The following is a 64,192-nucleotide window of genomic DNA, read 5'->3' as shown; positions in this document are numbered from 1 at the left end:
ATTTGGCTGCCAACCACAAAATATGTGGCTGCCAACCATTCAAAACAACTGGCAAAATCCTGAAGGTAGGAAGTCACAATTTACTCCCAAAATGTAACCACAGATGTAAAGTGTTTGCATTTGGTAACGATAGACAATGGATTGCCCTAGGGGAATAGAATGGAAACAATGTTTCTTTTAAATAATATCAGAATTATGCCAGAGTTATGCTAGATTCCAAATTATGCTAGATTTTATGCTAAATGACGATTTTTGGCCAATATCATGTTAATATTACGCTAGATCAGGTCACTCTGGCACCAGCCCACAAGGGAGTGGCTGGAACGGGACTAGCAGGATTGCCCCGAAATTTTTTTACGGCCACGCCCTTTGAAACACCGGAAACCACTCCTTTCAGAAAATATTAGCTTTTTTCTGTCCTTATTCATAAACATAACGATTTTGAGAAGATTTCAATTAACATAAAAATACAAAACCGAGTTAGATAAAATACAAATTTATCTTTGATCACACAAGATAAAGCACCATCAAAAAGAACAAAAACGTGTTCCCAGCAGAACTGCTACTAATGCGTTCGTTAGCGTGAACTTTCAAACATTTTCTAACCTATTATTGCAAAAAAGTTGATGAGGACTTTAGTCCCTGTTATGCAACATTCCCAATTGAATGTTCCTCCTAGCTACCACCGAGAGGCTTATAATCGTTCAGCTGCTGTAGCCTTGAGAGGAATCTTCCCAATGCTTCTCCAATTTAAAACACTTTAGTTGAAATGGTTTATAACTTTTTTGAAATCTACTGAAAGATATCACACAAAAACCCCAAAATACATTACGGGCAGGAATTCATAATCTTGGTCTTGGTCTGAAGGCTCAGTGTCTTTTTGAAGCACGTCATAAAAGCAAACAAAATTGAGATGATGTCTTGAAGTTAAAGCTGTATACAGAGTCCATCTTACTTCAAAATAGCACACAACAATATCGTAAAGCGCAATTGATTTTTCTCCGCATGTACTCAAGCTTTGAGCTCTGAAGTTTCTCAATTCTTCTTTATTATCCATTTCTTATCGCAATTTTTTTTATAAAAATGAGTGCAATACATAAGGCTGGGATTGGGCATTCATTGCGAATTGGAAAAATATTATCATTTCTTTCTTAAGCGTTTCGATTGGTATTTTATGCTGCACTTTTAAGAACATGCATTATTTACAAATCCACACTTTCTACAATTACAAGTCCACAATTTTAATTTACAACTCCACAAAGTGAGTCAGATCCACGCTTATTTTAGGCCCTGCTTTTTACCCACAAAACTGTAAGGTAATTTTTAATCTTTCAAATTTATTTTGATTCAAAAGCCATTGGAATTACGCAAAAAATTTCGCGGCGAAAGCGTTCGTTACAAAACCCCTTAGTGCTGAACTTTTGTTTTAAAAACCTGTCAGCTTAGGCCTTTGGCTTCTGTGAGCCGCCATTTTTAGCACCGTTTCCATACTTTTGTGACCCCAGTGTACGTGCATTTCACGGGGGTGCCCCCTTTTAGGCACCGCGCTGCCATTGGGCTAGCAGGGGCTATAGCCCCTCCATTTTTTGCAACAATAGGTAAGAAAACTTTTTGGAACGTTTACTCTTACTGTGCTTTAACACAACAATGAATGCTCCTAAGTAGAAGCAATTTTTCTTGACTGGGAACCCTTTTTGTTTATTTTCTAGGTGTTTTCATTATGTTTTATTTATCTATTTTCATAGCTATTGAAATCTTCTTTTAACCAGAGTTGTTATAAAACTTCAGTAGAAGTAAGCAAGTATTTTCTAAAAGGGGCATTTTCCGGCGTTCTAGAGGACGCGGTTTCGATCACACCCTTTTCAGCCCTCCCACATTTAGACTTGTGCGCGGTCCCTGCCCCTTTTTGCCTAAGTATGCCCCCACTTTTAAAATAGCTTTAATATCTATGCGACAGGGATAAAATTAGGAAGGGTGTCGTATAAATGCAAACTTCCCCCCCCCTCTACGCTTGAAAAACATTACATAAAGTTTGAATGTTGCAGAACAGAAAAAGATGAATTGACTCCGAATTAAAAATATATTTTATAGAAACAGCATTAACGCAGATAATAAAACAACGTAGTTAGAAGTTGAGTTTTTGGTCTTTTGAACATACGGGCATACATTTGACAAGGAACTACAACAAGATTTTGATGTTACCAGCTAATTATAAACTTCCATGACAAGCAAAATATCTCTAAAATTAAACTGCAAATAGCTATTAAATCAATTACAACAGATGGTCAAATTTCAACGAAAAATTCTACACCACGATTTTTGTGTAGAGAGGAATTTTTTAAGGCACTGTCTCTCAATAAGCTAATGGAGAAGAGAGCACTAATCAAACCAAAAACCTTTTTCTTCAAATTATAAACATTTGAATGTAAGGATCGATTTCAGAAAAATATGTTAGATGAAGGTGTCCAGGAATAGTATTTGGTAAAGATAAGATGTAGTCAAAGTTCACGAAAGGAATTCATTAACAAAATAACAGGAACGTTTGGTGGGGGTTAGGAGGGGCAAAAGGTCTGGGACCTGTGCTCCGATTAGGCCCGTTATAATCTTACACCATGTTATTATCAGGATGTTACAATAAAAATTTGCAAAAATTATTCTTCGACTACCTATATCTGTAAGTTCATCACAGAGAAAAACGGCGTTCATGTATTCTTGATTCACGAATACAATGTTCTTGCACAATCTTGAAGAAGGGGTGGTCACAGAAAACTTTTTTAGAAGGCTTAAGGGGTGGGCAGATTTGTGAAATACTCCTGGGCCCTAGCTGGCCAGCGACGGCCCTGATCGTTAATGGAGATGCCTCATCGGGACTCCTAAAGTCCTATTTCAGGACTGAGCATTGACATATCAAATTGGTCTTAAGCCATATTATAAAGTATCATTGTGCGTATTAAAAATGTCACCACCACGAGCCTGCCTTGCATGATACTTCTGAAAAATGAAAAATTTTAGAAGAAGGTATTCAAAATCAAATTAACATATTCATCCAAAATTTTGAGTAGATTGAAAAAAGGCCCAAAAGCCTATGTTGAAGTGTCAATGTTGAAGTGAAATGCTCCGACGAAACGCCCAGGAGATATTCTTCATCTTCCGAACGTGCTACATTTTAAGGTCTTGAATGCATGAACTGCGAACTGGGATTACTTGTTTCGGCACTGGAAATCAGGATTCATTCAACTGGGAGTCTGGGAGGACCCTTTGGTTTAGTTTTTGAAGTTATGCGACCACATAGCGAAGGAGGTTCAAAATACATTTGGTGAAGGTCAGTTTTCGATGGCCTCGTATTTTTCCAAGAAATCGGAACAAAAAATCAATGTACCGCTTTTTTCGGCGTCCTCTAGGGCCTTAAGATACATGTGAAAAGTCGTCTTTGACATATAACGACGGTGATATGTTTCTGAGAAAACCTATTCTGTATTCAGAAGTGTAGCTTACAGGAGATTTATGTAGAAAAAAAATCCTTTTGAAACGCCAAATGTATTTTCCGCCAAAAAAGAAAGAGCGACTTAGAAACACTGGGTCAGCTTATACGCCAAGAAATACGGCAATAAGTCCCACAATCGCATAAACAGAAAATGTCGCTATTTATTTTTAAAAATGCCGTGGGGCGTTGGACCGCCTGTCGCTTTCCCAGTTCCCATCATTGGTTCCCATGTGCCTTGAGAATGTGAAGGAGCGCCCCTATTGTCACGTGGATGTGTTATACGATTTGGTATGTTTCTAGGAAAGGACGGCGAGAAGCAAAGTTTATCGTGCACAACTAACAATTAATTTCGTGTCATTTGTATTTTTCTCTATTCAGAGATATCATAAATTAAGAAGAGATCGATTTCAGCGTATTTAAATTTTTTTGCACAAGCAACTGACAATTTTCTCCAAACGAAGATCCGCAAGAGATAGGCGTGGACAGTGCCTAGGCCAGTTTGTTTTGCTCTTAAACTTGGGAGGTTATTGGAAGATCGGAGCGATCAGCTTAAAAATTTCAAAGTGAGGACCAAAAAAGCTGAGTGCCAGCTTTGCTGTCGAAGAGGTGTATCGCACTTTGGTGGTATTCAATGGTTAAGACAGATTAGAAGAGGATATCAGGATATTTGGGAGGAAAGTACAAATTCGAGGAGGCTGCAACATCATTCTTCATTGGAAATGTTTGGCAGCCCAACGTCATTATTATAGGTGGTGAAAAGTTGACTCTTACTTTAGTAAGGCCATTGTTGACAAACTGGCCACAAAGAACTATCAAGCGATGACTGATGGCTATGGTTCCTCTGGCCATTTGCCTTTGTTTGGACCTGACAGTCCCAAGGTAAGATTTCTTGCCAAAAGTAGTCATTACTCTTTTTGGCGTCCTGTTAAATTGATATCAAACTACTTAACTGTATTTGTCAAAAACAACTTTTTTGTCAAATTTTTTTCTATTTGACACAGTTCACGAATCTTATTCGTTTTCATTTTTGGTGTTTCGTAAAGACGAATTATAATACTGTTAAGGAAAGATTTCGATTTGAAAGATTTCAAAACATTTTGCTGCATTCTGAATAGAATAAATCTTTTTGTAGCAGAAGTGTCAATTTTTGCATGAAGATAGTGCTATTTTTTCAAATTAAATGAAATTTTATTGACAAATGCTATTTATTTCAGGAGAAATACATTAACTATGCTTTGGGTGCATTTGCATCAGTTGCTGTTTTGGTAAGGCATAGAAAATACCCTTTAATTTTTTTAGATTCAATATTGCTTTTAGGATCCAAAGTCACCACTTTCAGTTTTGCTCTTTGTGACAATAAGAAAAAATTGGTTTTGAGTTTGAAAATACAGGAAAGAGCCCTATTTCCTTATGATATGGATCACCATGATTCATCTTGAGTAGGTTTGCTTTGCATATCTTTAGAATTTTTTTGTCAAAAATGCAGAATGCATGTAAGTTGGCTAGGGTATCTCTGTATTGAAACTTTCAAAACCATAAAAAGGTCAAATCCTGAATTCAGGCAAAATATTTTTGAACTAAGGACCTTTGATTGGCCTTCACATGGTCCATATAACTTGCAACCATTCAGGTGCAACTAAACAACTTTCTGTACAAATAGTCTCAGGTCCCTCGGACCACAAATTTGGAATCGCTTACCACAGAAAATAAGATCTGCAGAAAACCTGGTCCAATTCAAAAGATTGGTTAACACCTGTAGATGCAACAGAAACAAATTTAATGTAATTGTAAATTTGTATTTAAAAAGTATTAAGTATTATGAATTTTTATATTTTGTATATAATCAAATTAGACAAATTACTGTGTTGTAGCTTCAAATTATATCCGATTTAAGATAAGATCAAAACAAAAGACCTTTACACTTATAACTGGGTGACTAACAATTGACTCCTTGGCTCACTGTGTTTACATGGATTATATTCTATTGTGACCAGGATGTGTTGCTATAAAAACATGCTCTATCACCTGATTGCAATTTTAGAAGAATTTGTTATCCCAGTTCTCTAAAAATTGGCTTTTAGACTGGCTTGAAGACTTTGGTTGCTAAAGAGAAGGCTGTTATCTCAGAAACAGCCAAAACACAATGATAGTATTTCCAAATCTCTGTTTATCTCTGCCAACCATCATTATGGTTAGAGAGTAAAAGCCCTCAGGAGAGAATTATTTTGCAGCAAACAATAATTTGATCTTGCATAATGACAGCTTAAACCATATACTCTATTTTATAGAATAAAGGAATTTTATATTAAAATAACAAATAATGAATAACAAACTTGCTGAAAGTATAATTTAATATTTCCTCACAAATAGACCTCATACGATTGAAAAGAAAAATGTTGCCAGGGCTGCTTATTGGGTAATCTTAATTTTAGAAATCTGTTATTGTTTTATTACAATTGATAGGGTGATTCTTTATCACCCTTCTAATGTTCAATGCCAAATTACTCTCTGTTTTTCACTTTTAGGCAACTGTGATTAGTTCATTGACACATCCGTTTCCACCAAATGGCGTCCATGTTTTCCTTTCATTTGTTATCATATTAAATTGCATTTCAAACTGCTTACTAGTGAGTATTCTTTCTTTCTTCTATATTTTATTTTTGTTTAAAATGTGTTCACAGATTCATTGTGTAGCTAATATAATCAAAAAAATACTGTTGTTGACATGATAGCGCTTGTATCAGTTTAACTTTATCTCATACTGCCTTGATAACCTTTTCGCAGGAAAAAACAGCTATCTGCCATGAAAAGTATAAATCATATGAAATGAAGTTATTGTGGGAACAGGGCTCTTAATTTTAACATTGGACTGCTAGACAAATGGTTACAAAGGAAATGTACCCTTTGATAATGGTCCTGTTAGTTGCAGTATTCTTGTTACCTAAAGGTATTAATTCATAATCCATGATACCTTTATGATTTATAGTATTTTGGCTGTACAGAACTTGAAAATTGCTTTCAGAAAAGCAAACATTTTATAACATATTGGCTAAAAGCCTTTTTGTCTGACACTGCTCAGAGCATAAAACATCAGAATAAGGGTCCGAATGAACACAATGAAAATTGAGGGATAGGTTCCTTTGCTCTCTCGGACTCCAGTGGTACCTTTTCTTTAGGCATGCAGCATTTATTGTGCTTGTGTTTTTTTGATTGGCCTATTTCTATCCACAACTGGGTATATATTTTCATTGTGTTATTTCAGACACTTATTATTGATGTTTTATGCTCTGGGGAGTGTCAGAATTTGTTCATAATTTGTTTGCTTTTTTCAAGGCCTTTTGTTGTTGTATATGCCAACATCTACCATATGTGACACAAAGCTATTTTTCCTACAGATTTACTGGTACAGAGAGGGTGAGCTGGATCCAAAATTTAGAAACTTGATTTATTACAATACATTGGTAACCATATTGCTGTGTATTGTAGCATTTGTTATAATTTTTAAACACAAGAAATAGTACACAGAAATTCACTTTTCATGTGAATTAATTGTTTTCATTATATTTATGAATCTTTGTAGGGAATAAATTACGATGGGTGATAACTGTAAAGAAATATTTCTGTAAAATTAAAGCTTTCTGCAGTAGAATGCGAAAGTTAAAGTAGAGCATTTTCCTTTCAGCAGCCTATAATTTTTTTAAATAAGGCTCATTTGTCAGCTTCTCAGAACTCTCTATGTCTTATTCACTCAAGGATCTACTAATGCAATTGGATAATTTGTTATACTTTCTCATTTGGCTAATTTGTTATCATCCATTATCCAAATAGATTGTCCAATTAATAGCAATATTGAAGAACAGTTTTTCTTCAAGTCCCTCTTCCAAAGACTTTTGTCTTTCTCTTCTTCTGCTCCCTAGAGGATATTTGTTTTGTTTACTCCAAGATATTTTTATCGGAAAACTTACCTTTAAGAACTTTAAAGTGCCTGTGACATGATTTTTTTTATTCTCTTAATTAAAGCGTTGCACTGCTCTTATAGTAGATCTGAACTTTTTTTTTTAAATAAAAGCGTTTTGATATTGAAATTAAGCAAAATAGTGCGGCCTAGCCAAGTCGCTTTATCATCATTCGCCGTTCTCTTGTGACGTCATGGGAGGAACTCGTTATTGTAACAATGTAAGCGCTACCTTAAAAAATCTCATCCTCGCTGCCATTACTTTCTCTGAAAATATCGCTCATCTCGGACCTGTTAGTTTTCCCTCATTGACTACGATACAAAAACTCGAAGGAGGAGGCGATCGGGTCCCTCCCGTGACGGGTACTCATTCTGAAAACCAAGATGGCGAATTTTGGCGTAGAAGATCGCCAATAACTCCTTCATTTCTCACGAAACGTAAAAACTAACCTCAGAAATGAAAATAACAGGCCTTTTTACATAAGAATAGATATATAAACCCAAAAGTACGAAAATCATGTCACAGGCACTTTAAAATAGAATTAATTGAACTTGAGACAGACAGTGTTGAACTTAGCAACTGTAATTTTCTATTTGGTTGTGTCCCTAGAAAGTATATTCTCATTGTTAGTTTGGGTTACGTAAGTTAAGAATCCTATGCATCATGAACAGTTTCTTCAAAAAAAAGCAAATTTGGAAGATATACTGCTTGATTTAGCTGAAAATCTCCTCTGGTTAGACCTTTTTGTAACATTGTTTGAAATTTGTCTTGTTTGTAACTTTGGTGGCATTTAAAACCTTCTTCAATAGTGTGCCTTTTGTAAACAGTAATCAAAACCGTTTTCTATGGACTTTGGAAGGGAATTTAACATTTTTGGTTCATTTTGCTTTTCTGTCCATCGTTATAAGGTCACATAATAATAAGACCACTGTTGTAACCACTAAAAGTTCAGTATGAACTTGGGCCCGTCAATGCAGGATAGAGAAGTTGTATTTTTCTAATGTTGATAAGTTATTTGTTCTGTTTATTGTTATTAATTGTCCAGATAAAGATCAGTATAATTCTGCAAGATGCCGTGTATCATTTATTTTATAGATAGACCTTTCAGTTCTTAAATGGTACAAGATGTTTGTATCCTAAACTTATTTGTCTGAAATTGGCAGTGTGGCCACTGTTGTCTACACTCTGGCCACACTCAGACAAAAACATCTCTTTGAGTTGCCTGGTTATCATAATTAACACCTACATGCATTGAAATTCCCAATACAGGGAAATAACGATCAATTATGAAAACCATACAGAGAGAGAGAGTAGTTTCAAAAGTTGCCTGCATTAATTGTAAATCTTGGAGTAAAAACTTAGAACCATCTTGTTCTATACACCAGAATTTTGACAGCTCTGCCTATATGGCATCAGTCACTTTATGAGAGACTGGTAAACAGTAATTTTCATCTTTCTTTTGAGTTGTGTAATATTGCTTTTGTTTGCAAATCTGATTTTTTACCAGCAGAAAGTTGCTTATCCAAGTTCTTTACAATTTTTCAAAACAAGTTTGACAATTGAATAATTCATGACAAGGTTGAATTTAGTGTCTGCAGGCATAGAGAACTGTACACCTTAAAGGCGAAAACCCAAGGGGTTGCTAGGACTGTTACCTCCCAATTGGTTTCTGATAATATTAATTTTTCAATGGCTACTATGTCTTGATCTACCCACATTTTGCTATGACAAGAAGGTAATTTTTTGTCTCGCCAGCCCCAGCTTTACTAAGGCACAAATTTTAAACTGTAAAAAGGTCTCACCCAGATTCAAATATTAAACACAAGTAGAGAGTAGCAATATTCCTTATCAAACAAATAGAACTGCGCATTTCTATTTCAATAATTTATGCAAAAATTAAGCTTAGTGTTGAAGCTTGAAATGAAGAGAATATCAGGTGTTTTAACTTACGTGAATTTCTCACAACAATTCCTGCTTAAATTGTTAATTTTACATAATGATGAACATAATTCAGGACTTATTTGTCGTATCTTTCTACCATATTTAAAAGCATGAGATGAAAAATGTTGCAACTCTTATTTTAGTTGTATTTTATTCTTATCTATCATTTTGTTTAATTTTGGGTTGGGACAGGGATGGAGGGGGCAGCAAATACTGAGTTGGTGTCGTCGCTTCATTATTTATTCAGCGATCGGTAAATGCGAAGGAGCACTTAGGAAATCCCGCGTCACATTGCTGAATCGAGATTTGAAGATGGCGGAAAGAGTAGATCCGTGTTCTCTCTCAAATCCTGAGAGTTTTTTATGCAAGCACATAAGCTGGCAAATAGATGTAGACTTTCCAGGGAAAGTATTGCGATGCACAGCAAATCTGAAGGTTGAATGCGTCAAAACAGGCTCTGACACACTGGTAATGTTTGTTTTCACTCTTCGTCACCGTCATCGGGTCTCATTTTTTGCTGTTGATTTATCATTTAGACCAAACAATTTTTCAAAATAAGAAACAACGCAAAATGCCAAAAATAAACAACAATGAACCCAAATGAATAACAGATAGCTGATATCTTGCCGGAGCAAGATATTAGCATAGTGCGAGAATTTCTTTTGACAAAATACCACTGCTACTTGTTTTTCAGTTTCGCCCAAATGTGTAATGTGTATATCCTATCCAGGGGCGGATCTATAAATTATTCTGAGGGGTGCTAAAACGCAAGGCTTGGTAACCAAGGGTGTTGCTATGCACAAAATCCGTACACCCCCTGCTTATAAGCCATAATGAAATGAAAGTCTTCCATAAACTAAAAAGCCTGGATGCCTTGATTTATATAGTAATTTTTTGCTACACTTTGATCAGAACTTGGAACGTTGGCTTCAGCTTTTATGCCAAGTGAACGCAATTTGCAGCTCGCCCCCCTCATATTCACTTAGGGTACAAAAGTATAGAAACTGTAGTCAAATATTATATCATGGCCCGCAGTGGCAAAAGGCCCAAGCCCACAAATTTCCAAAGCAAAATTTAATTTTTGACTCTTTGCAGCCATTTATTAGAACTTGATCAGCTTGATCAAAAAATTAACGTGGCTGGTGGAATGAAGCCCTTGAACTTGAAAGGCAGTGCACGTCGTTAGAGACAATAGAACAATAGAAAAAAGTTGAACAAAAGTTGAACACAGGGATTCAAACCCAGCATGCATTGCATGCATCAACATATGATGCCAAACCAAACAAAGAAGGCCCTGAACGTTTGGCTATGGGCCTGCTGTTTTGAGCATTTTTATGAATTTGAAATCTTTAGAGAAAAAAGTATTCGTAGGAATATAAGTAGGAATAAGAAGGAAACCCTTTTTGGTCAAGAATAGTAAGGGCAAGTTTTTGAGATGTTTTGTATGTAGTTCTTGAATGATTAAAAAAAAAGAATAACAAGGGCTCGGGCAAGCTTTATCCTCTGAATATAAATCATACCTCATGGTCTATGAATAAGATGTGAAGCACGGAGTTGAAACTTGAAACCGTTCTGTTATATAAACCAAAGCGTTTACAAGTTCTGCTGTTACAGCATCAAGCACCAGGTAAAGATCGTCAAAAGACCTACGAAAACATATTGCAAATTTGCGCCTAAGCATTCGTCGCGTGCTGTATCATAATTCAACACCCCCTGTTCAAGCTCGACTCCCCCTGGTCATAAAACCACTTTACATTTGACTGTAGATTGAAGCGAAGAAACTCCCCCTGGTTTGTCGGTATTCTTTGATGTTTTGGATTTTTGAAATCCATGGGTTCTCGCGCCAAAGTTTAGAACCCCTCAACCTGGCACCGTGATTGGCTAGATTCACTTCCACGGGTGCAGAAAATCGTATAATTTACAGGCCATGGGTTCCTCAAGTGGCTGGTTATAAGAGGAGACAATGCTTTCCGAGTCTGTAGAATGCTATACAGTACAACCAGGGGGAGTTTGATAACACTTCAATGCATGGACTGAAATAACAATGTTGAACAGTTGTGAGACGGGGCATTGAAGCGGATATAACAATTTTAGGAGATGTGCATACTTCTCGGTAAAAGAGATAATAAATGGTTTTAATAATTATAAACAAAATTGCGGTAGGATAAGCTTTAATCCCCAAAAAGTTTTTCCTCAAATCTGAGGGGTGCTCGAGCCCCCTTTGCACCCCTCTGGATCCGCCCCTGCTATCCATCAAATTCTGTACCAATAAAGATTTTTTTAAAGATTTTAGATACAAATGGCCTCATTATCCACAATGTCTGCCTTGAAGAAACAGGAAAAGATCTACTTTACATAATTGAAAATGAAACTGAACCGTTTGGGAAGCCTCTGGAAATCAAGATTCCAGAAGATTGCAGGAAAACGTATGCACTATTCATATAATGTTACAGAAGTATCTGCAGCCATGCCATATGTTACAGAAGACTTTGGCTTGAAAAGCTGTGACAGTAGGTGGAGTGGGACTTTAAACGGAGCTAAATTGAACAGTTTTGCGTATTTTGGGTCTAATTTTTCTAGGACTGTAAGCAACAGTGTGACTTTTAAGTGAAGTGATGTTTAGCAAGTCAACAGTTTTAAGTTATTCTTGAAAACTCTCAGCAAAGTTATGAGCTACATTACTGCTTTTATCTTGGTTGAAAAAATATTTTAAGTAGGGTATACAGTACAATCTTTATTGTATTTGTTGCAACATCCTGTTTTCTTACAGACCTGGCCTCATTTTTCATGTAAAAATCGTTTACGAAACAACGTCTGAAAGCTCTGCAATAGACTGGCTGGAACCAGAGCAAACTTCTGGGAAGCAACATCCATTTCTTTTTACTCAATGTCAGGTAATATGTGTTACGATTGCAAGCAATTGGCCAGTGCAGTAAAATCAAGACAGTAAACAATAATAAATAAATGTAATACTCAATTAGATTTTCCCTGAAAATTACTTATGCTTGATATTTGTTCTGATAATATTTGTATTATTTATTTCAATAATTATGTCATACAACCAAATTTCAGTATAGCCCCGAAAGCAGTAATATTTGGTTTTTTTATTCTTGCATCTATCAACAAATCGAGTGTGAAATTTGCTTTTTGTATCCTTTTTTTCTTCATAGGCCATCCATGCAAGAAGTATTATACCATGTCAAGACACACCAGCAGTAAAGTTTACTTATGATGCAGAGGTAACTTTGTTGTCTTTTAAATGCAAGGATAGAAACAATTAAAAATTTAAAACGATATATTCTTCATTTTCTGTAAAAGATTATGTATAGAAGTTATTTCTAATTTGATCAACCTGGCAACTGAAAAACAGTCTGGGAGGAAATGGGCTACTTTTGTTCAAGGCGCATTGAAGCCATTTATTGTAGGCATTACATGACTTGTAATAAGTCACAAGATTTTATATGACCTGAAAATAATTCCACGTTTAATAGTTATCTAATGTATGTAGAACAGGCTCTTCTTCAAGCTCTTATATTCCTGTATTAGATTGTTTGATACCTAGCTTCTGAAGGTAGTTTTAGGACACTGAAAGGCTATGCTACTCGAGCAGTGTCCTAGTCCTTCCTCTTGATATAACATGTCTTGTGATTCCTACTCCTGGAATGTTTCCTTGGGTCTGTTTTCAGTGACCCTAACCACTGAGCTATCCTCGCACCTCTCTGACTTCATTTTAGCACAATGAAAAATCCTTCAATTGCCCCCCCCTCAAAAAGCCCCGCACAAAAAGCCACAACCCTCGAATAAGCCACGGCCATTGTCAGTAAGGCCCCCCTTTGAATAAGCCCCCACTGCTACTGTAAATCCTTGAATTGGCCCAGGGGGCTAATTTGAGGATTTACGGTATTATAATCTGTTATGTATTCCAGGTTACTGTACCATCAGAACTCACAGCCTTGATGAGTGCTATCAAAGACTGCAATGAAATAATAGAGAATGATTCTCGCAAGTGCAGGTTCCATCAAAAGGTACCAAAAACCCTTGTTTTGTTCTATAATTTTTATGCTGTAGAAATATGTTGTTAAGGATTTTGTTATGAATTGAAGTAATGTGACCTTTTCAATTATTGATACAAGCAATAATTTTAGAAAAATGATTTTGCTGCACCAAATTCAAAATCTTTGTCACCCTCTAAGCTACAAAGCCAAGAAATGGTTTGATCATTATTCATATATTCTAGAATAATATTCTAGCCAAAAAGCTCAGAACCAAAATATTAATCTAGTTGCCAGGCCTGGTCTATGAGATTAATGCAAGAGGTTGTACCAATAATCTTTTGATGACAAAATTTTATTTTCAGTTTCTTTTAAGGCCACATCTAGATGAATACCTTTTTGAATCAAATCATTACTTCCCATGCATAGAATATACAAACGTAAAAAAACCAGTCCTTTTCGTGAGCAAAATTACGCGTGTGTGGCAAATCGCACATGTAAACAAATTTGCGCGTGCGATCGCACTTGTAAGAAAATTTGAAGTACAAACCTGATAAAATTGGTAAAAGGAGCAAGAAGGGAAAAGCCACTCGAATACGTGCAAGAGCAAAACTCAATTAATCAATACATAACAGATTTTGTTGCCCTTAGCAGCCATCTTTTAAAAGTCGTCGTCACTCTCCAAAGTTACAAGAGCAAGTAAAAATTGTTTCCAACAGCTACTTGCTTTCAGGGCCTAATTACGTTTTGACAGGAAATCAGTTATTACACTTAACATGCTAATGGCGACTTAGCTTAAAGACGAGACGCTAAGTTGAATTGAGCACTCAGTCAAAAGCCAAACATCACTTCCGAAAATTGGAAAAATCATACTGTGGTCAAAAGTGCGAATCAAGTAACAAGGGAAAGGATAAACAATCATGAGACCATGGGAAATTGATGTTAAAGGGCCTCTCCAGCAAAAAAAAATGTTTTTAATGACTTAAAAGTTAGCATCTGGTGCGTGTATTATGACAAAGTCATTGTTTTTGCAAAATTCCAATTAGTTTAGAAGTTGTAAGGCTTTAAAGTTGCACCTTTCCGAGAAAAACAACGACAAAAGCCGAATCAGTTTGGTGACATTCTGACGTCACAATGTGCGGCTCTCGTTCGCCATGAATTTCGTATATCTTCCACCGAAGCGTGAAGGACTCATGGTCACGCGTTGATAACTGCATCCAGTTCCAGTTCCTGTTCCAGCTCTTCCCTCGCGTATAATTAATCGAAATTGTCACTTCAGTTGTTCTCCAGAAACGATGAACAACTAAAGGCTTCAGAATTGGTGTCTGAAATGCTCAAACTGAAAGCTGGTGGAACAGAACTGAAAGTACCATCACTTGCAATGTTCAATTTGCGAATCGCCGTCGTTCGATTCGGTTTGAGGCGAGACTATCCGAAATACACTGTGACGTCAAAATTGCGTCACAGTGTCACCAAACCAACAATTTTTGTCGGTTAATTCAATTCAATTATCGAAATGCAAGAGCTTATATCTCACAAACTGTAAAAAATATCGAAAAACAAATAACGAATTCGTGATCAGCAGGCTCAACTTCTTTATAAAAATTGCCAATAAAATGCAAGTGCAAAATTTGGCTGGAGAGGCCCTTTAACAGAAAACTGCAAAAACACCTGTTTGCGCGTGTGGTCAAAAGCACGCGCAATTTAACTTGCGCGTGTGCAGGCGTGTGCGGGTGCGATCGCACGCGCTAAACGAAAAGGACTGAAAAACGTATAAATTTGAGAGTTAAATCATTTAACAACGCAATTATATTTTTATAAGCATTGTTTCTGTTTGTATGCACAGGGTTTGACACATTTTCATGAAGAAAAAAACGCAAATTTTTGCAAATAGCAATTTTGAGGGGCATTTTGATGGGGGACGGAGAAGAAAACCAAGAAAATTTTTTATAGGTGTTTTTGTGATTATAAAAGATTTTCAAACTCAGCCTAGCTTATAAACATTTCACAAAAACAGGTCTGGGTTATCATCTGATGAAGCCAATTCTCATAACTATATTAGTCTCCAAATACCTTTGAAGTGCCAGGGTGGTAAATACCTTTCCTCATCCCCAAGGATTAGCTACTTATTGCAGGGATCATTCCATCCTAAGTAGACTAGAGATCCCACATGCATCACCTAAGATTTTATATGAAAATTTGTGCCAATCTTTTATATTTATGGTAAGAGCATCCTGAAATTTCAGCTTGATATCTTATAACATCCCAAATATATGGTGCTTCAAAATTTTGGCTCTGATGCAAGATTCTAGGATGAGGAGACAAATTTCTCGCAAACTATATTTCTTGATCAAATTTTGGTAGCCTCTACAAAATTCATTGTCTAGAACTTTTTAGGGATGCTTCAATCATACAATCGATATTAAACGGGCAAAGATAGAGAAAATTGATCGATGTTAATCATTTAATTTGCTAAAAAATGATTTCACAAGAACATCACAAGAAAGACAGCTTGCCTCTACCAGGGCCACACTACCATTGTTAGATCCCCAAGTACCCTGAGCCCAAGCAAAGATGGGACCTCTTCAGGGGCGGATCAAGAACAATATCTGACCCCTGCAGATTTGCCAAAGAAAAAGGCATTGGTAACGGGGGAAGCCTCCAGCTAGGGCCAATTTGCTAGGCTAAAGTGATTGGCCAGAGTAAAAAGGGCGACTCTAAAAAATCCTTAAATTTACTCCAATTCAGGCATGACCGCACGTGAGGTGGCGATAACTGACGAAAGAGCCTTTTCCATGAGCTTTGGTTCTTCCATTTTAATTGGGTGATTATCGTATCCCTTTTTGGCAACCCGGAAACGCTTTGATCAAACAGTTGTTGATCGCCTTTTATGAGACATTAAGACAAATTATGTGTACTATAGTGTGGGTCATCTATTTTTGTCTAAGAATTTGAATGTTGCATGGACAGAGTTATCTTTCATGAACAGTAGCATTAGCAACATGGATGCAGGTGACAATGTTGAAAAACAACAAACAGTTGTTGATTGCCTTTTATGAGATATTAAGACAAATTATGTGTACTATAGTGTGGGTCATCTATTTTTGTCATATGAATTTGAATTTCGCATGGACAGAGCTATCTTTAATGAACAGTAGCATTAGCAACATGTATGGATGCAGGTGACAATAGCCTGATTTGAAAACCAACAAACAGTTGTTGATCGCCTTTTATGAGACATTAAGACAAATTATGTGTTCTATAGTGTGGGTCATCTACTTTTGTCTAAGAATTTGAATGTTGCATGGACAGAGTTATTTTTCATGAACAGTAGCATTAGCAACATGGATGGATGCAGGTGACAATAGCCTGAGTTGAAAAACAACAAACAGTTGTTGATTGCCTTTTATGAGACATTAAGACAAATTATGTGTACTATAGTGTGGGTCATCTATTTTTGTCATATGAATTTGAATTTCGCATGGACAGAGCTATCTTTAATGAACAGTAGCATTAGCAACATGTATGGATGCAGGTGACAATAGCCTGATTTGAAAACCAACAAACAGTTGTTGATCGCCTTTTATGAGACATTAAGACAAATGAATGTGTATTAAAGTGTGGGTCATGTTCCTTTTTCAGAAGAATTTCAATTTGCATCCGGATGATTTTTGTAGGTTGTGATGAGAGGGTGCTTTTTTTAGTTTGTATAGGATTGTGAATTCTCAAATTTTAAGGAAATGGGAAATGTGAGTCCAAATGTTTTACAGGATCTGATTGGTGCCCTAACTGCTTACATGCAGTTTCTGAACAAGTTTAATAACACATCCTGCAAAATTTCTAGGGGGCTGCTGCCTTGTATTGTATAAGGTACAATGATGTATTTTATCTTGTCTGTAAAAGGTCCCCCCGATGATTCCCTAGGGAGGGATATCACATTAACCCCAAAGATTATCAATTAAGCACAATCGACCATCCTATGATCCATTCTGAAAGCTTTAGGTAGTTATCTTGTTTAATTTATCTCACCCACCTTGTGGAACTATGTTCTTCGGAAATTTTTTTGCTTATTATTAAGAAACACGTGTAAGAAAAACCCAATGACACTGAAAACGTCTGAAAATTTTTGGGGCCACTGGATGCTCAGTGGCAAATGCTGCCCTGGCATCAGTCAAATACTTATCAACTACTAAACTTCGTAAAATTTTCATTTAGAATCTCTCTTTGCTCTGTGGTTGAGTTTCATAACATCTATCTGCCGCAGATTTCACTTTCAGTGACATTTTCTTGTACAGAACATGTCTATTTGGAACCAAGCAAGAATCAATGGTTGTTCATATTTATTCATATTTAAATCATATATGATACAGCTTGTTACATTTTACTAGATTTTACATGCTGTTAATTTCTGTCATTTTTCCTAGACTGCTATACCATCTTACTTACTTGCCCTGGTTGCAGGTTCATTAGAAGGAAGGTAAGTCAATCTCTGCCACGCCTATAAGAATTTCTGTTCTCAGTAGTAGAATTTCCGAAAAGAAAAACAAATTTTAGAACATTTATTGTTGATTCAAACCATAGCTACTTTACTTGCCCAACTTGTTTAATTTGAATACATTCCAGACCCACACATGTTACTTCAACTTCATTCTTGCTTACAGGAACAATAGATTTCTTAAACGATGACGTCATAAAATCCCATTTTTAGAAAGATTGTCACGAAATAACTCGAAGTTTACGAAATCAGTTAACTGTGCTGAATATTTACTGAGATATGGCAACATTACAATATATTTTTTCCCCATCAAATTACTTTAATTTGGTCTCTGTTCGAAACTTTATGAACCACGTCAAAATAATAGTTTTCCGTTTGCAAATTTCAAATCTCCCTTTGGCCATATCACACAAATTTTTAACACATTTCGCTGATTTTGCATAGTATTTCATCGGGCGCTTTTAGGTTGTGAAGTCAAAGTTAATTTCCAGAAAAAATGTCATATTTTTATATGACATCATATTTAAGCACTCAGCGTTAAAGCAACATTCAGCGTGAACGAAGTCTCCTATTTTCTGTAACTTTTTTTAGTAGCATTGGTGATGTCTGCCGCTCTGCTTCCAATCACTGTTATGTTTGATATTTATCTTGTAGAGACGTTGGCCCTAGATCAAAGGTATGGGCAGAAAAAGATTTGATAGAAAAATGCGCATATGAATTTGCAGAGGTGAGTCATAACATTATTTTCTGTGATTTTATGCCTGTTTAGTGGCTGAGAGGAAGAGATCGCTAAGGAGAGAATTAATGAGAGAGTAAACCTGCCTCCTACAATAAAGCACTATCTTATCGGCTCTTTTACGCCGACCCCTAAAGGCGTTATTTATCAGCCTCAGTTGTTTTCCAAAGAACCCCAACTATACTGTGCTGAACATAGAAAGAAATAGTCCTTACAAATGTGCACAGTATTTTATAGGACATTGGTCTTTTGTTCTAAAACAATGTGAAAATGTGACGTCATCTTATCAAAGCAAAAGGCCTGTCCCAGTTCTTGTACTTGTATAACCTACATATGTTTCCCTATTGACAAGCTTTTCCACTCCGTTAAATCCGCAAATCTCTTTAATCTTCTTAGGCACAACTTTTCTGGAAAATTGACAACAAATTCCAGATTCTTTATTACCTGTAATAGTAATCTCGAGAAAACCGCATCCAAGTGACCGTTACTACACCAAGCCTTAATCACCAAAATTTTCAATTTTGAACCTCGAGTTATAAATTAATCCAATAAAAGTTAATATAGTTTCTTTATCTAACGAGAAAACGTTTCCTAATTATTTTGGTGCCTGAGGCTTCATCTTTTCTTTGGCTGCATTAATTGACCTCATAAAATATTATTTTCGACGTTTTCTGTTTATACCTAGATACGTTAGTGCTTCTGCAGCAATTTGGATTATAAAACCGCAATTTTTTTCTTTTTTTGCATAACGGTTTTAAATTTGTTTTTGAAAATCCTATCAATAGTATGACAGCTGGTGCTGTTGTTTTCGTGCTTAGAATAGGACGTTTCATTAACTGGGATTTGGGTTCAACGTCTAGCAGGCACTATGTACCGTCAGTCAAGGGTTCAGGGTTAACAAAAGGCTCTCCACCGTGTTTATTACTGAAAAGATATTAAGAATTAGTCCTGCGTTGCCAATTGGAAAACCTAACTATAGACTTAGCCAATGGAAATTTAAACTGTAATCAAAATTCGTTAGGACACCGTGCCTTTAAGCCATTCTCTTTGCTGGAAAACCACAATTTTCTTTCTCAATAATGAATCCAACCATAAATTATGAAATCCCCTTCAATTGTTCACATTACAAAACAACTGTTGTTTGGACATTGGTTCACACGGCCGACTCTTTATTGGTTAAAAGTGTCAGACAGTGTCCCCCTTTTTTGAGAGCCATTTGTATAAATGTTGGCAGTCAATCTTTTAACAAGTAACCACAAAATATCTATATATCAAGACCCTTCAAGGAATGTTAAATCACATTTCATGGAGATGCTTAAATGATTCTCTCATTTTGATAGTGCTTAAATTGGAGGTGCTTAAATGTTACAACTTGCAATTTTAGTGAGTTCTAATTGTGGCATTGTGAATTAAAGATTCAAAATGTAGTAAAAACATATCTAGTTATCTAATAAACGTTGATCAACTAAAAAAGTCAAACTTTCATTTACCAACCGTTCAAGGCTCTACATCATTTTCTTATAGGTTTTTCTAGTATCAATCTGTTTTTTCTAGCTTGAAAGCATGGTATGTGCTGCAGAGAGCATCTGCGGCCCTTACGTGTGGGGAAGGTACGATTTACTTGTCTTGCCACCGTCTTTTCCATATGGTGGAATGGAGAATCCGTGTCTCACATTTGTCACTCCAACGTTGCTGGTGAGTGAGAATACCTTAATAAGAATTTAGACCCCATTTTAAGAAATTTTTAATTTTGAACCTCAAAACCTAAAAAAGCATCGTGAAATACCTCGAAGTTAACGAAATCAGTTAACTGTGCAAAAATTTCCTAAAATGTTTTTAACATTTTAAATATTTTCCTGCACGCTTATGTTTTTACACATTAAATGCTTATCTGGTAGTTTTGCCTGTCAACCCCTTTAACGTTGTGCGATACGAGGTTCATATGGCAAGTAAGGGGCTTAGGACAAGATGAGCTATAACAATTAAGGATGCTAGGCAAAAATTAACTATACCAATCAAAGGGTAAGGTAAAAATGAGCAAAGAAGCTTCAGCTGACAGTATTAAGCACATAAAAACAAAATTAGCTAACTCCGATAAGATTTTGAGTACATTGTCTTTTGTCTTCAAGGCCATTTGTCTGTAAAATGTGTTTCAAAGGATATTGGACCACGGATCTGTTAATGTAAAAAATATTATTGCCCCCAGAAATTTTTAAGAGCTAGATAGTCATTTCTCTCTTTGATATAACCCGCAAGCCAATTAGAAGTAATAAATGCGCATTATCGAATGGGAACCCCGTTTCCTTTTTCCCGGCGGGCAACCTTAGAAGACTCAATCTGCTTCCACAAACCACTGTTTCGGCGTTGCTTGTTTCAGTTTTTGTCTCAAATGAAATTCGTGTTTCGCTCTTATTATCGAAAAAGTATTGGGTCAATGTATGGATGATGCATGTGGTTTCCATTTTTTCTCGAAATTCTCCCAGCATTTAAGCATAAGATATCACCACTACATAGTCGTGGGCCATTTCATAGACTATGTTATAGACTATTACGCTAGATAGAACATAGACACATACCCTGAAATCTGTAAAGTGGCCGGAACATCTGCCAAAACACTGGAGAATCGGCCAAGAGATCAGAGAATCAGCCAAAAGACTGGAGAATCTACCAAGAGACCGGAGAATCAGCCAGAAGACGATCGAAGAATCGACCAGAAGAATCAGTTTTCAACTATCGCATGTGCATGGTCAGAAATCCTTTTTGGAATGAGCAATTCAGCCCCCAGATCAACCCCCAAGTGACCCCCCCCCCTCCGGTCCACTGCAGCAATCTGTAGACCACTTTTTAGATGGCTGTTTTACGGCTGTTAGTAGCAGCCAATCGCATTGTAAACAAAATCATTTATTTATTTATATTTAATGTCACTATATTCTATTGTATGTATATTTATATATGCCTTTATCATTGTTTTGCAGGCAGGAGATCGTTCTCTTACTGGGGTATGTTCTTGTTTCATTTTTCATCCTTTTTTTCTTCTAGCTTAGTACTCACTTGGTTTGCTAACTGCTAGGATAATTTTGATTTTTTGCTTGATATCGTTTTTAAGATTGTTGTCAATCTGTTTTGCTTGGCAAAAGTTCTGCCACACATTGCAAACTTTAAATTTTCACTTCCTATTCACTTCTCACCATCAACCCATCCAATTAGCACGGGTTTTTTTGACGTTTTGATTGAAATATGGCTGAGATTTCTCTATAACGTCTTGTTATTGACGGGTGAGTGTTTTGCTTTAAATCGTATAAACAAGGCACAATGCTTGACAAAATTTTGTCTTATCCACGAAATTATAGCCAGGCCAAAGCAAAAAATTTCTTGACCTAAAAGGTTGTTGCAATTTTTCACCCCTGGTGTATTTTTGAAGTTCTATTTTTGAATCTAGTTGGAGCTGTGAACCAAAAGAGTGCTGATTTGTCTCTAAAATAAGATGTCTCTAAAATTAAATCGGTCATTTACTTTTTCATGTCTGCAATTTTTTTTATTTCTTTGCGTCTTCTAATCTGTCGGTTGATCAATTAGCGTCTAAATTTTAAACGAAAGCAACATGTAAGTGAATATGTGATTTCAAATGTTAAAAGAATATTGCCTCTATAACCGTTTTTCATACCTTTTGGAAGCCACGGTTATTACCAGCACTAGTTAAATGGTTCTTTTGAGTTCACAAAAATCTCTTTCCCAGGTTGCTGCCCACGAAATAGCGCACAGCTGGACTGGAAATCTTGTCACCAATAAAACATGGGAACATTTTTGGTAAGTTAGGTTTCATATTTTAAATTTTCTCAACCATTAACATGCTTTGTAACTTGAACTTTCCCACGAAGCAAACTATGTGTAATGTATATACCCAGCAATCTATGTTATCTGTCATCTCTTAATTCTTATTTGCTATGAGTTTTAGTAAAATGTATTTAAAATGCAAGTCAGTTGTGATTCAAGATTAGAGGAACACATGCGTACAAAACTATTTATGTCTATTTATAAATTATCCTAAAAATAATTCCTTAGCCTGTTCTTCCACATCTGGCCCTTTCGAGGAGAACAATATTCCTCTTCCAGTGACCCCATTAAGGATACGATACTCTGACCCACAGACTTACAGCATGCACAAGGAAAGAACTTACAGTATACCAGTTGTCTCAGTGTTTAAAAAGAAAACCTAGCTGCCTTACTTCTTTTTTAAAAGAAGATGTTAGCATAATACACTTTTGGTGATATAAAAAACATCGATATAATCTTTAAAGCTAAAGACTTATAATTGCCATATAATGGCCATATAATAAGCGTACTGGCTTTTGGTTTAATCAACTCTTTTCATGAGCAAAAAAAGTTGCCTCCAATCGTGAAACATTTCTGAAAGTAGGTCTACGTTTTCTAGGTCACAGAGAATTTCTATTGCCTTTGACCCATAATCAAATACTTTCTCCATCTCTCTGTTTTGATGACCTCTGGGTGATATCAGCTGCTGCTTAGCATATTTTTTCTGTTTCATGATCAATGTGTATTTTATATGTAAGTAGCCTTATAAAATGATTCTTTTATGTTTTAGCCATGATAAGATCTATTTTGTATTCTGCAGGCTGAATGAAGGATTCACTCGATTTGTCGAGTCAAAGATAATTGGGAAGTTGCGAGGAGAGAAGTCGAGAAACCTACAGGCGATTGGTTTGTACTCTTTGATATTTCCCTACCACCATCTTTCCGCCCAGCCACCATTACTATCTGTGCGTTATTATTTGTTAAAATGTGGCTCTTCAACTCTAGCTAAAAATGTTAACATAACTATTAACATCTATGATCATCGATCATTTTGAATCATCATCACCGATCATTTTGAATCATCATCACCGATCATTTTGAATCATCCTCATCATAATCATCGTCATGTGTGTGCCGTAAAATTCCGAATATGATTTAGTCCCCCCCCCCCTAAATGTAAGCCCCTTTAAAAAACAGCCTTTGAACGGTTACAAGCCCTTGGCTGAGACTTTTTCAGGGAACTGTAATCGGAATTCAGTTTATTTCAGAAGAAAATGCTTTTTTAGTTTTCGTAGAATGCATAATTAGCCTAAATGATCGTTCATGTTCCGGAGACACTTGCAAGCTGCAACCATTATAGTTGGATGGGTTTTTTTTTTAAAAAAAATCACAAGAATGATAGCTGATGAAGGCACATGGACACTAGGAGAAGACATCGAGAATCCCTCTAAATATAATGTTTTAGGTTAAAGCATTAAATGTAAACTGAATTTAAGAAATGTACGAAAGAAGAAATGAAGAATTGAAGAGTTGGTTCTTGTACGTTGTCTAGGTAATTGCTTGTACTGTTCTGAAGAATGAATATGGTAAATTCCAGATATGAGCCGTGAGCTTGTATTTGAGGGGGAGGGGCTTATATTACGGGCTTATATTCGGGATAAGGGGCTCATATTCGGGAGGACTAATAAGAAGGGCTCTATTTATATTCTTACGGTGTTCGATTCGATGACCCGTTGTAAAATCCCTTTTTAAGCCTTTCCTCTTCCCTCTTTCTAAGTATGCTCTCAAAACTGGATTTTTTATGTCTTAGGTGGCTGGAAAGCATTGATAGACTCGGTAAGAAATTTTTTATTTATTTTCAAATTATTATCCATTGTGTGAAATATTTTCTCAGACCTGTTTGGGAAAATGATTCTATGTCGCCAAGAAAACTTTGCCAATTTTATCCTTATCAATTTTTTTACGCATGCTTATACACAGTTGTCTAGTCTGTTTAAATGCTCTTAAAATAACAGCTCCTTTATTTTATCAGATTGACAAGTTTGGGGCAAATAATCCTCTTACGGCGCTTGTACCAGATCTGGAAGGCATTGATCCCGATGAGGCGTTTTCATCTGTTCCTTACGAAAAAGGCTTTGCTTTTCTGTACTACTTAGAGCATTTGTCAGGAGGACCTGGTGAGTTTGAGGCCACTGGTACATGAATAAGGATAATCTTAGATCTGCAGACGTTTGTTTTTGTTCGCTACTCGTGGACGTGGGAGTTTAAGATAACTTTGCAGATTATAAATATATGTACATATGTAGACGGGGCAAAATGATATATTCTGTTACCTCTATTTAGCACCGTGGGAGAATCTCTCAATTTGCCTGAAACGTATACTATTCTGTTACTCGTGGACGTGGGAATTTAAGGTTACTTTGCCGATTAGAATATATGCATATTTGTATAATTTGAACCTTGCCTGGTGACCGCTTCAAGAGTGAAACACGGAGTAGCCTGCACAGCTCTGCCTAAACCGCATCCAGCAATTTATGACAGGCCGGTAAACAGTAATTTTTATTAATTTTCCCTTGAATAAAATTTCTCCTGTTTATATTTGCATTGTTTATACTGTATTAAAAAGTTGGTTCAGAAAATTCTCCAAAAATTTGGTTGAAGCCGACCAATACATTTTTACACTAAAATACTGTTTTAACCAATTAAGGTTTTTTATTTGTTAAATGCGGTTTTACAAATTACTGTTTTAGTTTTTATAAAATCTAGCAATTATCGTTTTCTCTAAAACATTGAATACTCTTTCTTATTTATTTCTTCCAAATGATTGTTTTGAAGATAAAGTGACTGTTATTTTTATAAGTACTATCTCTGAGACTGCTTTTTACATTGCAGACGTTTTTAATGAGTTTCTCAGAAGCTACATTGATCATTTCAAATACCAGAGTATCACAACAGACGAATTCCAGTCATATTTATTCAGCTTTTTCAAAAGCAAGGTATGCTGTTGTTCTCTAAAATGCATTTCATTCAATAATGGTATGTCCTAGCAAGGGGGCGGCAGCCAGAGGGGGAGCCAGTGGGGGCAATCATTGGGGGCGACAGTTGGGGGCAAAGGATGCAGACTTAGCCTCGCGACACTGACAGCAAGTACGTTGTATATTAAATGCATGGACACTCCACGAATGTAGATGTCTTTTTTGCTGTGGAAGTCAAACCCACCCCCTGCCCTTCCTCTCTTTTAAAGGGTTAACTGTTGACTAGATGTTTTTTATTTAAAGGATTTTTTTATCAGGGTAAAGATGATCTTTTCTCGGGCGTGGATTGGAAATTATGGTTCCATAATCCCGGAATGCCTCCATTGGATGTATCAAAACTGTACGTATTGAAGCAAAAAAAAATTTTTTTCTCTTTGGTTTAAAAATTGATTCGCCCTGATATTCTGAAATTTGATGCTAGGTTAAAATGCGTTGTCAGCAGAAATTCGTGATAACTCAGAAATAAACATTTTACGAACCTGATAAGTCGGTTAATGTTTACAACTTTTGAAAAGCCCGAACAGACAACTCTAAAGCCTATTTCAATCGTTGTTGTGTTGTGGGAATAAATTGCCTCTACCGAGCTTCACAAAATCTATTATTTTTGAAAATCAATGCTGAGTCTAGGGACAGTCCCAAAAAGCTGCTTTAACAAAGTAGTCAAACTTTTTGTAACTGATTGTGGACCTAACAAGTTGGTGAATAAACTTTACATGTTTGTATTTTGTCTGAAACCCGTCTCTACACCTTGACTCTCCGTACGTCCCCGGATATACATTGCCTGAGGACAGTTTATAGGGCTAGGATAGTTCCCCGTTCCTATCCCCGAATATCCCCGTTCCTATACTCAATCTGTGCGAATAAAGGAGAGGCCACGATAGCAGGCTGCGCGACGGACTCCGGAGGAAATCTTGCGGCGAAAAAACGATAAAATTGTAGTGTATAAGGAACACCGCAAAGCGACGAGAATGAACAACAACAAGCACACAAATCAGTGATGGCTAATATTTCGCCCCGGCATACGGGGCTTCATCAGAGCAAAAGTAAACGAACTCCTCAATTTGTCTGCGAAAGTATATCATTTTTATGTTAACATTTAGAACAATGTTTTCAGTTAACAGAAAAAATACTTCTGAATGGACGATTTTTATTTTTAATTTTTATCTTTGAACACAATTTTCCGAATTGTATGCTAATACCCATCTTACTGCTGTTGATGCACTATTCTTTTCAAGTTTCGAATCTTGACATTACTTTGTTCTTTTCTTTCGAAACCTTCAAGTGATATCTTTGTCTGATTATATGTGCAGAAACCACGTTTTGGTTTACAATTAGTTCTCTATTGAAATCCTATACTTTATCGTGTAGACTAAACTATTTTTATCGTGATAAATTTTTATCGCATTTAGATATGATACAACAGCCATTGATAGATGCAATGAATTGGCAAACAGATGGTTACAGGTATTGCAATCTCAGATTCATAATTAAGCTAATTTTTATAATGGAAGGTATACAAAAGTAGGAGGGAGATTGGCGACAAGTGATATAATTTTAAATCAACGTTTCTTTGATTAACTTGCCTAGGTATAAAGTCTTGAGACGACGCTTCGATTATTACCACGATGCTTGTCCTATTCATGGCCTAGAGCTCTATTCATGTGAGGCAATTTAAAATCTATGCCGTAATTGAATCAATTGATGTTTTGATTAAGTATCTTTATAAAGGGATCTGCGGAAAACTTCTATATTGCTTCCGGGCGCTTGATTCCTAGTAAAATACAGCTTAAGCAAATGTTACACGGTGCCATGTGTCTTTCAACTTGTCGCGTAATGCCATTGTACCGTGCAATGTCATTGTACCGTGCAATTTCATTGTACCGTGCAATGTCATTGTACCGTGCAATGCCATTGTACCGTGCAATTTCATTGTACCGTGCAATGTCATTGTACCGTGCAATGCCATTGTACCGTGCAATGTCATTGTAGCGTGCACTTTTTTATTCTTCCGTGCAATGTCATTGTGCCGTGCAACGGTTGCCTGAAGTGGAGCTCAGTGCTATTCAGGCAACGATTTCAGGTATCTTTCTTGCCAGTGCAACATTAACTTTGCAATTAGCGTTGTAGTATTAGTTTAGCGTCTTCGTTTTCAGACGTTCCAATGTCATCTTCAACACAGTTGCTCGGCCTCAATTGTAGCAACGTCTTCTTTCAATTCCTTTCAATTTTCTCGGTTGTGGTTTCTGCAAGACAAGTTGCTAGAAAAATTGTTTCATGTAACTCTATCTTGAGAGACAGTGGAGAATATTTATAATGATCTGATTCGGCTGCCTATTCTCTCACAAGAAGGCTCAGATAATGATCTATTCAGTGCCTATAACGGTTTTCTAATTTTCAAAGAGGTTTGTCTTCCTCTTAGTGAGCTTACCGTAAAAGCTCTATTAAGCCGCCTCCTCTCTTTTAAGCTCCCGTCTCTATTAAGCCCCTCCCTCACCAAGAAAACATTTAAAATAAGCCCTTTTCTCTATTAATCCCCCCTCCTTTTAAGCCCCTGATGTCAAACAAAGATTTTAAGAGCAAAGTTTTTAAGAACATTTGTATGACATTTTCATACCAAAAATGAATAGGGGCATTTTTATAACTTTTTTACATTGAATTATTAATAAGCCTCCCCTCTCTAATAAGCCTCCCTCTCTAATAAGCCTCCCTCTAGGACTGACGAAAATAAATCTAGGCCCCCGGGGGCTTAATAGAGCTTTTACGGTAGCTTTCAACCAACAGCTTAATTACCTTTGGTTCTAAAGATAATTCTCCCAAAGATAGCCTTAATACATTTCACTCTTCCACCGCCGTTTCCGCAAAGGTTGAATTTTCAATTCATAGCTCTTATAGAGGGGGTAGAGGGAGGGGGGAGGTCATGGCCTGCTCTTCGGTTTATCAGGAAAGTGTAACATGTGAATATCTTTATTCCCATACTCCTTTTACTTTCTTTTATTTTTGCATCCATGTTTAGGTTTTAAAGCTGTTTTATTAACGATTTCCATCTTAATAGGGTGGAAGGGGTGTAGTTTAAACCAGGATTTCTCGAGCTTAGGAATTCCAAAGCACATGTTGCTCTATACATGTTAAAAGGTTTAATGGGCCAAATGGACTCCTTTCAGATAACTATGGTATTCAACTTTGGTGCCAACATAGGGGAGAGGGGTGTGGTGTTAGCCATGTTTTAGGGGAGAGGGGTGTGGTGTTAGCCATTTCTACCAGAATTAGTTAATGTTTTCAAAAAAGTCCTTAAAGGCAATCTGTCACGACGTTGATTGATTATAAGAACAAAGGGATTATTTATTGTTTCCAGTCCCCCTTTAATTTATCGCATTGTAAAAAATATGGCGGAGCGCTGGAATTGTGTTTAGGCTATTGTTCCAGCTATTGTTCTCGTTAACCAATCCACAACGAGAAGAGTACCTTTAAGCGCTGGATCATAGCACCGGAGAACCTTCTCTTGTGACTCTGCTCTGTGGTTTTACAAGGTATCGGGAGTCTAACTTTCTACTTCAAGTTATAAAATAAATCTCTAATATGCACTTGCTTTTTGCAAATTTTATCTTTATCTTTAGTTCAGTTTATCTTTTCTGTTCATTATCTTTTTATGTGTTTGTCTTATCTTTTCACAAATTTCAGTTGATACAATTTGATATTGAATTCTGCCAATACCGTAAACGTGCTTGTTCCTAGAAACGCCCTATCATGCCCATGCTCTAGTTATCTCCATTGCTTTGATAGCGAAAGATTTCTTATCGAAGTAATCCAGCAGCAAAGAGCTGTAGCGCACGCAAGCCTTTTGAAGGCTCTAGCGTACGCACGCCTCTTATTGAAATTGAAAATTTCGTATTGCGAGGTCTTTAAACCCGCTTTTAAGGCATTTTGCTACATATGAAATATCTTTGTTCCCTCGCAGTTATGGATTTATTTTATGGAAAATATTCGCGCCTGTGTCAAAATGTTTTTGTTTAGATTAGTTTGCTACTTTTGAATCACTATTCAATGTTCCAGTTTGAATTTTTTTAGACAAAAACATTTGAAGAATTCTCGTCAGATGATCTCCAAGAATTCTGCTCAAACCAAATAATTGAGTTTTTATCGAAACTTCTGCTTGAGGTTAGTCTTTGGTTGTATTTTTAAACAAAATCAGCGTTTTCTTGTTTAAATCATAGCAACATGACTATGTTTTTCTCACCGATTTTTCAAGTTCCAGTTTTTGGTAAGGTCCATTCAGACGCTCATTGAAATGTTCACAACTTCTAGAATGCAAGAATTGGCCTAAGTCTAATTTTTTGTATCATTCTGCATTCACTTTTGCCTGCTCGTCTGCCTTATACTGTTCATATATTGACAATCAATGTTGCATTTATAAATTATTTAAAAATGTCAGAGATAGGCACGAATTTTTGCTAGAAAACGTTATATAAGAAAAATATAAATAGAAGTTTTAATGAGGCAAAATCAAAAATTTTTGTTGAAGCGATAGAGCAGAATATACATTTTGTTCGTGTTTGAATACTCGTTTTTGAATTTATTCACTTACAAGGTATGGCCTCTAGGTTTTGCTATTTATATTTGATGTAAGATACTAGATTTTACGCCAGAGATCTCAAATAATTGTAGCGTATCTTCTACGACGATTGCTTTTTTTGATTCTCGTTATCAGTTTTAAACTAAGTATGTACTTTTATTTAAACTAAATACTTTACAGGAAAGCATTAGCAAAGAAACCCTTAAAGCGATGAATTCAAAATACAATCTGACTTCATTGGAAAACAACGAAATTAAATTCAGGTAATTATCTTCTGTTTCTTCATACGAACATTTAGATATCAACACGAATTTTTTGGATTATAATAATTAAATGTTTCGATAACTATTCAAAAAGTTAATGCAATTTTATCAGGAAAATGGTTTCTTTCTTGATAGAACAATCCAACAAAATGCCTTGTTCAATGAGACTAGTTGATATTGCTTACCCAGGGGCAGACACTTGGTCAAATTTGGGGGGGGGCAAGCCTATTGTTTTAATAAGATGACGTCACATTTCCCATTGTTTTAGAACACAAACCATTGTCCTCTAAAGTATTAGGGGCGGTGACCCCCCTCACCCCCAAGTGTCCACCTGATATATTAAATCATCATATATTAAGTCATCCGATTTTTTGTTTATTTGTTGACTTTCCTCCATTTTGATTCTCTTGTTTTTCATCTTTGCAGATGGCTTAGGTTGTGCGTCAGGGCAGAACTTGAAGAGATGTATCCACAGGTAGTAAAATTTATCACACAGCAAGGGAGAATGAAGTACATAAGACCAATTTATAGGTAAGGGGCTAAATAGATTAAGATTTATATGAATGAGTGTAATAAAATTGTAATGATCTTGTTTTTCCTGTAACCAATAACTGATAACTAATTGGAGGTTGGTGGAGAAAATGGAGAAAATCAAACAACCTATCTGAAAATTAAGAAACAACGTTTAAAAAATGGCTTATATCTGAATTGTCTATGAGCAAACACATGTTTAAATCTTCAAATGTATTATTGAGAAAGTGATCTTTTTGAACTGAATAACAGCATTTTTACTTCTGAATTTTGCTGTCCAAAACTTCTTTCTAAAAATTCCTGCTCCGGCAAGGACATGAATTTTAGTTCTTACTTCTTGCAATTGGTTTGAGCTGCTTTTTACTATATCTTTGTTATTTTAATTGATTTTTAAAATGATTTCGTCATTTGAATACTTGGTTTATATCAATAAATTATACAAAATGATTTGAAAATTAAGTTTAAGTTATTTGAAAATTAAGTTTGAATGATTCCAAAATTAAGTTTATCCTCAGATTTTCATTAAGTGTCCCCTATTTACATATTTTTGAAGTTTTTTAATGATGTTTTAAAGTTGATGTTAACGCAAATTGATAAAGTTGGGCTTTAAATTCTGAAGTTAAAACTAGGAAACCATGCAAGTTTTTTTCGCAATTTTTTAGCCACACAAGTAACAGAGATCCTATTGCGCTTATTTCTGCGAGCTCATCGATATATATAGATTTTGTTCACATTTGGTACCACTAACTAACATATTGACACTAAAATAGACTTTTTAGGAGCTGAGGTTTGAATAAGGGTGCCATTTTGAGTAAGCCCTTCCCCCCTTGGTTTGCTGTCAGATTTTAAAAAACAGACAATTAATTAAACTTCTTTGCATATTTTTTTGCATTTTAGCACATAGTTTCGTGTAATTTTTTGAAGGACTTGCTTTTCCATTTCAATTTTGTTTTGTTTTCTGGTTCGCAAATCTTGTTATTTTTTAGCTATTTTGTAATAATTTAGTACATACGAATTTTCCTCTGAAATTCTTTTCCATCAATGTTGATTTATTATTTTTTGTTCTAGCTTTAGTCAGTTTTTAAATCATATGTTTCAGTGAGATGTACAAGAAAGAGACGTCCAGAGGCCTCGCTATCGAGACCTTCCAAGACAACATGTCTCGTTATCATACGATTGCTGCCACCATGGTTGCCAAGGACTTGCATCTAATCGAAAACAAAACAGCTTAATGTATAGAATGGTAAACTCTTCTTGAGCCGCCGTTTCATGTTTGTATTGCAGAGATTAACAGACACGACGGCCAAGAAATATGTTTCTTACACAGATGCAGAACATGCAGAGAAATAAGTTTATGTAAGACTTAGCTTTCTTTCTAAATACTTTGATTTCAGTCAGTGTACTATAGATGCTAGGCAATACATTGCAGCATCCCCCACCAATCAGGTCACGTTGGACCTTGTTTTGTCCCTTTCGCCTGTAATGTTGAAGTGTTAATAATTTTGCCCCCCCCCCCACTACTCACTACGTACCTTCAACATTTATTTAATATTCTATAGAATTGCTATGATAGGCCAATTAACTAATTCTGATAGATGGACATGGGTTTTCCTTATATTAAATGTTTTTTTTCTTATATTATATTAGATGTACATGAGTTCTTCTTGTAGTCGTCGTCAAAAATATGTTAGATCTTTCTTCTGAAATGGTGACAAAACGCTTATAAAAATAAATAATCTTTATATGCATTAAACTTTTACGATAAAATATAAATTTTTGCATGTTGAAAGCAATTTTTAACTGATAAAAAATTCATATAAAGATTATAAGATCTCTCCTAATATTAATTATTAGAATGAAATGGTTATAAATGTGTCAATTTTTAATTTACTTTCTTTAAGACCTAAATTTATGTTGCTGTTTTATCAATGGTCACTTCTGCACGCGCTCTTTCTCTTCTTTTTTCTTTTTTCTTTCTTCGATCCAGAGAGTTAAGGATTTGTGTCCCTTGCTTTGACTTTTCTTTCATCACGCGGAGTTAAGGATTAAAGCCTGTTTGAAGATATTTATGATCTTGCCTAGTAATATCTCTTTTGCTGCCTAAAAATAGTCTGATATCTTCATTTTTCAATGTTTGATATTTTCCGTTTAATGTTCATGGATTTTCACTGTAGTCGTTCATATTACCAGAGATATGTCGTAGAAATAAAAAAAATGGGTTTGTTCTTAAATGTTTGCACTTGAGTGAATGTAGTAAAATTATTAGGACACAGAAAATTCAAGTCAAGGACACAGAATGCTCTTGAATGTTCTATGCTAACGATTTTGCTATACAAAAATACCATAGAGACGATACGTAAAACCAGTGTAACTAAAATTTCTCTTTCTTTTACATTAACAGAACCCCTGCCCAATCTGTTTGCCTTTGCTTGCAAGATGGTATAAACCCAAACTGATAATAAAGAGAGATTAGATTTAGGCCAATGAACCCAATGAGATGTATTTTACCTCCTGAATCAAAAGTTGTTCGTTGCTGTCAGCGTCTCACGACGGGAAATTCTAATGTTTTGTCATAAGAAGTAAAGTTGGCTGTCAACTATTTTTAGCAAACCCCCCCCCCCCCCAGGGGCTGAGTTCAAGTAGTTTCAAAAATGAAAATCAAGGTACTTTGAATTTCTATCTGTTGTTTCCCAGCATTTGAAAGCGCCATCCAAAATTAAACAAAAGAGCCTCGCGTCACATTCTCTTAGCCTAATCAAGTGACATTTTTGACTGAAAATTTAAAACTGATAGATTGAAACTAAGCGCCAAATTGAAATGTCAAAGAAATGATTTTTTCCAGCTGTGAGAGTTCGTTAAATTGCAACTAAGAAAAAGATGAACATTGTATAAAAGATAATGGTATGGTAACAAATTGTATGATTTCAAGTTTTTTGCAAAATTTTTAAACTTCAATAATGTTTTAACTTAACAGCGAAATGTAACTATATTTTTTGAGTTTGCTTTAACCATAAAAGACTGGAGGCTTCGGATTTTCCTTCATTCTCCATTCCCTAAAAGATTATTTGTATATGGCTCGTTAAAAACCAAGATAAGAATAAATTAAGGCTAGAATACATAGACACAACATTGAAAGACTATCGGAACATTAAGTCACATAAAATTAAAGCATTATAATAAAAGTGTGTTTGTCCTTAAGCTTTATCAAACTTTGCTTTATCAGGCGGTATGCAGTGGTTACATGAGGGGTTTGCTGGTGCAATCCTATATTCTTTCATAGCTGTGCTGAATTTTTTGAAATTACTGGGAGTTCTTTCAAAAGAATATCGTTGTGGATTCGTTGGAAGGTATTTTTATTTTACATTTCAATTTTGTATTTTAAATAATAATTATAAAATCATATAAGGAGTTAAGGGCTGAGAAGGTCAAGGAGACTTATAAAACCATGTTATGATCTATTACTTGGCTGTATCAAGTGTACTTGAATTTTCCGAATGTTTTAACCGATCGTAGGCTCGCTCCAATTGTTGGATTGTCGAAGAGTTTATGACTTCATTTGTTAATTTGTTCCAGTCATTCACAACACATAAATACTTCAATTTGTGTCCTCTTACATTGTTGAATTAAAGAGTGAAGACGAACCAGTATCTCTGAAAACATTTGTGTGACGAAAAAGGCTAGCATTCTAGAATTATTCCTTTTCCCGCGCAAAATGCTCTAGATAACTTTTAAGCGAAGTCGCTCTGGCAAACGAGGATTTTCTTGATTTTTTTGACGAATGTAAAAAAGTTTCAGCCTTATTTAGATTTTTGAATTGATTATGCAGCAAAAAAGACAAAAAGTAACATTTTCTCCTCTCTAGGAGTTATTAAGTGCCTTAAAAGCCAGAAATATCGTAAACTTCGCAACATTTTAAAGTGTCCAATTATAGGTCTGTCAGTTGAGAGAAATAAAGCAATTTCTTAGACGTTTTGTGGTTTACTGGAAAAGGAATATAGTTGTGTCTTGCAAATCGAACAAACTTTTTTAGTATCTCATACACACACTTCGGCATAGTTACTGCCAATCGTTTCAGCTCTTCAGCAATAAGAATCATTATAGGTGCTCATTGACACATATGCCTATGAGCTTTCTGTAAAAAGTGCTGAACCAGTTGATGATCACGTGAAGCAAAATGTTAGGATTTATTCATAATAACTACAGGTAGTGAGCCATGCAATGAAAAGGGAATTCACCAGGCCATGAACTCGAAATATTATGCAGAAAGTTTTTGTTGCCTATTAATAAATGCCAAACTTAAAGCATAATGACATTCATATCTTAAAGCTAAAGCAAATGACTGGACTGCTAAGGTCCATTTAACGCCAGAATTTAAATCCATACTTAGGGCTTACGATAGGCAATAATTTGACCATCAGCTAGAAAGTTTCTAGAAAGAAAAATGAAGTAAATTGCAAAAGCTTTTAGGATAAGACTTTTCAATCGCCTGTAGGTTTTTAAAAATTATTCGAGACTGTAATTTTTCCAACGATTTTCAAGAATCAATGATTTAATGAGAAATTTGCAACTTTTCCTAGCAAAGGTAGCTGTTCTCAACAAAGGTAAAGTTATTTGTCTTTCTTCTTAGCTTGGTAGAGGACCCATTGTTTAAGCTTCAAAAATGTAATCTTTCTACGTGAAGACATTGCTGCTTGACGATAAATTATTTTTCTATCTGAGCTTCTGAAGATAAATTCAATATAGATTTGATTTTATGTCTAGGGAACACCTCTATAAAGCGCTAAAAGGAAACTCTAGCTATTTGGATTGACTTTTTCATACATATAATACATATTGTTTTACGTATTGTTTTTAAGCATAATTTTATGGTTCTGTGTTGTTTGTGACATTTGCTCATATATGAAATATCAAAATCGATTTCAGTGATTAATATCTCTTAGGAGTTAATTTTATTGCTTAAGAATTGATGTAATCTTTTGGAAACCTTGCAAAAATATACAGCCATTTGAACTGTCGGTGAACCGTCTTGGCACTGATACATGCTCCAGGCCTAGTTCATTTTTGATGACATTGCATTATCAAAAGTTTCAAGAAAACTGTAGCATCTTAATAATTTCTTAAATTGAACTGTATTTTAAATACCCTGAAAGTTACACAGAAGCGAAAAAACATTGTTAATTGGAATTTTGATATCATACATAGCTAGAAGCGAATCAAAAACACAGAGATAAGATGAACCTCATCGATTGCAAATTAATGGTATCTGCCTCCTAATTTCCATTGTTTGCAGAGATTAAGTATTCATTATTAAAAACTCTAAGTGATTTTTTCTTTAGTAGTGTAAGTTCCTAAAATGTGTCTATAAAGTGATTTTTATTAAAAACGTATACTGCTTTTCTTTTCCTGAATGGAAATGTTCCTCATATTTCCAGTATCGGCAAAATCAGCTGGCCCAGCTCACCCCGTTTATGTTTCCTAGATGTTTCTCTTGCTTTTCAGTGAATATGCGCCAAAATATCGTGTTATCCTCCACAGCGATCATGCAAGCGCATCGTTCGACTGAGAGCGTGCTTGAAAGCTATTTCCGATCTCCACACAAGGCTCACTATCGACTGTGTATGAGAAAATACAGATCAAATCTTAGAAAATTAGGCCTTTGTTGCATTTTCTAATGTCAAGTATTGTTTTCCTATCGTCCTTATAAACTGTTAATTTAATGCAGCAATGCCTTGTAATTTTTCAATCTTCTCCCTGATTATCACATTTTAGAATAGAAACCCCACGGCCTAAAAATCGTATACGCCTTTTGACGTCATTTGAATCTATTTTACCAATCTTTAAACGCAATTCAGACAAATGCACAGAAAGTGGTTGATTGCAAAAAAATTAGCGAATATATAAGTTAATCAATTTTAAATTTCAGTAGAATTCATTCATTTTGACTTTAGAAAAAGATGTCAAATCCATAAAAAACTTTATTGCGACATGCTCAACAAATCCTTTTGAAGAATTTGCTGAGTGTCATCAAAATCGTTCAAGAATTTTGGAAACTCGTTCTTAATTTAATCTTCAAAAGGTGCCGATTGAACATCTCAGAGAGGTTGTTTTCAAAACTTTCTTGATATCCATTGAACTTGCCCGATTTATCTCCAGCAGATGTTCTCTAGGACTTGCAGGCCCAAAGAATGTGATTAAGTTTACTTCATAGACTGTTCAATTTTGTTTTTTATAACACATAACTTTGAACATGCAACCAGCTGTTCTTAATAAATGAGTTTACTTTTTATGATTAGTGAAAAAATGTTTTCAACAAAAATGGATTGTTAATTTAATTGCAAATGTAAGAGTGGGACTGTTAAGATATGAAACCTTTTATTCGCAAATTAGAAATGTTAAACACGCCAAAATATCACAATTAGCTGTTTAGAAAGATAAAATGTTTCTTGAATCGCACAAATTAACCTGCAATTTCAAGTCATTTGGAATGTAGCCTGCAAATAAGTACGCACTTGGATATATAAATCCATAGGAAGTATCGACAGCAGTCCAAAAGCCTGAAAACGATAAAATCAGCTCTTCCTAAGCCTCGCTTTGAAGTTCTACTAAAGAACATCCGGTAAACCTCCTTTACTGGCTTTTCTGCTTTTCGACTAATCAAGATCTCTTGTGGTTTGTAAATTCATATTCCAGAGCTTGTCTCTTCTTATTCCAATGAAATTATGTGTGTTAGGAGGTTTTTTGTCAAGCAGAAATTAATTAAAAAACGTCGCGTTCAATAAGTCCCGAGTTTGCTTTTCTTCAGTTGGTGTCCACCATTGATCAATGCAAAGGGTATTTGAAAAGAATTCCTTAGGTAACTCCTGTTAGAGCGTGCAGTTAAATATATTAAAGGATTGATTCCATTAAACAGTTACTTAAAGGCCATTTTTTATTTCGCTAAGAAGGATTAACGAGAACCATTAATTAGAAAATTGTGTCGTCTATTTCAGCCAGGTACAATTAAATTGAACCATGCTTGTAATACAGTCAAATTAATTTGAATAGGATCAAATAGGTTTCAAATATTGGTTTAAATAAAGATAAAAAACTATATGAGCAACCTGAGCCGTCATGCCCTCTCTTTTATGAGTGCGATGCTTGCTTTTTCAAGTGATATATGCTACTTAATAATATTTCAAATGTGCATCCTGCATTAGGTAGATAATAATCAGGCAAAACAACAAAAAATTCTTTATTTGGGAAACAATCTTTTATGTTTGTCGATAAGAACATGTTAAGTGCAATAGAGAACACTCCTCGTGCTGGCAGGAATGGCGAGGGTCATTAGCAAGAAATAAAGAAACAGTGAATTTTTCAATCTTAATCCTTTTAAAAACCCATTGCAACACTTGTGGTGCTTTGTAACGGTGGTTGACAACTGTGCTTTTGATGCAGATCAAAACAGGAGGACTATAAAGGCGTCAATAAATGAACATTGGAGGCCCCCATTAGCCACGCCCACATGCCCCCATGCTTTCTCTTTCATTGCTTAATAAGCTTTTAATAATAATAAATTCAGCTAATTACACATATCTTTAGAGAACAACCTTTTTCTAGATGTTTTGTGAACACTCATTTGTATTTCAAGCAAATTCGGGCATTTTTCTTTGGCCTTTCATTTTTCCCCTCGTTATTATACTTTAACAACTGTCTGCTTCAACGACATTTGGCAGCGTTAAAAATTGGAATCACCATTTTGGCAGATTACCTAAATACAAACATTTTGTGAAATATTACGTTAAAAACCTTGTAATTAACAGCTACAAAACCTGAGATGAATAACGGTTCTCTATTGACAGCCAATGCCATGTGTGCTTGTTATATACATTTTTATTGTAGATTGTTTTCCTAATTGTTTGCTGTGTTAGGCCAATAGTCTCAAACTGGATTGAAGCATAGCTCAAATTGCTCGATCTTACGAGTCCTACGCCAGGCAGAAAAATATGAAAAATCGAGTATATGTTTCCTCGATATTCAGTTTTCAGAAAACTAATAACCATCCCAGCTGCCTTTTCCGAATCAAACGCCATATGTTTTTAAGTCTGTGTAGATGGAAATGTTTCAGAGTGATTTTATCTTTATATAATCTGTTCAGCATCAAGCAAAACGCCATTTTGACGATATTGCAGCAAAAATATATTTATTTGTATGATACTAATTGTATCGAGCATTGGTCTTTGCATACTTCGCCGCTTACTATCCTTTATCAGAAAACATGTCGTGCGTCAAACAACCCAACAGTAACATATTGGGTGAGGGGGTTATCGTTGTCATTCTAAGTCAACACAAAGAACGACACGAGTCATTTTCACGTCATCAAGCTTAAAACAGAATTCTCGATCTCATTTGAAATATTCTTTAGCTCGCCTTATATTTCATTTCATACACTATGTATTTCTGCTGTTATCAAAAACCTTGAACAGTCCTCCAGTGCATCAAACAAACGTTGTAACTACTTAGGTATTATTAACTTATTCTTAACGTAGTAATATCTTATCAAGTAAAATTTTAAGAGGTTATGCATGCTTAAAAATTATTTCGCCATTACTAAGTGTGTGCTAAGCTACTCAAGAATGGGAATTACAGAAAATAGGCCCATGATTTGAATGTTTACTTAAATAAAATAATTTGTCTCCATTTGAAGTGCGAAAACAATACAAGCAAATTTCCAGTGACATAAGGAAAATTTTAAATTTGGAAAGATGTGGAAATTCCAAAACACCTTGGCCATTTCCCAAAAAGTGTAGATTGACCATGCCAATCCTATTGACAATTGATTAATCATAAGATATTATCAAGGTAAATCTATATAAGATTAAAAAAATCTTTAGAAAATAATCAGAATTTTTTTAAACCTCCAAATTATCCAAAGAAACATTCTTTCATTAGAAATTTTTTTTGCATGCGTCCCCAAATGTTCCTACCTAGTTTCTTCGTCTCCGCAAAGTTCCCGTCAATTCGGAAATCCCATCGAATTAAAGTTGTTTTACAATTAGCATGTTTCAGTCTTTTAAGGTATCCAATCCCTGAGTATCTCAAAATTGATAAAAATGATGATTTCATATAAAAATGCTCAAACCTGAGATGTCCTTGCTCTTGATATACACGGTGTATTTTCAGGGCAGTATCATTGGAGAATATATGACATGGTGATGGCCGTGGTTACGTCATCAAATGATCTGTTTTTAACAGACATAAGTTAATAACAAAGGTGAGACTTCATAAAACTAATATCTTTTTAATCTTGAAACATTCTTTTGCGAATGAATTAGAAAAACATCGAAAATGGAATCAGCACCAGAAAGATGTTTTTAAAAGCTGTAATTTCTAACTCTTCATGCAAGAAACATCTCTGAATACTGTCTTCAAAAAGGCCTAAGTATTTCTCTAAATATGGGATTCTGTCTTTTTGTGACAGACAGCGCTTTCTGTGTCCTCCCCGGTTCATTTTAGCTGACGATGTTCCCAGGTGAATAAGGTTCACGTGCAATAGGACCCAGAGAATAAATTACAAGGTACTAGCTACTCTACTGGATCATTTTTAACAATAAGACCAATCTCATTGGTACTAACAATTAATGCTGATTTGCACTTCTGTTTAATTGAGTTACTTGAATTCCTGGAGTATTGTATAGCGTAGAGAACTCTCTGGTGATATTGAGAATGACCAAATAGAGGGCCTAAGATGAAACAAGCTTGTCCTCCCTAAAAAAGACGTGTTTTTGAAAGAGAACGCCACTGGATGAGAAATTATCAGAGAAATAAACTAACAGCTAGATGTTTAAGAAAAACAGAACACAGAGCGGAAAGCTGGTCTAACAATGCCATCATCTGCGGTAATATTTAGGCCAACTTCACAGAATAACAAATAGTGATTCAAAGTTGCGAAAGGTGTGTTCACAACTATTTGCCTAGACTCTTGTCCTCTTACGAGCTTTTTTATAAGGGCCTAAGTATTTCGCATAGTTTGGGTTTTTTGTCTTCTCCCTAGACTCCTGTCTTCTTACAAGCTTTATAAGGCCTAAGTATTTCGCATAATTTTGGTTTTTTTGTCTTCTGCCTAGACTCCTGTCTTCTTACAAGCTTTATAAGTGCCTAAGTATTTCGCATAATTTTGGTTTTTTTGTCTTCTGCCTAGATTCCTGTCTTCTTACAAGCTTTATAAGTGCCTAAGTATTTCGCATAATTTTGGTTTTTTTGTCTTCTGCCTAGACTCCTGTCTTCTTACAAGCTTTATAAGGGCCTAAGTATTTCGCATAATTTAGGTTTTTTTGTCTTCTGCCTAGACTCCTGTCTTCTTACAAGCTTTATAAGGGCCTAAGTATTTCGCATAATTTTATGTTTTTTTGTCTTCTGCCTAGACTCCTGTCTTCTTACAAGCTTTATAAGGGCCTAAGTATTTCGCATAATTTTATGTTTTTTTGTCTTCTGCCTAGACTCCTGTCTTCTTACAAGCTTTATAAGGGCCTAAGTATTTCGCATAATTTAGGTTTTTTTGTCTTCTCCCTAGACTCCTGTCTTCTTACAAGCTTTATAAGGGCCTGTGTATTTCGCATAATTTAGGTTTTTTTGTCTTCTCCCTAGACTCCTGTCTTCTTACAAGCTTTATAAGGGCCTGTGTATTTCGCATAATTTGGGTTTTTTGTCTTCTGCCTAGACTCCTGTCTTCTTACAAGCTTTATAAGGGCCTGTGTATTTCGCATAATTTGGGTTTTTTGTCTTCTGCCTAGACTCCTGTCTTCTTACAAGCTTTATAAGGGCCTAAGTATTTCGCATAATTTTATGTTTTTTGTCTTCTGCCTAAACTCCTGTCTTCTTACAAGCTTTATAAGGTCCTAAGTATTTCGCATAATTTTATGTTTTTTGTCTTCTGCCTAGACTCCTGTCTTCCTACAAGCTTTATAAGGGCCTAAGTATTTCGCATAATTTAGGTTTTTTTGTCTTCTCCCTAGACTCCTGTCTTCTTACAAGCTTTATAAGGGCCTGTGTATTTCGCATAATTTGGGTTTCTTGTCTTCTGCCTAGACTCCTGTCTTCTTACAAGCTTTTTTATAAGTGCCTAAGTATTTCGCATAATTTGGGTTTTTTGTCTTCTGCCTAGACTCCTGTCTTCTTACAAGCTTTTTTATAAGTGCCTAAGCATTTCGCATAATTTGGGTTTTTTTTGTCTTCTCCCTAGACTCTAGTCTTCTTACAAGCTTTATAAGGGCCTAAGTATTTCGCATAATGTTATGTTTTTTTGTCTTCTGCCTAGACTCCTGTCTTCTTACAAGCTTTATAAGGGCCTAAGTATTTCGCATAATTTGGGTTTTTTTGTCTTCTGCCTAGACTCTTGTTTCTTACGAGCTTTTTAAGGGCCTAAGTATTTTGCATATTTTAGGTTTTTTGTTTTTTTACCAATTTTAGGCTACAAAAGTCGAAACTGCCGTTTTTAGATCAGACAGAGGATGCGATATCCTAACTATCAAAGGTGCGTGATCTGATTGGCTTTAAGAATTAACAAAGATTTCATCTAAAGCTTTCATTTCTTGTTGTTAAACAACTGTAACAGTATTAGATTTATGGTTTTTTCGATGTCTGCAAATTCTCAATCTGCGTTTTTTTAAACCAAATAAGATATTCGTATCACTTATGTAATTTCTATCACTTATGTATGTAATTTTTACAAGTAACGAATTCGATCTGGAATTGTTATTTGATAAACAACACTGTTTTTGGTAGATAAACACCACCAAATGCTTGAGCGTGAAAGCTTCCAATACAGGGTTTTCTCGACTTGTAAGGTATCCAGTGCAGTAAAGTACAGTATCGCACAGTAGATTACAGTAGCGTATAAAGTAGAGTATGTTAGAGTATTGTAGCATACTGTAGAGTGAAGTGGCGTACAGTAAGGTAAAGAAGCTTATAGTACAGTAAAGAGAAGTACAGTACTGTACAAGTACGGTACTACACGGTGCGGTACGGTCAGAGCCGCGGAGAGGATTTATGGGCCCCGGGTCAGAACGAAAGATAAATAGAAAAACATGCCTAAGGCATATGTTTCTAGGGGCATGGGGAATGCTCCCCCAGGAATTTTTGAAAATGATGGTTGCTTAAATTGCCATGGTGGCTATTTTGGTTGCTAAAATTGCCATGGTGGCTATTTTGGTTGCTAAAATTGCTATGGTGGCTATTTTGGTTGCTGAAATTGCCATGGTGGCTAAACTGCTCTGGTGGCAGTGGCGTAGATAGATGGGGGTCAGAGGGGGCAAAAAGCCTCTAAACTGTTATTTTTGTTGGAAATCCTCTGGTCTTGTCGGAAATTTAACATGGTTGTCTATGTTTCTTTAATTGCTATGTTTTGATAGAAAAGAATTTAAAGTTGAATAAACATATGAATATCTGAATATATCAAAATATTTATTTATTTCTGTTCCGATGTCGTTATGTAATGATGAAATTCATAAAAATAGTATTAATAGTATTAATTAATTTTTGTCGGAAAATCTAAGTTTCTCACCCCTCATTAATTTTTCTATTTAGGCCATTGTCTGGTGGCTATTACTTCTGTTTGCTGTTTGATACAATTTGAGCATAACTGATATTTAAAGACCATAATGTATGAAAATGAAAATTTCTTAGAAATTCTTAAAGTCTTAGAAAATGGAAAATGATTCATTTGTTAGCTAATTTATCACAACCGACATACCATTGCAAATACATGCGCATGCAATAGTGTAAATCTGTATAGCATGCATGTTGCTGTATGTTGCTTGTTGCAATAACATTTTTTGGTGACATTCAGAAGCTTTCCAACTTCTTTTGCCCAAGCCCACAAAGATGAAAAATTCTTAACAAAAATATTTAACACTCAGGCAGTCAGACTACCTCTACCTCATTTCATTCATAGACTTTTGCATTTTTGTCTGTATTAATGACAGTTTGTGGTGATGGAGAGGCTGGATTTTTACTTAGAAATTTTTTGGATTGAGTTATTATTTATGGGCCCCTATAGCCAAGGGCCCCCGGGTCAGTGACCCCCTGACCCCCCTCTCCTCAGCACTGGGTACAGTACGGTACGGCAAGGTACTGTACGGTACTGTACGGTAAGGTACGGTACGGTACGGTACGGTACGGTACGCTACGGTACGGTACTGTACTGTACTATACTGTACTTTACTGTACGGTACAGCAAGGTACGGTACGGTACAGTACATTTCGGTACTATAAGGTACGGCAAGATACGGTATGGTAAGGTGCCTCTGATATTTATGAGATAGTGAATCATCGACGGGACTCTTTTACCCATCTTCTCACCACACTTCAACATTTCCTTTTTTCTTTCTTATTAGGTTTCTTTGATAAAGCTAGAAAATGTATTTGAGTAGTTTGATCCCTTGACAGTCGAGTTGAAGAATGAACTGTTTATTCCATTTTCCATTAAGAAGCCAATGAAAGTGTACTTCTCCCACATCAAGGGCTTTGCGTCATTTTGGTATCGCTTTTATCATCCCAAAAGATCAAGATACTTTAAACATGCTTACGTGTATTGATTTCGCAAATTTAGGACATTTCGGTGTACACTAATATGAATACTTGCAAATTGAAATTCAATTCCTGAATTCTATTATACGTGCTCGGGCTGCTTCAAGGTTCCTTACTAGGTCCAGTGATGCTTTATCTTTGGTTGAAAGATAATTTCTATAGCAACTGAAGTGTTCAACGAAACTTCTTAAGGTTAAGATTCAATACCACTGAATGCCGTTGTGATCTGATAAGAAGAAGCATGGCTCCAACTAAACAAGCTCCCGCATCAAGAAGTTGATTTGTTATCACAAACGTCATCAAAATTTCATTTAACGACACAATGATCAACACAAATGTCTACGCAAAGTCAAATTGATTAAAAAACTAAACATTGAGTCGCTGATATTCGTGTTTTTCTTAGGTAATTGAATGTATCTGAGATTGCCTGTACTGCTATCTCAGCTGGCAAACTGCACGCAATTTTTTAGTAACAGTTCAGTAAAACGCTTAAGAATTAGAAAACCAAACAATTATTCTCGTTCACTATCGGCCTTAAGAAACTGCTCAAAAATAATTTCATTGAATACAGAATTGTTCTTTAAGACAATTCGAACACCTTTTTTCGAGAGTTTTATCACTATCTCCAAATCCAGATAGCGTACGAGATTTTTTAGAGATTCTTAGGGGATTTCTTCTCGAAAACAAAAGGATTCTTGCCAAAAGCGTACGAGTATTTTGTGGATTGATTTGCCCCTCGCCTTTTATGGTTCAATTTTCTGAAACAATAAAAAAAAGAACTTCTTGCGACTAATTAAAGGCAATCGACAGATACTAAATCGGCTCCAGACATCCGTCAATCATAAGTGGGCCAATCAATCAGCGTGACATCACTCACACGCTCATTGATTGGCTAATATTGATTGACAGGTGGCTATCTGTCAACTGCCTTTAAGTGTTGTGTTTTCTTACTTGAAGCCTTAAATTTATGAAACGTAGCTCTATAGTGCTTTACATGGAAGAAGCTTTTAAGAAACTTTGAGTACTAAAATCAACAAACAAGTAAAGAAACTGGATACTTGTTCCGAGCTTAGTTTCTTCCAAAAATGTTTGCGTTTCATAGAGAAATGAAAGAATAAAAGAAATGAACTTTTGAAAATCGACTTTAGCAAAATTTAAAGCAAATTTTCCAGAATGAGTTTTTCGTAAACTGCTGTAGGTGTTTCTTTTAAAATAGACAAACTGCTTTAAAGGACATTGATAGGTAAAAATGTCATGGACGTATTCCAATCGAGATGGTTTTCTTTCATGACTGTAGCGCTTGCCAGCTTCAGCAAAGCATTGTCGGTAATTATATGTTAAAAATTGGGCTTAATATCCTTGAACAATCTCTATGCGTTGTTTTAATTATCAATATATATTGGAATACGTTTTCAGTCAGCATTAGAATAAGTTGTGTTACCTCGGGTGCTTTAATAATGATTATAAAAATCGAGTATCGTCTTCTGAAATGCTTCTTCTGAAAAGGGCTTTTTCCTAGACTTTTTCCTCCGTGATTTTCATGTAGAAATGACAATAGCAAACTTGATCAATTTTGAGAAGAGGACAGTGGCGGCGCCAGGGAGTACGGGGGCTAATTACCCCTCCCCCCACTTTCGTCAAAACATGGTCTACATATTTCTTCTAAAAATCGATTAAAAAGCGCTAGGTAAGGGTAGATCATATTTCCAAAAAATATTAGCCTAGTACAAAAAACTGAAATGAGGTAAAGGGCGTGGTCTCGCTGGCCACGCTCATTACCCTCCCACTCTGCACTAGCCACCACTGGAAGAGGATCTTGATAACCGGAGCTATCCAGGAGTCTGCAGACATCTCTTTTCTTCCTTATATTCGCTATCCAAACACAAGGTTATACTTGTACAGAAGGGATTGAAACACTGAGACAACACCAATTTCAAAACTTTCATTCTCTGCATACACCATCCAAAGTACAATTCAGAAAAGAATTATTGCTAAATATGACTTAACTAAAAGGAAATTTTACAAAAATGACAGTTCTCTAAATGTAATTACAATTAGTGAACTGTACATGTCAGAAATTTTGAGAGAACTCAAAACAGGCAGAATACACTTTTTTTATAAGAACCAGTAAATCTTGGTTCAGGCTGACTGTCCTTACTTTTTTCGAAAATCTGAGGCTGGATTGTTTTCAATTTGTTCTTAAATTAATAGGGTGCGAGCAATGCAATTGTCAGCTTTTTCGCTCCAGTGGGGTGTCCAGGCCTCATTTGCCAACAAAGTGATTGAAACAGCCTTCATTTGCCTACAAATTTGAAAATCCACCGAAAAAGCACCCACACATGGCAAAAATCCTCGTTATTGAGTAAAAACATTGCTTAAAATTCAGTTTTACAGTAGCACAGCCTCAGCTTGTTCTTAACTTTTGACCAATTTTGAGGCTCGTGTTCTTATGAAATTGTTCTTATAAAGAAAGAGTGTATCTAAGATATCTTTTACAGGCAGCTTTTCATGGCTTTTTTGCTTGGTAGGTTGCTGACAGGGTGTAGAGATTTTTGGGGGAGCTGAGTCACACCTCACACATGTTACTGCCGCAAAGAAATCAACTCCTATTTCTTGCCTTTGTTTTCTATTAATTTTTTCCGTTGCCCCCTGCCCCCTGTTCTTACGATAGTACTGCACCCATGTTGACTTGAAATTTTTTAATTAGAGAAATGACTAATGTTGTGAAATAGAAACCTCTTTACTTGCCTTACAAAGCTTTAACATCGGTTTTTCTGGAAGGCAACATTCGAAGTGCAATAAAGCAAATGAGACTTTGAGCCAGGGATATTCCAGAAAATTCCTTAACAGCCTTTTTTATAAGAATGTAGGCTATAAGAATACAGAAACTCAAAACCATTGAAGTTTAAGAATAACTTAAAAGCAATGCAAGGTTCAGTCTTTACCAAGCATGAAATCAGAATTAGAATTAGGCTCAAAATAAAGGAAAATTAGAATATCGAGGCTCGGCAAAAACTTAAAGCATTTTTCTAAAAAAGTGTGTAGTTGCACATTTGCATCAGAACAGTGAGCACTTAAGATTTTTTTTAAAAATGCAATGAGGTAATAATATGTTTACTGAAGCCTGCTTTTATAAACAGTCGCGTGGATTATTTGAGTTTATTTTCTATCGGAAGCGATTGATATAAGTACCAGAATTGCCATTAGAAAGTTTGGTAAAGCTTTAGAGGTTTAGAAATGATGCCTGCCTACTCAATGATTGGCATTAGAATTTAGACCTGTTGATTGCATCTGTTGTTGAGAGCATTGAATCGAATGCATTTCCTCCTTAAAGGCGACGCTTAGAATAACTTTACAAATAGAAAAAGCATATCTGATATGAATTCAGTGTTGTTTGCATATTTATTGTAAACCGCATCTTTTCAATGGCGCCTGCAATAGATAATTCAGGTATGACTGTATCAATTCACGCATCGGGAGTCCAGTTTTTTGAGGCAATCGCACGGGTTATGCAACTGTTTCTGGGTTTATCTATTGCGACGGTTTGACCTGTAACCTATTGAATAATGGAACACATAGATAATATGATTTGGACTATCTTATCCTTCTCTGTGATGCCGCATGGCAAATCAGTCACGCAATCGTTCGTGCAGCGCCCTTTAAAACTTTTATTGTGGTAGCAGCCTTATACATTACCGCATCACTGCCCTTTTCAAATACCAGTTGCCTTACGACAAAGCTGCCCGCCTCGAATAGAGTACTGAAGTGATGACGTCATAAAAATTTATTTTGAGAATTTCTGAATTTTGATTCCATAACCTAAAAGAGCATCGTGAAATACCTCTAAATATGTAAAATCAATTAAAGGCATTGCGAATTGGCTGAGACATGGCCATTTGAGCACAGGCTCTTGCCTCATCAAACCTCTGTAATTTAGCCTTAGTTCATAACTTTATGAACCAGGCCAGAATAACAGAAATTCGTTAGCAGACATGCAATCTTTCATTGGCCATATCTCGCTCAATTTGGAACATATCTAACTAATTTTGAATATTGAGAGGTAGTTTATGCTGTTCTTTCAGATTATGTGGCAAAATTTAAGAAATTCTAAAAATAGAGTTTTGATGAAGTCACACTTCGGTACTCTATAATCAAGACGTACCAACATGCTATAGTCGTCGATTCAGACGAACTAAAAAAATGATCCTGTCGAGAACTGGGAGGCGTGTCCCCTCAGTCCCCCTGTGGTGCCGTCACTGATATGATGTACCTGGTTAGCTTGGTGCTTTATTATCCTTGAGATAAATTTATCTTATTTTATAGTTATCTTATTTTATAGTTATTGACAATAACTATAAAATAAGATAAATTTATCTCAAGGATAATAAAGCACCAAGCTAACCAGGTAATTCATATCAGTGCCGCACCACAGGGGGACTGAGGGGACACGCCTCCCAGTTCTCGACAGGATCAATTTTTTATAAAAAGTCAGTGGAAACAAGCAAACATTTCCAAAAAGTGGCTTTAAAAGATTTTAGACTGGTGCGCAGTGTCTGACTTTGTTTCTGACGGCAATAGTCTGTTCTGATAGTGACATCCTTGGTTATTCTCATGTGCCCTTTTGTTCTGAATAACAAAAGTTTCAACCTTTCATTTTGCCATGAAAAGATATGGCATGGCTTACTTAAGATAAGCAAGGCGGTCCAAAACCTTGTTGTTTGATAATAATACACAGATTTCTTAAATGAATAGAACATCCACCAACCGCAAATTCTCGTGTGCAGTGTTTAGAAAGACGAACAGGGAGGGAACCAAGCATACGAGATATACAGTCATGTCTCCATTTAGCGGACGCCGTTCAGACAAGAAAAATAGAGTTATTCAGTGATGACGTCACAAAACTAAACTTTTAGATTTTTTGAATTTGAACCCAATTATTTGAAAGAGTTGGCAGACCGATTGGATAACCTCCCGTGTAACATGCCCGGCGAACTTTTCCTTCCAGGGGAAACCAGGTAAATATGGCATGAGCAAAATGTGTCTCAAACTAGCAGGGAATGGTATATCGTGCTGTGCGTAGTTTAGAGGAGGGACTGTGCGTAAATGAACTTTTAGATGCCAAACCTGCGCCACACCCATGACAACACCCAATAAATTTTTGTATGTGTTAATATGAAATTATTCAAACTATACACCGACTCAAAAAGACTGATAGGAAATCGCTGATTTGCAAAAATTCTATAGCATAAATGAAAGGTTGCAAATACAGAATTCGTCCAGCCAAACGCGTGCTCGCTTTTAAATGGAGCGAATCTCCGTCGAGCCCCCCCCCCCCCCCCCCACGGTGCCGTTGCATAATTCTCATTTTTGTCCGTTCTATGTTCCTAAAGCTCTATCAGGATTTGCGCAGAAGAGGGACAGAAGGTCATTGCTCCCATACTTTTCAATGCAATATATTGTTTATAATTGATCAAAAGCTCTTTGCACTAAATCGTCTTTTTACCCTTCCCGTTCAGATTTCCTTTTCGGAGGGACATAATAAGAAGAAACAATCCATGCGATGAGCTAGAGAAACCCGTCTCTCCCTGGTGCTGCCCGCAACTTTTATTTAAACTAATAGTTTGTATTGCTGACGATGTTGTCTTTGCTTTACCCAAGTCGCAACCATAATTCTCATCTCGAATGCTGACCACAATTTACGAAATATAAATGCATAATAAAATTTAGTTTAACACATTGACTAGTTACTGTATCCAAATTATGTCCTGGGGCTGCCCTTGAATTACAGAGGAGGGACGGGGGGAGGGAAGGGCATAAACTAGAGAAACTTTGGCCATCAATACATACACTCTTTTTTTATAAAAACCAGTAAATTTCAGTTAAGGCTGACTGTTCTTGATTTTTTTTCGCTGGTTTGTTCTTAATTTGCTCTTAAACTAATAGGGTGTAAGCAGTGCGATTGCTGGCTTTTTCGCTCTAGGAAGGTGTTCAGGCCTCATTTGTCAACAAAGTGAATGAGACAACCTTCATTTGCCGACAAGTTTGAAAATTAAATTCACTGAAAAAGCACCCACACATGGTTAAAACTCCTCGTCTTTGAGATAAAACGTTGTTCAAAATTGCATTTTACAGTAGCTCGGCCTTGGATTGATCTTGATTTGTTCTTAACTTTTGACCAATTTTGAGGCTCTTGCCCTGGTATTGTTCTTGAAAGAGAAAAGAGTGTAATTCTGAACACTGATCTCGACTCCCTCCCCATAGCATTCTTGAAAGTGCCTCATCTTGCCGTTTGAAACTGCTGTCGCAGATTTGTCTAATACTAGAATACATTCTTGTACTAGATCGGGGTTTAACCGTACCCCCGTTTCTAAAACTGAATAAGAGGTCTATAGCACCCTTCCCCAGACCCCTGCCCGCGGTGCCTGAAAATGTTAGGCTTGCTTCGTGCAAAAGAAATGTTTACTTTCTGGAAGATAATCTTGACCATTGCTGTTTGCTGCAATAAGGAATTTTCGCAAACGAAAAATATTGTTATAAACGGAAGTTGACAAGCTCTACTTTCATGAAAACTATTAATAAAATGATAACACAAGTAAAATAAACTACCAATTCGAAGTATTAAAAGAACTATGAAAATCAGGGTAATCTTTGTCTTTTGTTCCCCGTGAACCCGTCCCTATAGTGTTGTACACTTTGTAAAGTAATTAGAAAGTATAGTAGGATGTAGACGTAAGCATGTATTTTGTAACTTTTGTAAATTTTTATATGATATAAAAACAACTATGAAAATAATGTTTAAATATTGTTTGTGAACGAGAGAAGATAAGCGGATATCCAGCTGTGAATTATCTACTAAAAGATTTGCTGCTGGTTGTTGAATTCAGAAGTAAATGGAAACATTTGTATCACATTGATCCCGACTGGTATTCCTTGCACTAATCCGTACTAAGCCTCGAGTGTTCTTATTCAAGAATTAATGAATTTTATGGTGATGTTCGAAACATTTTATTAAATATCGGCAACACCTGCCTTAGACATCTGAGTAAGCAATTGAGGTTTCCTTGTTACATCAACATAATGAATTTGTTTTGTTTTTTGAATTAAAATCCTGTATAGTTTTATGATACAGTTTTATGTTTCTCGTCATGTGTTAACATTTGGAAGGGTTTCAATGACGCGTCAAGGTAGAGAAAAGTGGCTTGGCTCGAGTTCTTTTAGATATATATTAAAGTCTTTTTAACAAAACATCATACATTTTTCAGGTTATGTCTGCTTAAAGGTTTCTGGCTCACATTATCATGAAAGCGATTCAAGCAGTCTCCTGTAAAAAAAGATTCTTCGAGAGAAACCTTTCTAATTTTGAACAACAAAATACGCTGTTTAGGGAGTCAGTGGTTGAATATTTCACGTCGATACTTTTCTTCATGTCAATGAAAATGCAAACGTGACATTTTCCTTGAAATATTTTCCTCCGGTATTTTTGCCAAATAACTTGCAGACATTAAACATCTCCAGAAAACACGACTTTGTACAACAGGTGTTCGCTGAAGCATTTGCGGTGAAGCAGAAGCGTGAGGACGAAAATAGGATTGTTATTCGCGAGAGCTCTTTGTCTGCGCTCCAGACCCCCAACCTGAAGGAAGAGGTCTGGAGCACAGGTCAGAGAACTTTTGGCTTTTCTTTGCAGAGCATTGATGAGATGAAAAGATGTCACGCTATACCATGCTCCGTCCAGGAAAAGCTTTTTCATTGTGAACACCATGCATGCGTATAATCTTATCTAGTGTTTGGTTTACAGAATTTTTAAAAAAACAGCTGCTCCCAGTTTTTCTCGTCTTGCGGCAGCCAGTTTCCCACAGCTGCTTCCAGTTTCCAAAAATGCTTTTGTTAAGTTACAAGTTATTTCCTGAAAAACCTGGATGACCGCACTTGGTTGTTTCCGTGATTTTAATAACGAGGAACGAGTGAAAAAGAACATTGCTAGAAAAAAGCCCATATCCTACGGTGTTAACATAAATTACACATATACGATTCATATCCAGAGTCTTTGCACAAATACACCAGAACCAGGAAGGGCTATGGGGGAAGGCAGGCACCGCGCAGCCATAGAGCTAACAGGGGCTCTAGCTCCACCCCCACTTCTTTGCAATAATAGGTTATAAATTTTTAGAAAGACAACTTCAACACAAATTTAGAAATTTTACTTTAACGGATCCCAAGTATCAACAGTTCGTCTTGACTAGGAACCGTTTTTTGTTCATTTCTTGGTGGCTTATCTTGTTATATTTTTTATAGCAATTGATGCCTTCTCTGAATTGGACTGTTTATAAAAAATAAGTGGAAAGAAGCAAGTATTTTCTAAAAGGGCCGTTTTCCGGCGTTCTAAAGGGCGTGTCATAAAAAATTCTTGGTCACGCCCTTTTCAGCCCACCCACTTTAGAATTGTGCGTGGTGTCTGGTGGAAGGGAACTTTAAAATAATCCATGATTTAGGCCAGTTCTTTCCTGACGAAAATATTTATTGTAACTTGTGTATATATCTCGAAAATAAGCCAGATTCCCGACCATAAAAATTGCGTACAGTTTCCATCAAAACAAATGAAGGATGGATTGAAAAATCCACTGCGATCACAAAATCATGGGGTCTTTATTTTCTATTAGCCATAGCTCACCCGATTTTGGCAAATTTAACTGATTTTACATATATGGGAGTATTTCATGGTGTTCTTTATGTTCTGAGGTCAAATTCGAAAATTCTACAAATAGTTTTTGTGACGTCACACTTGAGAACTCTATGCTCAGACACCGATTGGATGCTTTGTCATAATTCCTGTACATTTTTGCATCCTATGCTGCGCTCACCCGTGTTACGAATCGTTATCGGCCTCATCATGATTAACAGTTGACGGTTGAGAATATTGGCCTCAATTAAAACGCTTTTTTTGTAATAAAATTACAACCCTCTGTATGCGGAACCGATCTTCTTCGAATTAGCTGAGAGACGTAGGTTCTAGGTTGATTAAAATCAGTAACGGAGCCAATTCTCTTTCTGAGACATATTTTTAAGAGTTCTGGTGCTTTAATCTACCTGCATTATGTAAAACAAACCTTAAATCAATCGAAAATTTTACAGTAACATCTGTGGATGAAAGCATTTTTGCTCCATTGTAGGGTTCTTATAAAAGCTTGTTGTTCTCGAGCGTTTGTTTGCAGATTTTCCAACGTGTTTATGAAAGATTGGAAAAGTGTGAAAGGGAAATTCTAAATATTGAATTGTTCAATAACATATCCGGATAAAAGTGGGCAAGGATTGTAATATTTGTTTAAGTAACTTTTGTAATTAATGTTATACTTTGTGATTAATTTGATTTTTTATTAATGTGATTAAGTTGTGATTAAAGTGTGATTATTCTTGAGAGCGTACGTGATTTTAAGCAATGTTTTGCCCCTCGAAGTTTACAATAGTGTAATGTGATTGGTGGGTTCTGAAGGTGTGAGTGCATCGCAAAGGTTGGAATGGCTGAAGATTAGAGTCAGAAGTGGGAAAAATGAAAGGGGATATGAGTGAGCAGAGGTGCCCTCCTAGACGCGGGGACTGTTCTTTAGGCAATTTCTAAAAGCCATATCAATAACCGCAGCCATGACCACACCAAATTTAATTGCATATGCGTAACAGATTCTCTGTTGTGTATATCAAGTCATCCAAGCAAATTATCGACTCAAAAAAACTGATAGGAAATCGCTATTTTGCGAAAGGTCTGTTGCATAGTAAATTGGTTGTCAATACATAACTCGTCCAACCCAACATGTGCTCACTTATCAAAGGGAGGGGGGGGGGGGGGTGGTTGAGTTCTCGTTCCAGCGTTGCAAATTCTGATTTCTAATGAACTCTCCATTGCTTTCAAATTCAGTAATATCTGGTTGTGATTTTGCATCAGGATTAATGTGTTTGGATTAATCATTTGCCTTTGTGGGGAATTAAAAGAATAATCCTGTGCTGTGTTAACGTTTCGTCCTCGAATAGAGGCGAAACTCCAGAAAGGTTCCTGATTCTTGTTTTATTAAATATATTAAAAGATAAATGCAAAAAAATACAGCGGGTGTTCCAATATATTTATATGTGTACAGAATCTTCGATGCGGCGATATTTATATTGAACTAACATATTCCATGAATGATTTTCTAACGAGTGTTAAGCGTCCATCCTCAAGTCCTGTGTCCACTTCTCAAAAGATGCTTCCTTCGATGCGTTGAATTGGATGTCACCAGTCACGTGACATAATCGATTCCCTTTAGCCTTCGTAATGCCATGCAGCCTTCTCTTAAATATGAAAACACAATACGCTTAGAGAACAATAAATGAATATTAGCAATAATTCATATATTCAATGTTTGCATGACAATGGCTAAAAATTTATGACTAAATGTTTTGCAAACATTACATATCGGGTTATAGGGATAAAGAAAAAAGTTGTAGGGCAGGGGGGAAGCACCAAGAAAAAGATCAAAAGTTAGCAAAGTTTAGGATACTGTTAATTTTTGCGACGGCAAGGAGAAATGCCCCCTTGGTCCTCCTGCATCCCATCCCCTGCACCCTGCGCGGCCTCATGCTCCGTCTTCCCAGTGGTATATTTCAGTAAGGGAATTTACTCTACAATATTTTAGATTATCATCAGTTGTAGCTCTTAAAAACAAGTAGAACAGTCTCGTTTATGGGAGTAAAACTGTCACAACTGTACCTAATGTCTTAACCTTACCTAAGTATTGTTTGTGGTAATAATTAACTTAAATTATCATTGGTCTCTTATCAAAATTGAATTTTCTTCTCATAAGAATTTTTTAGACATGAATTTAGGATCGAGATTACGTTGGGCCGTATAAATCTGAATCAATAAACTTCAGACTTCTTTGCTCGATCTTGTAAAAATAGCTTTAATAATATATTAAAATCGAGCGAAGCAACGGAACATGCAACGTTACTAGCATCATAGCATATATAATGGTTCAGCTTCGTCTTCAAATAAAATCATTAGATATAATTCACAATTTACTGTTGATGCAACAATCTGTTTAATAAAATGAGGATAAAAAGTCAAAGCTGGATAAAGTTCACGATCTAGATTAAAAGAGCTTTTCAATATTCAATTTTGAAGAGGTTTTATCCTTTGTTGAGCTGACAGTTCGATTTGATTCTTCACCTGTGCCACTGCTTTAACTCTATTTCCTTATTACTGATCTCATTGAATTTCTTTGTTCTGCCCGCTCCGATCAATAAAATCGCTCGAAAAAAAACGTGATAACATGATACTAACAGCTTTGTTTTTCTTACCTGAATTTCCTACATCCATTCAAGATTATATTCCAAACCACTATCAAGTAAAAATGAAGTGCTAAATCAATTTTATTTCATGAACCAGTGGCGGATTAAAGGGGGGCAACTAGGGGCAGTTGCCCCTCCCTCGACGAGTTGAAACAAGTCTGATGCCCCTTTTTCGGAAATTGTACGCCCCTTTTGAAGAATGAGAATCAGGTGAAAAAGTTTCTGAGACCGATAGGTTAATTTGCTTCAAGGATTACTTAAAAGTTATGTTGCTTATTCCGAAAATTGATTTGAAATTGTTGTATACAGCGTTCTCTCGTCATCAATTTGTGAAAAATTTTTAGCGCCCCCACTACCAACTGCCCCTCCTTCAAGTTTGATCTGAATCCGTCCCTGTCCTGAACCTAGGTCGGGGGAGGGGGAGGGGATTGGTAGCAAAACCCACGAAAACAAGCAAATTTGAGAAATGACAAAACTTATCAAAAAACGCTAAAACTGTTATTTATCCGACAATTTAGCAAAGGCTGGGGGCACTCGCCGATCACCCCTCCTCTGACACCAGTCATCCAATTCCTCCAGTCATCATTCAGACTCACGGTTTCTGCTTCTTGTTGATCGTTGGAATTCTTGGCAAACCTGTACTGTTTACCACATGCTTTACCTGCGTCATTCCGTTTAGCCGATCAAAACAATGCAGTTCTTTCAAATCTCCTCTGACGTTTGGTTTTGGTATTTCTGAAGGACGCTTGCTTTCGAATGACTGGAATAAGACTATCTCTATGGATACAAGTGTTTAGCAATTTCAAAAACTAATACCAACAACCGCATCTTTTGTGGCCTTGGATCTTTTTTGTAGAAACCAGGAACTGTGTCAATGTCCAACCGATAATTAACGTTGCAGCCTTTTTAGTTAATCAAGTATCACGTCGTTTTGTTTTGCTGTAGTAGGTTAGGTGCAATTCGGCTCGGCCTATGTATCTATACACCAATTCGACTTTTTGACGTCAGATTCAGATTGAGAGCAATGATTTTAGTCTACTTGGAAGTTTTCATTATGGTGTTGCTCACGATATTGATTTTATGACGACATAAAGATAAGAATTTTACAAGGGATTTCGAGGGGCAAATCACTGCTTAAAGTCACGTACGCTCTCAAGAATAATCACACTTTAATCACAAATTAATCACGTTGATAAAAAATCAAATTATTCACAAAGTATAACATTAATAAAGTTACTTAAAACGAATGTTAGAATCCGTGCCCACTTTTATCCGGATATGTTATTGAAAAGTTCAATATCTAGAATTTCCCTTTAACACTATTCCAGTCTTCTCATGAACACGTTGGGAAATCTGCAAAAACACGCTCGAGAACAACAAGCTTTTATTTGTACCCTGCAATGGAGCAAAAAATGAAGACCTCGTTATGATGCCGGGGTCATTGAAACAACCATTGCTGTTTTTGTTGCCTAGATGCTGACTGAAAACCACGCCTAATAGCAGTCATTTTTAACCCATTGCTACAGGGGCGGATCCAGAGAGATCCAGATTTCGCAGTTGCAACTGTTACATTTATGGGAAATGATTAATGTCAGATTCTTGTAATTTCCACAGATAAAGTTTGGTAATCAGGTTCCATATTTCTGGAACTTGTAATTTTTTATATCGGTGAAAGTTTCAAAAATTACAGTTTAATTTCCCAATAGCGATATCACTTGCGAGGGCAGAGAGCAGAGCACATGCATTTGTTTTAATGTCTTCACAACGTGTTCAACAGCTGTTCACTGTTTTTTTCATTCCAGGCTGTTTGTGTCCATGTTGCTATTGCTATTTTTTAGGAAAGATAGCTTTTTTGATGCATATTCAAATTCTTATGACAAAAGTAGCAGCCCAAAGAACAGAAAACATGCCTTAATGTCTCATTCAAAGTCATCAACAACTTTTCGCTGCTTTTCATTTCAGGCTACTGTCACCAACCTATAATACTGATTTGATATTTTGCTTATGCTGCTGTTCAGAAAAGATATCTCTGTTTTCCCTACGAGGGATTTGACCGTGCTTGGCGGCTAGTGGTGTGAAGTTTCACCAGGAACGATTGTTGCGGTCAAATCCCTTCTAAGTTTTCAAAATTAATTTCTCTGTAGAATCTAAAATACAAGCACAAACAATATGAAAAATTGTACCCGGTCTATAATTTTGGTGACGAAACCACGTATCAGCTTAAAAAGTGGTAAAATTAGATTCGGAGAAATCTCCAAAACGAGGCCATAAGTCGACTTGGTGTATCGCAATGGCAATTACCGTGAATTGAATTTAGAGATTATAAACACTTAACACAGAGTTGAATGGAACTTTAGCAAGCCTTACCACCCTCCTTTCAGTATCGAATCTTTGTTTATGTTCGAATTTTAATTTATTTTTTTAAACGCGTTTCAAGAGTTTCAGGAATTCCACACTTGGGTACAGTGGCAAATTTAAAGGGGGGGGGGGCAACAGTTGCCACCCCTCGCCGATGTGAAGCAAGTCTGGTGCCCCTTTTTGGAAATCGATTGCCCATTTTAAAGAATGAGAATCAGGCGAAAATGCTTCTGAGACCTTAGATTAATTTACTTCAAGGATTACTTCAAATGACCACAAATTGACTTATCTTGAATTTGCATTTTGCTATACCAACTTTGGTCCACGCCACCAGGGAGTCGGGGTAGCCATGGCCTCCCTACCTTTTTCCGAAGCAAATTATTTCAAAGCTGCAATAAAAGGGAAAAGAAGCCTTGACCCCCACTTTTGTTAGCCTTGCCCCCCCCCCCGCGTTAAACGACGTGGCGTGGGTGCTGCTGTTCATATCTCCAGACGAAACCTGTTTATTTTCAACAACAAATGTTAAAACGTTGCCTTGAGCGTAAACGTCCCTAAAGTGAATTTTGTTGAATCCGTAAGGAGTCGTACTACTGGAAGGGCAAATCTAAACTGTGAATGAGATAATAAAGAACGAGTGTTTACTGGAACCCTCGTTTACTGGAACCCTCGTTTACTGGAACCCTCGTTTACTCGAACCCTCGTTTACTCGAACCCTCGTTTACTCGAACCCTCGTTTACTCGAACCCTCGTTTACTCGAACCCTCGTTTACTCGAACCTTCGTTTACTCGAACCTTCGTTGAATCGCACACTGGTTTACTAGAACCCTCGTGGACTCGAGCCCTTATTCACTCGAACCCTCGTTAACTCGAACCCTCGTTGACTCGAACTCTCGTTGACTCGAACCCTCGTTTACTCGAACCCTCGTTGATTCGAACCTTCGTTAGCTCGAACTATCGATAACTTGAATATCCAATAACTTGAACTTTCATGCATTTTAATTAATACGTTACAGCCCTTGGTAGCACGAACATTTCCTACCTCGAACAATTGATATCGTTCAATTGAGGTTCGACTTACGGAGATCCTCTGTATTTGGTCTTCTTAGCAGCATTAATAATCATCGATGACCAAACTCGAAAAAATTTTGATCGTTATCCCTGCTTGCCCGTTCCGTTATCCCTCTTCTATCAGACAAGACACTTTGAATACCAACGCTTCCGCATTGCTGCATTTCATTTCAAAGAAGAAATGATCGGTTTCTATTCTTGGCAACATCTGAACAAGCTTCTGTCCTTTTTCAATCAAAAAGTATCCAGTTTTCCTTATAATTAACAGTGTTATTCTATGACAGGGTAGAGTTGCACCTGAGGGGTTTGATCTTTGCCAGAATATAAAGGAGTTATTTTCCGTCTTGTTACATCCCAAGAAACAAATAATGGTTTATCTTAAGACAATTCGACAGGTTGAACTTTCTGAAAGATGTTTTCATCTAGCAGAATAAAGTAACACAGGAGATGATCGATTTCGAACTCGCGCGAAGATGGTTCTTTTCGGATCTCACGCCTTAGAACATGAGGGTTTTTTAAATTCCTTGATGGTTTGCATATGGCATTTGCCATAGTTAACGCTCCATTTCAATTCATGATCCGTTTAGCTCTGGCCAGTGACATTCACCTATGTTTAACGCATCTCTATTAGCTTTGTCTTGCTTTTAGACAATAAAAAATTTAAGAGACTTCAACAAGAAAATATGGGTTGATTATTTTTAAAGGACACAGCAAGATAAAAATATGACAAAAGCTTTCACATTTCATATTTCTGTTGCAACAGGAAACTTTCGAAGATATCTGAAAGCAACAATAAACATTTAAAAAGTGGACACCATTTTGGTATATGTCTCTGTTCGAGGTGCAAATCATTCCATGAAAATCTCGTACACCATTGATGGAAATCCTATTGTTTTATCTGAAAATCCCTGGAAATCCGTTTCTTTTCGTGGAAATCTCGTACGCTATTGGCGAGAGTGCGCACGACCATTGCATGGCAGTCCAGGTGTGCCGTACCACTGCTGTAGAGTGCTCTCTTCCTGATGCACCAAAGACAAGATACGTAAACAAGCCAAGAATTCGCATCGCTTTCATATCCTGGCGATGCAACTGCTCTCTTGCACATTCTTCCAATTAATTCCCCCTTTGGGTTTCCCCTCCAGTTAGGATTTCTGAGATATTTTTATACGTTCCAAAACATTTTTTAAAAGAAGTTCAACGTTGCATTTGCTGGCCTATTATTAAATTCTCTGCAGAGTTAGTGAGTTGAAACTTTCGACATTTTTAAATGGGCAAATGCTTAACGTTTAGGGGGGCTTAGCATGGATCTTGCCTTAACATTGTTGCTTCTTTGAGAGGCAACTGCCCGAACGACGCCTGAAATGCCAAAAACGTTGTCTGCCTGATCATAGGGCTTCACCCTTTTTAGTCCCGATGTCTCCTACACCTATACTTTTTCACATGTTCCACTTAGACAAAACTGTGGTTTTTTTCGAGGGGCAAATCACTGCTTAAAATCACGTACGCTCTCAAGAATAAATCACACTTTAATCACAAATTAATCACATTAATAAACAATCAAATTAATCACAAAGTAATCACAAAAGTTTTTTAAACGAATGTTAGAATCCTTGCCCATTTTTATTCGGATATGTTATTGAAAATCAAATATTTAGAATTTTCCTTTCACACTTTCCCGATCTTTTCATGAATACGTTGGAAAATCTGCAAACACACGCTCGAGAACAACAAGTTGCAACTGTTACATTTATGGGAAATAATTAATGTCAGATTCTTGTAATTTCCACAGATAAAGTTTGGTAATCAAGTTCCATATTTCTGGAACTTGTAATTTTTTATATCGGTGAAAGTTTCAAAAATTTCAGTTTAATTTCCCGATAGCTACATCACTTCCGAGGGCAGAGAACAGCGCAGATGCATTTGTCTTAATGTCTTTCACCAGGTGTTCAACAAATGTTCACTGTTTTTCTCATTTTAGGCTATTTGGATCCATGTTGCTAATGCTATTGTTCAGGAAAGATAGCTTTTTTGACGCATATTCAAATTCTTATGACAAAAGTAGCAGCCCACAGAACAGAAAACATGCATTTGCCTTTATGTCTCATTCAAAGTCATCAACAACTTTTCACTGCTTTTCACTTCAGGCTACTGTCACCAAGCTCAGGGGAGGATCCAGAGCAATATTGAAGGAGGGGCAGTAGGTAGCTGGGGCGCTAAAAAATTCAAAAATTGGTTACGAGAGTACGCTGTATACAACAGTTTCAGATACCTTTTCAAAATAAACAACATAACTTTGAGGCAATCCTTGAAGCAAATTAACCTATCGGTCCAAGAACCTTCTTCATCTGATTCTCATTCTACAAAAGGAGCGCACAATTTCCAAAAGGGGCGCCAGATTTGCTTCAACTCGTCGAGGAAGGGGCAACTGCCCCTAGTTGCCCCCCCCCTTAAATCTGCCACTGAAGTCAAAGCTATGCTGCTGTTCAGAAAAGACATTTTGCTTATGCTGCTGTTCAGAAAAGATATCTCTGTTTTTAGTTGATAATGTTATTAAACTTGTGTACCTTTGTCGTTTGCAAATCTGCAACGGTCAAAATTTTTTTCGGGATCCACCCCTGTGCTGAACTGCTAATTTATTTTCAATTTCACATAATATGTTGCAAAATCGTTGACAACGTTCATTGAGCAAGAAATTATTTGAGAGCACTTTTGAATCTATGATTCAGTTTTTTAAGAATCAAAAATTAATAAAAAAATGAATCACTTTTATCACTAAAAATCAAGTTAATCACACACAAAATTGATTTAATCACAAATTAATCACTAGTGGTTATTTATCTCGTACACCATTTTCAAGAGTGATTTGCCCTTCGGTTTTTTTCTGCAATGCTAAAAAGATTTCATTTTCTTTCTTATGTAGATTACAAATATACTCCTCTAGTTTTAATGCAAAAGCTATGCTCAAAAACACGAAACAATATTTCTGGACTTATTGCTTTATGTAAAATATTTCATTAGTAAGTCGAGTGTCCAATGTTAATGAACATCAAGAATGTTTTTGATGACATCATATCTATGCTGTTTCAAGATTGTATAACTACCTGCTAATCAATCACTATTATTGTAGTACACTTTTAAAGGGGAAAGAAGTTCATTATGAACATAAAATTTGTAACTGATCTTCTTAATTTTTTTGCAGTAATCTCAACGAAGTGTGGTGGAGATTCAGAAATATCGATAACACGATCTAGAATTCAAGAAGCATTATGAATATTACAGCTTCACAGCCTTTTCCAGAGATAAGCTATTTAGAGTTTGGGGATCGATATGGTGTTGAAGGCAAATCAGTGCAGAAATTCCAGTGGTGCAAAATGTTTCTACGACTAGAATCTTTTTTCGAAAACTTGGCCAAAAATTTCGAAATGATCAAGAAAAATTGTAGAAACACAATAGGCAAGTACCCTCTCCCCCTTTTTTGACGACCATATGCCTATGGCCAAAGCTCTAGTCCTCTTTACACGAGACCAGGCCGGATACAAAAGTATCCCAATAAAGTTTTGTCCATACCAGTAGCGTGGTTGCTAGAAATTGGTTTGGGGGCACCATTCTTCTTTGACACCTCTAGAGAACTACACTCTTGTTTCAGCTTCAGAGACAGCGAAACGTGATTGAAAGTGTTTCGTGAAAACCGCCATCATGGTTGGCGGCAAGAAGATTTGTTACAAATTACACGTTCTAGGGTTGCAGAATGTTCATCAAACAAATATTTACAACATAGAATAAGATTCCAGGAAGATCCTAGAAAGCCATATATTCATTTTGATATGAAACTTGAAAAGAGCCCCTCCCATCAGCTACCACGTCACTGGCATATCCTTCCCTGAGCGATGCAAATAGTGTTTGCGTTTCAAAATTTTCATTTTCCCTTTTAACTTAGCCATTTGCCGTAAATCCTCGAATTAGCCCCATGGGGGCTTATTTACTTTTTATATTTTTGGATCGGGGTTTATTCGACGGGTGCGCTTATTGACCATTTCTAGTTCTAGAGTGGGGACTTATTCGAGGGTGGGCTTTTTCGAGGGGGGGATGGTCAATTCGAGGATTTACGGTATATGTTTGTTTTGATCCATTCTATTTTGATCTGTTTTGAAAGTGCGTTTTAACGTGTTTGTTCTCATGCACTCAGAATATGGTCACGCTCGGCACGCTTTGAATGCTAGTCAAAACTTTATATTCGGAGATTCTCCTTCGGAGTATGGTTTGCGACGCAGCTTCGTTCGAACTCCGAAGTCAACACGATTGTATCCACGTTTTGCATGGACACGTCATGGGTTCGTTTCAGAATAGCGGACGATGCAAAAATGTGGATTGAAATTTGCTGGAATACTCGTTTGTTGTTGCTTCAGGCACCTGATGGGATTAATAGCAGGAGTTCATTTAGCCCTACTAATTATAATCATTCTTTTGTAGTGATGTTAAAGGGTGGGCTTATTCCCAAACAAAAGCCTTCCTATAGCCAATTTTTAGCTTGCAAAATTACCTCACCCTTCACAAATGTCTCCTGGAAACGTTCCTGGCTTCCCAAGGACACAAAATGAATAACCTGCTTTGTGTTGCTTAACTAATCAAAGAAATCTTCAACATAAGCAACTCATATTAATCCATTCGCTAAATGATTTCAACTATTGCTATTGCATTCAGACTTTTCTATATTTACATATCATATAATTCACAGTTTTGCATGACGTTTTCAGTAGTACGGTAATTTGGCTGGTAAAATCTGCTTTGTTTTGTTATAATGAGAGAAAATTTCTAAGATTTCAAAATCTTCAATCGGAGGCTAGGTATTCTTTTACGTTGCTCTTTTTTTGGCAAACCGTGCCTCGGTGTTCTTATAAAGTATACTATTTAAAAAAAGACTTTTAAAGTGTTATCATTTAGGGTACTTGCCATGTCCATTTCCAGGAAAAATTGGGCAGGCAACTTCTTTGGTACCTGATTTTTCAACTTCTTTTTAGAAAAAGTTTCTTAATTTTTCATTGAATTGATTACTTAGAGATTCTTAATA

At 36.2% G+C, this 64,192-nt stretch overlaps 2 protein-coding genes across 2 annotated transcripts; both read left to right on the top strand.

Annotated features, from left to right (window-relative positions):
* Nucleotides 1–3,742: 3,742 nt before the first annotated feature.
* Nucleotides 3,743–7,201, top strand: LOC135692588 (transmembrane protein 243). The gene is made up of 4 exons (XM_065210773.2): nucleotides 3,743–4,363; nucleotides 4,699–4,749; nucleotides 6,010–6,111; nucleotides 6,880–7,201. The coding sequence occupies exons 1-4, from the start codon at nucleotides 4,304–4,306 to the stop codon at nucleotides 7,000–7,002; spliced, it is 336 nt and encodes a 111-aa protein (XP_065066845.1). The 5' UTR covers nucleotides 3,743–4,303; the 3' UTR covers nucleotides 7,003–7,201.
* A 2,387-nt stretch (nucleotides 7,202–9,588) lies between these two features.
* Nucleotides 9,589–32,689, top strand: LOC135692589 (leukotriene A-4 hydrolase). Its single transcript, XM_065210774.2, has 20 exons — nucleotides 9,589–9,849; nucleotides 11,668–11,807; nucleotides 12,152–12,275; nucleotides 12,552–12,620; nucleotides 13,308–13,406; nucleotides 17,798–17,850; nucleotides 18,523–18,595; nucleotides 20,159–20,299; nucleotides 21,580–21,603; nucleotides 22,341–22,411; nucleotides 23,238–23,323; nucleotides 24,228–24,253; nucleotides 24,450–24,594; nucleotides 25,310–25,413; nucleotides 25,710–25,792; nucleotides 26,862–26,916; nucleotides 29,518–29,607; nucleotides 30,203–30,285; nucleotides 30,712–30,816; nucleotides 31,916–32,689. The coding sequence occupies exons 1-20, from the start codon at nucleotides 9,694–9,696 to the stop codon at nucleotides 32,046–32,048; spliced, it is 1,860 nt and encodes a 619-aa protein (XP_065066846.2). The 5' UTR covers nucleotides 9,589–9,693; the 3' UTR covers nucleotides 32,049–32,689.
* The last annotated feature ends 31,503 nt before the right edge of the window (nucleotides 32,690–64,192 follow it).

The sequence above is a fragment of the Rhopilema esculentum genome, chromosome 3 (assembly GCF_057945365.1).
Source record: "Rhopilema esculentum isolate cy_ngs chromosome 3, ASM5794536v1, whole genome shotgun sequence".
Classification (NCBI taxonomy): Eukaryota; Metazoa; Cnidaria; class Scyphozoa; order Rhizostomeae; family Rhizostomatidae; genus Rhopilema; species Rhopilema esculentum.
The sequence above is the reverse complement of the archived record's forward strand: the minus strand, read 5'-3'. Positions and strand labels throughout refer to the sequence as shown.

What these genes read in the sequence shown, in the direction of transcription:
- LOC135692588 (XM_065210773.2), top strand. Translation starts at nt 4,304, where the DNA reads ATGACTGATGGCTATGGTTCCTCTGGCCATTTGCCTTTGTTTGGACCT. An exon ending in TTGGACCTGACAGTCCCAAG is followed by an intron (nt 4,364 to 4,698) that starts GTAAGATTTCTT and finishes TATTTATTTCAG; the next exon opens with GAGAAATACATTAACTATGC. An exon ending in TTGCATCAGTTGCTGTTTTG is followed by an intron (nt 4,750 to 6,009) that starts GTAAGGCATAGA and finishes TTTCACTTTTAG; the next exon opens with GCAACTGTGATTAGTTCATT.
- LOC135692589 (XM_065210774.2), top strand. Translation starts at nt 9,694, where the DNA reads ATGGCGGAAAGAGTAGATCCGTGTTCTCTCTCAAATCCTGAGAGTTTT. An exon ending in AGTGCAGGTTCCATCAAAAG is followed by an intron (nt 13,407 to 17,797) that starts GTACCAAAAACC and finishes CATTTTTCCTAG; the next exon opens with ACTGCTATACCATCTTACTT. An exon ending in CCATTGGATGTATCAAAACT is followed by an intron (nt 25,793 to 26,861) that starts GTACGTATTGAA and finishes TATCGCATTTAG; the next exon opens with ATATGATACAACAGCCATTG.